This window comes from Suricata suricatta, chromosome 13, assembly GCF_006229205.1.
Source record: "Suricata suricatta isolate VVHF042 chromosome 13, meerkat_22Aug2017_6uvM2_HiC, whole genome shotgun sequence".
NCBI lineage: Eukaryota > Metazoa > Chordata > Mammalia > Carnivora > Herpestidae > Suricata > Suricata suricatta.
Genome location: NC_043712.1, coordinates 82,585,841 through 82,656,569, shown reverse-complemented (window position 1 = coordinate 82,656,569; position 70,729 = coordinate 82,585,841). Strand labels below are relative to the sequence as shown.

General features: G+C 46.8%; 1 protein-coding gene and 2 long non-coding RNA genes across 7 annotated transcripts; 2 read left to right on the top strand and 1 right to left on the bottom strand.

Annotated features, from left to right (window-relative positions):
* The first annotated feature begins 1,675 nt into the window (after positions 1-1,675).
* On the top strand, positions 1,676-3,251 carry LOC115276480. The gene is made up of 3 exons (XR_003901958.1): positions 1,676-1,707; positions 1,861-1,911; positions 3,201-3,251. It is a non-coding gene; the product is annotated as an uncharacterized LOC115276480 (long non-coding RNA).
* A 7,335-nt stretch (positions 3,252-10,586) lies between these two features.
* VLDLR (very low density lipoprotein receptor) lies at positions 10,587-45,961 on the bottom strand. 5 transcript variants are annotated; one of them, XM_029920087.1, is made up of 20 exons: positions 45,591-45,961; positions 45,300-45,433; positions 33,253-33,372; positions 29,384-29,506; positions 27,909-28,031; positions 25,874-26,245; positions 25,632-25,754; positions 25,421-25,543; positions 24,619-24,738; positions 24,380-24,505; positions 23,203-23,374; positions 22,391-22,609; positions 21,385-21,503; positions 20,724-20,863; positions 20,292-20,433; positions 19,330-19,476; positions 18,393-18,476; positions 17,934-18,014; positions 16,913-17,082; positions 10,587-16,031 (listed from the first exon to the last, which is right to left on the bottom strand). In XM_029920087.1, the coding sequence occupies exons 2-20, from the start codon at positions 45,379-45,381 to the stop codon at positions 15,996-15,998; spliced, it is 2,622 nt and encodes an 873-aa protein (XP_029775947.1). In that variant the 5' UTR covers positions 45,382-45,433; positions 45,591-45,961; the 3' UTR covers positions 10,587-15,995. The 5 variants fall into 5 exon arrangements, with proteins under 5 accessions (XP_029775947.1, XP_029775949.1, XP_029775950.1 ...); XM_029920089.1 differs by lacking the exon at positions 18,393-18,476; XM_029920090.1 differs by lacking the exon at positions 27,909-28,031.
* Positions 45,962-46,010: 49 nt separating this feature from the next.
* LOC115276197 lies at positions 46,011-51,036 on the top strand. Its single transcript, XR_003901851.1, has 2 exons — positions 46,011-46,359; positions 50,256-51,036. It is a non-coding gene; the product is annotated as an uncharacterized LOC115276197 (long non-coding RNA).
* Positions 51,037-70,729: the final 19,693 nt, after the last annotated feature.

Genomic DNA, 70,729 nt, shown 5'->3' with positions numbered 1-70,729 from the left:
GACCTGAGCCAAAGCCGGAGGCTTAACCGACTGAGCCACCCAGGCGCCCCTCACTCTGTCATTATTAAGTGTGCTATTAGCTCTAAGCATTGGGAAAATGCTCCTTGTGAGGTTGAGGGAGTTCTTGTTCTAGTCTGCTGAGTTTTATCAGAATAGATATATTTTGTTAAGTTCTACTTCTGCATCTATTAGGACAACCATACTGTTTTTTAATCTCTTAATATTATAAATTACATTGATTTATTTTTAGATGTTAAACCAGCCCTGCATCTTTACAGCGAACCCCATGTAATCATGATGTATTATCTTTTTTATATATTGTTGGGTTTGATTGACCAACCTCTTGTTAACATTTTTTCAGTAATGTTCACAAGGGATATTAATCTGTTTTCTTGTAATGTCCTTGTCTTGTTTTGGTATCAGAGTCTCTTGGAATGAGTTAGGAAGGATTTTCTCTTTTTCAACTTTCTGGAAGAGGTTGGGTAGAAATGGTATTCTTTCTTTCATAAATGTTGGGTAGAATTCATTAGAAAAGCCATTCGGAAGGCCTTGAATGCCAGACTCCAGAGCTTGGCCTTTGCTCTGAAACCTTCACAGACTCCATGGTAAAAAGACGCTGTGCACAAAGTGTGTTTGGGGAAGACAGATGTCAGCTGTGCGCAGGAGATAGGTTGGGAGTGAGGGCCTGGCTGTAAGTACTAGGAACAGCATTATATTATTACTTCCCAAATTCTGCACAATCAAGCTTGGCTCCATCTTTCACAGGCTGGAGGAAATTCTCCACACAGAAAGGAAAGGGGACTCCATTAGAAGAAAAGTGAAAATAGGCTGGAAGATGCTTTTTCCTCACGGAGAGGCGATGCAGGGGCTGCGGCCATCGTCACTTAAAAATGACCCTTGGTAGCCAGGGTTTCTAGTTCAGGGACATAAGTCCAGCCCAGCTGGGTACTTGCTTTCTGGGCTGACAAGACCACGGTCAGATGGCAGCATTGTTAAGTGACCACATTTTTTTTTTTTAAAGGAAAGCGATTATTTTAGATTTCCCTTACAGGTTGAACGAGTCACCAGTCTTAAGGACTTGGCCACTTTCCGCCAACACTGGACGTTGGTCATTTCAAACACGCCCAGCCTCCTGTCCTGGGCATGGTAGCCTCCATATCCCCCTGCTGCCCTGTTGGTGAGTCGTAAAGAACAAAACTGCCATTGGATCTTCGAGGGCAGCAGCCCCACTCAGGGAGTTCTCTCACATTGCATCAGCTCTGGGGGTGGGCGAGGCTAGGCAAAGAGCTTAGTAACTGTAACTGCAAAACTAACAACATGGATGGATTGAAGACTGAAACGATCATATTTTAAGCTCTTTTCAGCTCGGGAGCCAACATCTTTTCCCAAATAGAAGTCATTTGTGAATAGCTTTAAGCATTTTTCTGCCCTGCAACTCAAACAATGCCTACTTAGTAGAAAAGCCGGCAAGCCTTTCTCATATAATGTGCCTTGGGGAGGGAGGCGCACTTGACATCGGTGGAAAATTCAGGGGGTTAAGGAATGGATTTCAGCTGGCATCTGTGAATGGCTTAGCATTGTTGATACGGGCGGTGTTACTTTACACAGAACATCCTGCATGGTGATTTTCGTGTAATCCAAACGTCCGTGATGTCAAACTTCCGTAAAATCTCTTTCTGGGAAGCGAACCTGCAAAATATGCACAAGGTAAATGTCTTTTCTTCCAAACAGCCCTGAGAAAGAGAGAAAAAAAAAAAACCCTCACGTTTGGGTAGTACACATCTGTTACCCCATCTGGTCCTTAGAACGTATCGATGTGGAAGTGACTAAGTCATATTTTTTCCTTGACTTATTTTACAGCGGGGCAGTGGAGGCTTGGAGAGGAAGAGGATTTCCCAGGATTATAAAGAAGTAAGTGGCAAGGCAAAGATTAGAACTGAAATCTCTGAAGTCTGGTTTCTACGCTTTTACCTTTATGGCAAGCTGCCTCTCCTGAATGAAAATACGGATATGGTGATTAAGGGCTTACCAGTTGGCAGAACTCAAAATACACACACCTGGTATGTACTAACACAGGCCAGGCCGGTATTACTCCCCTGGATTGGAATGTTTTCTAAAGAAAGTTCTGAATGTTACCTTTCCGTAGAGAGAGAACCGTTGTGTTTGCTGGTCAGTAACTTTTTATTTCTGTCCATTTAAGACACTGTATTGATGATACTTTAGAGAACTTACGGATAGAATCTTAGCGAAAAAGGAGATAATCATAGAAAATGTAAGTTTACTTAAATGTACAAGTTAGGAATCCCTGACTAGGGGTGAGGGCATTTTTAAAATCCATACATAGGCACTAGGAGGTACATGTCTCCCTGAAATGAAAAATAAATATTTGTGAGTATGTACGTTTCTGGGTGTATTTTTTGGTTCTGGTAGACATTTTTTTAAGTTGATTGATTTATTTTGAGAGTGAGGACAAGTCAGGGAGGGGCAGAGAGAGAAGGAGACAGAATCTCGAGCAGGCCCAGCATGGTCAGCACGGAGCCTGATGTGGGGCTCGAACTCACAAACCGTGAGGTCATGACCTGAGCCGAAATCAAGAGTCAGATGCCCAACTGACTGAGCCTCCCCTGTGCCCCTGTTCTGTCAGACTTCTAAAGAAGAGTCTGTTTCTTGAAGAACCATGACTGTGATGGACACAGACACAGTTCCTTTTTCCTCCCGCCAATGCAGTCCCCAAGGATTTTTCCGTCTCTTGAGCTTCGTGAGAGCTTGTGGTCCTGAGAGCACATTGATCTGGTGCCCATTAAACATGGCTTTCTTTGCCTTGTTACTTAACTGTACGTGTAAGGAAGAGGGACGGCTTTTCCGTTCTGGTGTGTGTTTCACAGGACCCAGACCCTGCTGTGTATGAAGCAGATGTTCACAGATGCAGGGGATGCCTGGGTGGCTCAGTTGGTTAAGCATCCGACTCTTGATTTCAGTTCAGGGCATGATCTCATTGTCCATGAGTTCGAGCCCTGGTTGGGGCTCTGCACTGATAGCGTGGAGCCTGCTTGAGATTCTTTTCCTCCGTCTTTCTCTGCCCCTCCTCTGCTCACACTTGCCCCCCCCCAAAAAAACAGACTTACAAACCACAGATATAGGAATGCCACCTTTCAGCAGTCTGATCTCTAAGTCACATTTATCATCGACTCATTTTGCAGATGAAGAAATGAAGGCACAGAGATGGAAGAGAACTTACGAGGACTCTAAGGCAGGTAAGTGGCAAAATGAAGATCGGAGCTCGGATATTTTAAATTCCTGTCCTGGAGCACGTGGAGGCTTGTGGGATCAAGAATTTTTGTAGCCATGACGTATAAGGTACTTAGTTGGCAGATCAATTCTGAGGACAAAAGTGAAGTAACGGGCATGATTTTCAAGTATCAGGATAAGTTTTGAATAGTGTCAGCAATATGTAATAACCTGGGTGAGTGTCACCTCCTTTAATGTAATTCGCTTGGCTGCTTGTCTGTTTGGTTCAAAGACGGTGCCTTTGGCTCTACGTGTGTCCTGTAAGGTTTTCTTGTTGGGCCTGGCATGGAGGGTCTCCACGTTAAGTTACTGTGTTCCCCGATGGAACACTCAGTGATTTTTTCTGTTGCAAAATACTAAGTCTAGCCTCAAGGATGGGAGGTTCGCTGTAATGGTCTGTGTGCCAGAGAGCTTTGTGCCCTGTGAACGTAAATTCACAAAAGGACCTCCAACGTGTGTGGGGTATGGGATGTCATTCAGATAGATACAATGATTTCTTAGGAGAACTTCTTTCAAGAGACCATGCGTGGTTGAAGGGGTAAACTCTGGTGTGCTTGCTAACGAAATACTGCTTGCATTCGTGAGATCCATGTAGCTTAACAAATAGTAGGGGGACACTTAAAAAGTGCCTAACTTTGTGCTAAACATGGTATGGGAGGGGCCACAGAGCTTACCAATGCTCCATTCTTGTATTTCATTCATTCAGGCTACACACGTAAAAAGAGGCGATCTCAATATAATGGTGTGCATGTTACTATAGAGTGCTGGATAGGCAAGAGACCTATGGCTCAAATTGGGGCATCAGGGAAGCCTTCCTGGAGGAGGTGACACCTGAGCAAAATCTTGGAAGAAGACTAAGAGCCAAGCAAGAAAGATGAGAAGACACTGAGAGCAGAGAGAACAGCCTTGTGTATGACCCTGTGTGTGAGTTGGGGGGAGGGGCGCTGTTTGAGCGGGGAGGGCAGGCAGTTGAGCATTAGAGCATGGAGTCGGGGCGGAAGGATGCAGGACACGGGAGAACCGAGTAATAGGGATCAGGTCACGGTGGTCTTGAGTCTGAGGACCTTGACTTTTCCATAGGCAAACAAAGTCATGTAAGCTAGAGTGACACCATCGTATTTGCACTTGGGAAAGATGATCGTATAGTTGGAAATCCTGCAAGTCCTACAGGCCGTTGCTATAATAAATTCTGTACACTGACTAGCAAAATGCTGGGTGCATAGCATCCAAAAAGCCGCCTGGTCTCACCTTATAAAGTTAATAATTTATGACATTATGGGATCACTCTGCCCCTAAGCGCCACGTAGTAGGGGCTGTGACTTCCATTCTCCGTCCTGTGGAAAGTCTTAGAGAGTTCTGGGAGCTTTGGGTCTGAGCTCCGACAGCTACTAAGTTTGTTTGAGTTACTGAACTGTTCTGGAATTCTCTTCCTTGTTCTGCCAGGTCAGCCCAGACAGAGGCCTGGGCTCCTTTCTAGGGCTTTCATCACAAGCTAGTCACACCAGCAGTTACGGTTCCATAAACTTGACCAAAGGGCTGGAGACGTGAGAGTGTTGGGTTGGGGGCACAGACAATATGACAGGTCCTCAGTTTTATGTGACGTGTTCCTGTCGCCCGCCAGCTTGAGTCCCAACGCCCACTTGTACCACCTCACCCCTTCCCCATCCCTGGTCCAAGCCCTGTCTCCGTGGGGTGCAGCCATTCAGCCATCTCTAGCCCACCCCCCACACTCAGCCCGGGACTCGCTTGGTGAATCCAAGGTTTTCCTCCTCTCTTCGCGATATAGACATTTCCCTTCCCAGGGAGGTGAATGCTGCCAGCCCTCTGCCAGGACAAAGGGAGTCACAGTCAGTCTGGGTTGGAAGTAACCTTTTCCCAGCCCAGTGTCCCTGGATTTCTGAGAGAATGCACTGGTGTGCCACTTTGGGCAAATTGGCACTATTAGGCCCATTGAAATCTTATCTGCCTCCCCGTGGAGACAGTTCTCGAAGGCCTGGAACACAGTGCCTGCTGCCAGGGAGGGAGAAGCGAGCAGAGCAGCACGTAGCCTTGGTGCTCAGCCCCTTCCTCGCAGGAGGTTCCCACACCTTGAGATGCAGAAGCTTGGTTTTCTTTGGGGGGAAGCAGGGTCTGAGGGGGCTGGTTTTCCAGTACCAGAACTGTGGGTTCATATTCGGCTTCTCTTCTGTGACATGCATGGGCGCCTTCAGAGCCTGACCTCACTTCTTAATACATGAAGCAAAAATGGGGTTCGAGGATACTTTTGATTTTCCAAAACCATGGTCTTTGTTTTTTACACTCAAGGCTCACGGGCTGTTGCTGAATTTCTAGCCTTCTTATGAGAGCAAACCTCACTCTGTGGGTGACTTAGGGTGCCAGCTGGTGGGCGGGGGTCTCCGTGCTGGGTCATGTCAGGCAGGCGTTTTCTGCTTCCCCAACCGGGGCCCATTACCAACTGTATCAGACACGTATGTACCAGCCTCTGCGACCTTGGGGTCTCTTAACCCAGGGCCCCGAGGTTTCCTAGGAAAAGTGGTTTGGAGAATTCTCCAGCGCCTCTAAGGACAAGGCAGGTGATATGGCGAATGTACAGTGGTTGAAAAGACGGAAAGTGCTCCATCCTGTCTAAAGCCAGTACATGGTGCCAACTATGGAAAACATCCCTCTAGAAGATGTCACTTCAGAGCTTGCACAGAACCCGGTGCCCAGATGACTCTGCCAAGATGTGACCCTAGGAGGACCCTACCTTGAAAGTAGGGAAGACCTCCCTCCGAACGGGTGAAACCCTTGTGCTTGTGTGAACCGGGAATTATGCTCTGGGTTCTTCTTTTCTTCTCCATTCAGGCTTCTTTTGTTAACGAGAAACACCACTTGCTTCCTAGTGTCCATACAGCCTTGTTGAGTTTTCCCACCGATGCGGGATGGTGCCTGACGTCCCCGCCCGCTCTGGGGGCAGCCGGACGGGTACCCTGCAGACAGCACAGCGGAGCTAGGCATAAGCTCGGTTCTCTTGAATGAGGGGAGCACCTCTCCTGACACATGGGCCACTGCGGGAGAAAGCTTGTGCATGGCCTGCCCTGACACGACAGGCCAGATGTGGAGCAGAGCTTGCCCGTATCCCCACCAGCCCAGCCCAAGCCATGGCCGTCTGCCTACCTTCTGTAGTCCGCTCATTTGTCTCCCTGTTTTTGCCATTATGGCCCTGCAGTCTACTGTCAGCAAAGCAGTCAGCACGACCCCTTGAAGATGGGAAGTCACTCTGATGCCCCCGAACCCTCTAAAGACGTCCCATCATGTAAAATCCTAACTCCCGGGGTGCCTGAGCCTGGCGCTCAGTTGGTTAAGTGTCACTCTTGGTTTTGGCTCCTGTCATGATCCCAGGGTTGTGAGATGGAGCCGTGTAAGAACTCCACACTCAGTGGGCATGCTTGGGATTCTCTTTCCCTCCCTTCGCCCTCATCTCTCTCTCTCTCTCTCTCTCTCTCTCTCTCTCTCTCTCTCTCTCTCTGTCTCTCCCCCTCTCCCTCTCTCCCTCTCTCCCTCCCCCTGCCCCCTCCCCTGTTGCTTGCTTTCTCTGTCTCTTTTGACTGCTCTAAAAAAAAGTCTTCTAAAATTTTTTAAAGATTTATTTATTTTTGAGAGAGCACCAGCAGGAGGGGGGCAGAGAGAGGGAGGGAGGGAGACGGAAGAGGGAGACACAACCTAAAACAGGCTCCAGGCTTTGAGCTGTCAGCACAGAGCCCAACATGGGACTCAACCTCATGAACCATGAGATCGTGACCTGAGCTGAAGTCGGATGCTTAACCGACTGAGCCCCGCCCCCCACCCCGCCCCACAAAGGGTTAAACCCCAGTCACCGCCCTTGAAATCTACATGAGGAGGTCTTGGCTCTTCTCTCCTCCCTCTCTGCAGTGGCCCCTTCCAGCTACAGGGCTGCCTTGCTTTGTCATAGGATGATCTCACAGGCTCCTGCCTCCGGCCCTTCCACCTCTGCTGTGCCCTCAGCGGCTCATTGCCACACATCCTGGTCCAGCAGCTCTGCTCAGATCATTTCCTTGGAGGCCTCCTTGACCACTGTATCTAAAACGGCATATTCTGTCATTCTCTGTCCCCTACTGTTTTGTTTTTCTTTGTAGCTCTTATCACTATCTGACATATTAAATGTCTGTTCTGTGCCTGACTCCCAGCTAGAATGAGCACCAGAAGGATGGGGCTTGGGGCATTCACTAGCTCCCCAGAATCTAGAACAAAGCCTGGCACGTGGGAGATGTTGACCGAATGAGTGAAGTGAGGACACAGAACATGTGGAAGAGTGTGTGTGTGTGTGTGTGTGTGTGTGCGCACGCATGCGTGTGCACATGTTCACCTTCTGAATGGTTGGTCCACAAACATCCTTCCTCAGTTTCATGAAAAATCTAAAGATGTTTTGCGTTAACCCCTAACACACCTTCCTACCAGGACATATGAACTCTAAACAGTCTTAGATGGTTTAGTAACCATCCCTGTCGGTCCCGGAAGCCAACTGTTAACTAGTTACCTAAAATCACCCTCCAGCATTTATAAGTCCTCAGGAAGCCACAGTGTGAATCATTTGGGGTCTGCCCCACAGGCAAGTGTGCTTTTGGCTTTTTTTTTTTAAAACTTATTATAATTTTTTTAAATTTATTTTTGAGAGAGAGAGACAGCACGAGCAGGGGAGGGTCAGAGAGAGAGGGAGACACAGAATCCGAAACAGGCTCCAGGCTCTGAGCTAGCCGTCAGCACAGAGCCTGACGCGGGGCCCGAACCCACGAATCGTGAGATCTGACCTGAGCCGAAGCCAGATGCTTAACCGACTGAGCCACCCAGGCGCCCCACTTTTGGCTTTAAAAGCACTCATCTTTAGCAAAGTTCAGGTGTACATGGGTGAATTTAAGAAGACATACACAACTTTGGGTTTAAAAATACGGTCTGTCTTCAGTCAACAGGTTTTTATCTAAAAATGCCTCCAAAGGAGAGACTACAGGATCAGTTAAAAGTTCAGAACCAAAATGTAGCACTCTCCGACATGTCCTAGATGATGGGCCCATCATAATTCCTGAGCAGGATGGATCCCCCAAAGGGCACGCTGACTTGACCTTCTGGAGTGGTACAAAGGTGACCATCACCCTTTCCCACTAATTAAACAGACCTCTCTGTATAATTGAACTTGACCCAGTAACCCGTGCCCTTTAATCAGCAGAGGGTCCCACACACAAGGCTTTCTGCAAACCTTCCTGGTTCAGAGGGATTCTTCTTTATTTCTTGGGGGTAAAAACAGATCACCAAATCTCTCTCCAGGGAGCGCCCTTGCAAGGAGGATTGAATGTGAACGTGCAGACCAAAATCGCATCTCCAAGAGGGCCCAAGTAAAGCATTTTAACTTTGTTCTTTTTCTTTTCTTTTCTTTTTTTTTTTTGAGAGAGAGCACGAGTGAGTGTGTACCTGAGTTGGGGAGGGGCAGAAAGAGGGAGATGAGGGATCTGAAGCAGGCTCTGAGCTGTGAGCACAGAGCCGTATGTGAGGCTTGAACTCATGACCGTAAGATTATGACCTGAGCCAAAATCAAGAGTCGGCTGTTTAACTGACTGAGCCACCCAGGTGCCCTTGACTTATTTTCTTGTTCAAATGAATCCTGGCTTTCTGGCATTCGAGAGGGAAACCTCAGTTATTTGAGGTAAACGTTCTATACCTGTTGCTTCTCTTTCCTATGAGAACCCCACGCTGGCGGGTGTTACCATTTCCATAGGAGGCCAGGGCTTGGATGGTGAGCAGTTTCCCTGCGGGCTCAGCTAATTACGTAGTGGAAGAAACGTCCAAACTCGCTGCATCCTCCTCACTGCACAGCTGGTATTCACTCAACCTTTCACGGATTCAGTGAATCACTGTGTTCATTAAGGTCTTACTCTTGAGCTTTTAAAGATGCTTGGGGGTGTGGGGGGCAATTTCTTTTTCCTTCACTTACTTATTTCTCCCCCCATCACTACTGGTTTTTGATTCCCTGAGTCAATCTCCAGGCTCAGCACACAATAGGATTTCAAAAAGTGGGGGCTACTGCTTGGGAAAATTTCAGATGGAATATCTCTAAGACTCAAAAACATTTAGGTTTATCATACGTGAATTTTGTTTACTTTTTTAAAAAAATGTTTGCTTTTTTTTTTGAGACAGAGAGAGACAGAGCATGAGCGAGGGGGAGGGGCAGGGAGAGAGAGGGAGACACAGAATCGGAAGCAGGCTCCAGGCTCTGAGCTGTCAGCACAGAGCCCAATGCGGGGCTCGAACCCACTAATCGTGAGATCATGACCTGAGCCAAAGTTGGACGCTTAACCGCCTGAGCCACCCAGGCTCCCCTCTTTTACTTTTTTGATTTAAATTTTAGTTAAAACACAGTGCAGTATTGGTTGCAGGAGAATTCAGTGATTTATTGTTTACATACACACCCAGTGCTCATCCCAAGAGTGCCCTCCTTAGTACCCGTCCCCCATCCAGTGCATCCCACACCCGCTTCTCTCCATCAATCCTCAGTTGGTCCTCTCTCTCTTTTTAATGTTAATTTATTTTTGAGAAGCAGGGGGAGAGAGAGGGAGGGAGGGAGACAGAGAACCCCCAGTGGTCTCTGTGCTGACAGCAAAGAGCCTGATGTGGGGCTCAAATTTATGAACCACAAGATCATGGCCTGAACCAAAGTCAGATGCTCAATAAACTGAGCCACCCAGGTGTCCCTGTTCTCTGTCTTTAAGAGTCTCTTGTGGAATTTAAGATACAAAACAGATGAACATACAGGAAGGGGGAAGAAAAGAGGGAAACAAGAGAATCATAGGTGAATTTCAACCAAAGCATTTCTGAGCTGATGGGGGGCGGGGCAAGGTAGCTAAATGATTTTACTTGTCTCCCAAGACCAAGCTTGTCCTGCCACCCCCGGGGGCTTCCTCCCTTGGGCTGGGACACATCTGTTCTGTCACCCACAGGGAGGAGGGGACTGGCCTAACATTCCCTGGCAATAGTAGCTTCAATATTCATTTCTTTGATGGGAGGAGTGGGAAGGGGTGTTGGAGAGGGTGAAGCTTTGGCCACCTCTCCTGAGACGTTGATGGTCTCTGGTGAGGCATTAATGGTACTTCTAAGCATGACAAGGAAGGAGACATTTCCCATCCTTTGAGGACCTTTTCCAGAAAGGGGTGACTGAGCCAGCTTTGGTGATTCAGTTGTAAAAATAGGAGAATGATGTGAGGAAAAGCTAATTTAAAACTTCTGTAGAAAAAAGGAAAGGCTTACGACAATTATCTCAAAAATAAACTTTTATTTCAGTTACATGTACAGTTTATTAATAAAGGGAAAATGCTTATCTACAGGTCAGCAGGACTGGATGTGTTTCCAACATGTGACTCTAGTAGTTAAAGATCCTGAGCGTTAGAATCTTGTTTCATGCTCTGGACTCCCGAGGCATTACATGCTCTTAAATCATATTTTGGTATCAAGTGACATTTTAGAAGGGGCAAGATAGTTTTTTTTCAAAGCCAGTCATTTTTTTTTCAAAGAATTCTTTTCCCCAGGGCCTGTGTATAAATTGGGAAAAACCTAGGTCTCAGGGGTAGATTCCAGAAGACCTAAGATCCGTCAGTCAGTTGACCCAAGTCACCGTTCTTCCTACCTTCCTGGGCATGTCTTTCCTTGCGAGAACCTTACAATGTCTGATAGGTTGTGGTAGAGCTTGTTTGCTCCAGTGTCTTTATACACAGGAGGGATGTTGCACGTCCATCAATTCCTTCAGGGAATCTTTGCCTTTCACATGGCAATCCGCTAATCTACTTCTATTTCGTAGAGATGGCCAAGGAAAATAATTCTGGACCTTCTGGCATCTTGGCGCATAGCACATAACAGTATTCCTCTGTGCTGGCCTGATGTAGTGCTAGTGTTCTACTTTTGGTGTGCTGCCATATTGGATGGCGGCCATTAGGGGCATCTGAGACACCTGACAAACTGCTGGAGGACCCGAACATCAACAGTCAAGGGGACTCAGCAAACATGTAGTGTGACATCCATCTTAAACTCTACGCAGCCCTGTCTCCTTTTCTGGGAAGGCAATGGCAGTAGGCACGTAGAGTTTGGAATCTGCTGTTACCTGTGGCCCCAGTTTTCACATCTATAAGAGACATTGACTTTTCCAGGTTGTGATGAAGATCAAATAAAATACAGGCCAGCATCAATCTAGCCTATTATTAAGCACATGGTAAGAAGTTAAAGGAGATTCCAAGTGTGTTAGCTGCCATCCAAACACTGTGCGGGACATCAAAAACTCATTTCCACATACCAGGCAGTAAAGTAAAAAAGTTGAGGCAGAAACACACCAGCTCCATTTCTAGGATTTAAGTCATATAAGCCTCGAAACCTTTTTAATTACATGAGGGTGATACCGCCACCTGAATGTCACACCTGGATCTCATCAGACAGGTGTAGTGGGAACCAGTTGGGACAATCTAATGCACGTTAGGCTCATTAATGAGTCAAGTTCCTGTAACTCTCACTGGTAAAGTCACTTGGCAGTTTCTAGATGGTTCCACAATGAATAAATAGAGGCATAGCATCCAGAGTGTTCTCCAGCAGGAGCGCTCGCCTTGCACCCACTACATGCCGGACACCATGTTGACCCTTCCATGTGTTCTCTCGTAACTGTCACCATGGCATAGCAATGCAGTCTGCATCAGGGCCATTTCCAGAGGGGATCAGCAGCTGGCCCAAACTACCACATCAAGACCGACACCGCAGTCAGTGCTGGTGAACCTCCTGGCTGCCAATCTAGGACTTTCTCCTTAAGCAAAGCAAAGAAGAAAACTATTGATGATGTGCCGAGGGTCCCCTACAGAGCCTACAACCCACCTTCAGCCTATCTTGTCTTCCTTTTGAGACCATGGCTAGAAGTTTTACAGGGAGACTGTCAGTCGGTGGTCCCACTTGGTTCCTGTTTCTCGAACGAGCTGGGGTCAGAAATGCTCAATGGATATGGGAGACACAGTAGAGAGATGAGACACTCCTGTCATCTGTTCCTTAATAGCTTATCTACAGACCTCCAAATCATGACCAGGACCTCGCTGCTAACTCGCGTTCAGCTTTTGATCTGTGAAAGCAGACAAGGATGACGTATATACAGAGAAGGCTTACTTTCCCTCATGTGAAGCTGTTTTGACTTGGAAAAGCTCCATGCTTAACGTGAGAGAAATAAGTCCCCAAAATACCATTGTTGTAGCTTCAGATTCGTTTCTCCTATATTTGTACAAGGCATCTTTGGAGACTTTTTCTACTTCTACATATTCCTGAACCTCCACAGTTGAGGTTGGTGATGTGGCTGAAATGTTCATCAAATCATTCTCAATTTTTCCAAAGAGGCTGGTTGCTTATGAAACCAAGAAGCTCAGACTCCGTGGTTGAGATGATCAGGTTGTAGTCTAGGTTCTCGGACCTAAGTTCTCACAGCAAAAGTGCGTATGCTCTTTGCACGTCTCCCTCCCACTCAAATCAAGGGTTCTGGCTTCCGTTTGGGTTCATAAGAATAAACCTCTTCACTAGGTAAGAATTCTAGGATATTCCTCTACTTAGACTAATGACACAGAACACTCCAGAATCTTGTGCTTTGGAGGTGAGGAGAGTTCAAAGCTATACTTCATTTCGCAGCATTAAACTGAAGAGTTAGTTCTTTAAATGCCCTATAGTTTTGCTGTTAAAAGCCTGTCTTTTCATTTTTTGAGAAGGGCTATCTGACTTCCAAAGATATAAGGAACAGAAGTAAGTGCCAAAGTTGAAGTCCTTTTTTTCTTTTCCCTCTCCTCATGTTCATCAAGAATAGAACACTGGAGGCTTGAAGATGATGCTGCGGCTTTAAAATAGCCATAAGAATGTCTTAAGGGAGCTGGCTGAACAACTGGAGTACCTTCTTGCCAAATAGAGAGCTTGCAAAGGCCACTTAAAAATTTGGACCCAGGGACTCCGATGGATTTCTTCACCAGGGGCCACATATCTTTACTCATCTCTTGCCAATCTTCGCAGCAATTCCTAAAGTCTCTGGAGGACTCACTTTGAGTGACTTTGTACGACTCACTTAACTCCAAACATCCTCCTTCACTGTTAAGTTTCCTATTTTACCTCTTAATTCTCACCTTCTATAGTAAACTCTCCAGATATAGCAATCTTATGCCAATATGTTTCATGTAGGATTGTTACAGCTCTTAATTGGGTACTGAAGCCCAAGGCTCATTATCCATGAACTATTATTACATGCTGAATTGACAAGCCATATTAACTATTCTTAGTTCAACAGAAATACATAGTTACTTCATTTCTTCAGTCCTTAAGTTAGAGTTTCTGTCCTTGGCTACTTCTGGGGGGTAGGCCAAGGTAAAAGAAGGAGGTACTTTAGACTCTTAGAAGGTTGGAGACTGGGACTTAGAACCTAAAAGAACACAGGAGGGACTGGAATCTAAGAGAAGATGATGGAGAATAATGCTTGATTTTATTTTTAAAAACTATGTCTTTGGGCCTTAGTGTTGATTCACAATATATAGTCCTTGGAATGGGGAAAAACACTGGTATTTTTAGGGTTCCTAGGAGGGAACTTTGGATTGCTCTAATTAAAAAAATAAATCAGTGGGTTTTGTAGCATACGGTCAAAGTACCAGTCAACCCCATGGCCTTCAGAGGTCAGATACGATGAATGCCAACCTACTAATCACATGGGCACTTTACATACCCTACATCAGTAGACTACATCCTGTTTAGTGTAATTACTATTTGAAGAGGAAGGAACAGGTGGATAACAGAGGAGTCCTACCTTCACAGCTATAGCCTCTTCCTTCTATATTGTGACTTGCATACCCCCCCAACCCCCCCCAACAAAAGCCCATGCCTTTCACTTTGATCTGTTTGACCAAAATTACAACAGGTATCTATTAAACAACATGGCAGAAGCAACTTCATCTAGGATTGTTGATCTCTGCCTAAGCTGCAAGCAAGGTGTCAACTGCCTTACTTATATTCCACATACACGTGGAATAGGAGTCATCTCCTGATCCGTTTAACTACTCACAACATCTCTTCATCCTCTTGGCTCTTGCATTGGTCATTTAATCCCAAAAGGAATCCTACCTTCTCTGCAGAGACTCCCCACCTCATTTTGGAATTTGAGCATCTTCCCAGGGCTTCAGGCCTCCTGTCTTCCCTTGCTTGCCCATATTCTGAGACATGAGAGAAAGGGGGCAATGGCCAATATGATGGAAAACTTACTAGAGCCACATGCAACTTTTTCTTCCAACCAAATGCCTTATTTGCCCTTCATACTAAACATTTCAGACATCGTTCATAGAAGGAATCTCTGCCAGCAAGCCTGAAAAATTAGCAGGTACTGCAGATTCTCCAAGAAGTCACATTGGAACAGTGGTTTTCAAGTGTTAGCTTATATCAGAATCACCTGAGGGACTTGCGGAAACACATTCCTGGAGCTCATAGCTTTTCATTCAGCAGGTCTGGGAAGGGGGCTGAGAACTTGGATTTTTAACAAGTTCTCAGAGGATAGAGATGCTAACCCCACTGAGAACCATTACGTTAGGTTGTTCACGAATGGCACTAAATGTTACCTCTCCAGCCTTCTTCATGGTAGACCGTGTACACTTCTAAAAGCAGAACACACTTAGCTGGAGGGCAAGAAGGCCCTTGCCCTGGAGCTACATATAATGACAGAACACAGAAAACAGAGACTTAAGCATCAAGAAGCAGAATTGCTAGAAATCTTAGCATAGGTTTCTAGGTCAGGAAACAAAGTAATGAGAAAAGAAACTTTCCCCTAAACAAGAGGCATTCTAGGTACCAGCTAAGTCAACTTCTTTTACAAAATCAATAACTGGGGAACAAATATGAAGTGGTACCTTGTTCTCTTAGTACTTGTTTGTAAGAGAAACTAGCCAAATTCTAGGCTTAGTTATACAACATCAAGATATATATCATCTAGCTCCTATAGTTCCGTTAGAATGCTTGATACTACTCAGGTCATTTACAGAAGTTTATCCTAGAGGAATAGGCACAAACCGTGGGTAAGCTGCTTGGTTTAATTGTTTTAGCACTTGAAAAAAAATGTACAGTAGTTAGAACACTCAGTCTTTGCAAACCTCCACTGAGGTCAAAGATTTCATTCATACGTACAAAATTAGTTTACAAATTTTTTTGGCAATTTCATCTTAGTAACCCGTTTTATCCTATTGCCATTGTCCCAACCATTGAAAAAAGTTTACAATAATTTACATAGAAATATTTTCAAAGTGCTTAAGAATAGTGATTGTTTGCCGGGATATTTACAGATGGCCTATACAATGTATGTACAAGTGGCATACACTATAGCACAAGTGTCATTGCTGGAATATGGCTTTCTAGGGAAAGTGCATATTTGGCCAGATGCGGCAATACTGTCTAGAAACTCAAGGGTTAGGTACTTGGTAACCACATCCAAAGCTGAAGTAGAATGTGGGTGGGAATATTTACAAAAGTCATATAAAAACGGTCAAGTATACAAGCTTGATCCATGTAAAGGGTATCTTGATGTCCTTCCAGACTGGAGGAAGAAAGCCTTCAGGCGTTGGCTCGGTTACCATTCCGAAGTGGGGGGGAGTATTGGTTTAGACCTCAAAGGTCAAGACTCATCTCAGAAGTCAAGCTAGATCATCATCTGTGCTTACAACTGATATCTGTGGAAGAGAAAGAGTACAGGATGAGCTTGGTGATCATTCACTGGTAGGAACTCCAGTCTCTAAAATGGATCTTGCTTTTGGGTTGGTCATTCAGAAGCCAAAGGGACACAGAAGAGAAGTCAGATCTCAAAAAAGTATTGAGTTGTGTTCCCCTGATGCATTTTAACTCGAATCCATTGCTATCTACTTGATAGACAGAGAAAACAGTGGAGCTGATGCCACCATCTCCTTAATGATCTTAAGTCCTGGAGAAAAATGGGGAAAAGACACACATGTGCCATGAACTGACCACCATTCTTTGTTTCACCCAAGAGCTTCAGAGATGGAGTGCTGAGTACTGGTTTTGTTTACACTCTTCCCTCAGTGAAGGCCAAATACTCCAGTTGGGTTTCAACTGAAGGAAAAGTAGCTGACTCTTCCCCTGAAAGGAAGCTAGCTATTGTAGATGGGTGAGGCCACTTTCAAGCATTTGGTAATTATGGCTAAATGAATCTTGCTTAATACACTGACTTTAAGCCAACTCCCCTATATAGGATGTGCTAATTTTTAAGCATCCGGTGGACAGCTGACAGTTCAAATAGGAGCCACTTGGTTCATGCTAAGATTTACATACAGTTTCTATAACCAAAAATGTCTCCAATAGTACAGTGATGACCTTAGGTTGACTTACTTGTTTTGTATGGGGCGGATGCTTATCAACTGACTGGCATGTGTTCTAACAGGCTAGACTGTCTAATCTCCGGGTAGTAGATGTATTTGGTGGCTCTTTGATCCCAATGGCTCTTTCCAGCCCAAGCAGCCACAGCTTGAGTTAGCGGTCTCCTTTCCAGCAAGTCCTACAGCAAGCCATGGTGTATCAAGACACAAAGCTGACTTACTGCTGGGTACGTGTGTCCAACAGAAGCACTGTGTCTACCAATGTCTATTGACAGGTCCTCTTCCGTAGTCTTCAAGTACACAGGATTGTCAAAGTTCATGCTTTTCATGTTCTTATGCTGCCAATTCCGCCACATCAAATAGCCACCTACTGCTGCCATTGCCAAGAGCACTGAAACAAGTGAGAAGGTGACTAAGCAGAGTTAGCCTCAGAACATCAAAAAAAAAAAAAAAAGGGTCACGCTCAGGGGTCAGTGATATGGGACATGCATAAAAATTTCATGTTTTAGGAAGTTGGCATAGCTAGGTATTAGACTATAAATGGGCCAGGAGTTTGAAACAAGTTCAGATCAGCGGTTAAGTATTACTCTTTGGACTGGAGCTAAGCTCTGCACAGCCATTTGGGCAAGTGTGGAGTCCTGGCCCCCTTCCTGGGCCAAATGAATTAAAATTCCACAAGTTTCTGGAGGGCTTTTCAAGTGTTCCCCTAGGTATATTAGGAAGGCTTGGAATCCAGTATTCCAGGATAAAGTGACCATTTTAGCACAGTGCCTTCCTTAGAATCCGCATGCCCAAAAATTGCTCTAGAGGTTGTTTCCCCTGAGTTTAATCATTCTTAACTATTTTAATTCACTCTGTATGAGTCCTCCAACTTCTTAAGAAGGCATTAAAGTATCTGTATGTCTCCTCTGTATGAAGCATTGTATACCTTTCAGAGTGGGGAACAGAACAGCGTTCTTTACCAAAAGGGGCGTATTGTGAAAGGGAATAAGCCAGACTAACAACTCTGAAGTAGAGAGCAGTCAGTGCCATTCATGGAATAGTTGAGAAGTTATCACTGTGCTGAAGATACCATGGAAGAGAAAGGTGTGGACTCCGTGTGCCATGCTAGAGACAGAGCGAAGGTAGTCAGTGTCATGAGTACTGTTAGCATGGGCGAGGGGTCTCTAGATGGATCAGAAATGCCCATCTGGTTGGTGTCACACAAGTTTATCGACCCAGATATGTAGGCAATGTACTTACAGAGAGGAAGGATGGCCCAGGCAGCGGAAGTGCCTTTGGGAGGAACAGTGACCTCCGTTACGGCTGTGGTCACATTGATCCCTACAGGAGAATAAAAAGAAATCAGTGTAGATGGACCTGAATTCAGACTTAAGAATTTACCCATCTGGCGGAGCACCTCATGCCCGGTGCCCATTACTGATGTTTAGTATCTACTGCTTTGTGTACCGGGAACAACTGATCTACAAGTATTTGAGAGTCACACACCAGAACAGCTATTTCACTAACAATTTGCTAGTAGAAATCTTAAGAAGTCAGGACAGGCTAAGAATTGCAGGCTTTAAGTCTTTGGAGTTCTAACGCATGTTACCATTCAGGGGCAGAATGAGTAGTTACAGGCTGCATTAATTATGTAAGCAATAAATACAGGGGGTGTGGCTGTTAGTTGAGATTCACAGTTGGCAGTACTGGGCCCAGTACCTCCAGGAGCTAGTCCACTAGTTGGCGAAATTTCTATTGTGCTGATGCCCTTTGTCTCTCTGTAAGTCACAGTAGTTGCAGTACCTGAATTACAAAGACCAAGAACCTGGTTAATGCCAAGGTTCCAGAGTGACTAGCTGTTTTGTCCAGATAAATCATGAGAACGGGTATGTTAATGCCACGGGAAACAGAAAAATCTCGGCTGAACTAAGTTGTATGGACAAAACTGAAAGTCTTCGTGCAAACCCAGAGACACAAGAGACTTGGGACAGAACAGTCAACATCTGGAATCTGACAATTCAAAAAGCTGAGCAGCCACACTTACCCTCTCAGCTTCGTCCCAGAAGTTACAAGAAATGCTCTCAAAACCAGATTAAGCAGACGTATTAGTCTTACTGTCAGATTGTCTTGCAATGACTTTCTTAGTAAACTGACCTAATCCCTGCAGGACCTCCGCAGTAAGCTAATAAAAGCCTCACACTATGAATTCCTTGCTCACAACAAGTGACTTTAATCTACCACTCAATGAGAAGCTAAGGACAAAAGATGAAAATCAAGTTTGGGTTGAGCGTGAATAGAAGATGGAGTCACCCACTGAGGCCATAAGGTTTCCTGTAACCAGGGCCTCTTGGGAAGAATAATCCGTGTTTATAAGCTGGCTAGCTCGGTGATGTTAGGGGTCTCACTGGTACAAATCAGCATAGTCGCATTCACTCTTGAGTCAGCTACAGACGCACATAATGTTGACATGAGTTAGAAGTCCGTTCCGAAGTAACGGCAAGAAAACCTGGCGTGCAACAGTAGGAGATACGTTCCCAAATCTATTCCAAGAATCAGAACAAAACTGTTTAAAAATCAAGGCTAGTTTTATAGCTAGTGACTTATTCTGTTGCCTGTTGTTCTGTCCCGTTTGTGGTTGTAATGTAAAAAGCCTTACTGTGGCATTCTCGGCCATTTTCCTCTAGCTTGTACCCGTTGGGACAGGAACAGGTGTATTTTGGGGAGTGATCATTAATCTGTGGCGCTGGCAGGCACAGGTATTCACATCCTCCATTCTCCGTGTCTTCTTCACACCAATTTTTACCTATTCAGAAATAAAAGTCCTTTAAAATCAGCATTCTGCTGCCTGCTATACATAAAGCTCTGTTCTAGATGCTGAAGACATAAGCCCTTGTCCCCAAGGAGATTACACTTGTCTACTCTGTCAAACCTTCTAGCACGACCAATACAGTAAAGAAGAAATATAAGGGATCATGCTCTAAGGATACCACAGATCCAAAGAAACCTGTTGAAAGTGGCATAAGGATTATGCTTTGAACAGATGGGTGGTGAGAAAGCAGGTGGCAGGAAGGAGGTACCCCCTACTGGTCCAAAGCTTATAGTGAAGACTCAAGGGAGAGAGACTAGCATGTTCTACTTTGCTTTGCTCCCACGAAGTAGAAGGAACCCAGTGAGAGGGAAGTTTAAGGCTTCCATTTAGATAGAACTAGTCAAGATTTTGAGCAGGAGATGATATGAACACTTGTGTTTGAGGATCTACAGAGAAGATGTGTCATGATGGGGAGGCAGGAGAAGTTTCTGGCATAAAGCTACTTTGGAGGGTAGTACAATCATCACAGTACAAGAGAATGAAGGCCAAGAGGTATGGGAAAGCCTGAAATAAAAGGCTGAACACTGACAGTTGGAAGGGAATATAAGAGTTAAAGTTCTGCAGCAATTCAGGAAGTCAGAAATAAAAAAATAAAAACAACTTTGACGTGTTTGAGGTGTAGGGTACTAGAGGGAAAAGTTCCCTTTTAGAGCAAGTTGAGTTGCTGGGAGCTAACAATATCCAAGTCGGTACTAGGTCATGCCTCTGTCCTTACAGTGGCCCTTTAGGGCTGTGCTCATCCACATTACCTGATGGCTGTACAAGTTCATGATAGACAATGATGTCTTGGGCATCATTAAGGTTGTTAATGAGAGTGGCCAGCTCTGATCCAGTGAATTTGTTGGCCCCATAGACGGCTTCATTTTCCCCATCTATCCAGTAGACACGATCCTAAAACAGAACCCCCAAATGAGCATGTGCATCTGAGATGAACACAAGTCAATATCTAAGGTCATCATCATTTACTGGCAATTTAGTGGACCAAATTTATTGCATGCTGGTCTGGGATATTGGATGTCCCAGACTGTACGAGATACAAGTCAAAGTTTCTCAAAGTGCTATAAGAAATCAGGATAGAATTTGTCCCACGTTGTAAGTGCCCCTCCTCCCCTTCCTGCGGGCCTCTTCTTTCTCCCCAAGGGTGAAGAGGTACACATTTAGACGTGAGGCACACATCTCACCTCAAATATGGTTAGTGCGAGAGGATGAGCTAGGAACTCCAGAGACTTTAGGACAATCCTACGATCTTGGCCATTCAAATCCACGCTGGACAACATGTGCAGCTTGGAGTCAAGCCAATAGAGACGGCTCTTTATAAGGTCTAGGGAGGAAAAGAATTATTGATGCATCATGGCTTTGGCTTCCTGGCTTCCACTGAAAGGATCCAAAAAATCCAATATTCTATGTTCATGATTCCTTCTTCGGCATGGTTTTTAAGGGGGTCCCACAAACCTTGTGAAGTAGCAGGCAGAATCTGTACGCACATTCATTCTGGGAGACTAAAGGAGTGCCTGAGGTTCTCCAAGTAGCCGACTTGAGAAATGTTACATTTTATAGATAGTAAGCTAGCATATCATTCTGCCCTTATGGGATGAGAGCTTCCAAGGCCCAAGCTTCCCTGAATTCATGTCACATATTGGGTCCAAAGAGACAGAAAAGCTAGTCATGGTGGAGCATGTAATTTGTTAAGTCCACTGTTCCACTTGAGTTACTCAGTTACTCTCTTTCAAAAGTTCTGCCCTAAAGAGAACCATGGAGAACTGTCCACCACAGTCCAGAATAAACCATGGAGAGAAGTGAAAACCATAGAATTGGTGGTCAGGGAAGGAAGAACATACATACCAAGGGTAATTCCATTAGGCCATTGGATATCCACGGTCACCAGAGGCCGTCTATCGAATCCATTCATGCCCGCTTTTTCTATTTTAGCGGGTTCTCCCCAGTCTGACCAGTAAACAAAGCTGGGAAGAATTAAATGATAAATAAGCCTCAGTGGTTTAGAAGGCATAAACTTCTAGTTTGAGACACACATTTAAAGAATGAATAGAAAACTCAAGAGACAAACAGTAACAGTCAAGGGTCTAAATTATGTTCTGGGCAAACAAAAGTTAACACTCTGAATCTTGCCAGCTCATTATGAACTATATTAATCTATATAAGTGTGGCATTTATATTTTGACCCCAAGGCAAAGGTTAGGTATTTCCTTTATAAAAGGCCAGTTCTTTCAGAGGACTCAAACATATGTTAAGGTTTACAGTAGGGGCTGGCTGATGGTGTTCGAGTGAGGATTCATGGTGGTCAATGTGGTTACTCCAGGCTCATTCAACTTCCCAAGCTGCTTCTCTATATTATTTAGTGGCATTTTAGGGAGACCAGTCCACGAAATGTTGCTAGACAGGTCCATTAATTTCCCCTGGTCTTCCAGACGACTTGGACATTTAGATGAAAGCATTGAGTTAATGGGGTTACCAAAATCCCCCAACTCGTGCTGATACTTGGGGTTGCTCATCCAGAACTAATGTGACAAAGCATTCAGACAAAAATTAAAATTTACTTGGGAAGAAGGTGTGTGGCCATAAGGGTTCAGGTACAGCTTTTAGTGAACATCACATCAGATCTGTTGTTTCATGAATGTCAACCAGCGGTCATGCTGCCAGGGAGGGCCTGGACTATGGAGGTTTCCTGATCATGGCACCTCTGACTTGGCACCGCTTGAACTGGATAATTCTTTGCTGTGGGGAGCTGATAACTCATTCGATTTCAGTATGATTTCAGCCCTGGGGATAGCTCCTGGCATACGCAGATAGCGTCTAAAAAGCTATATTAGATGAAAGACAGACTACAAACCCAGACAGTGGGTCCACAGCTATGGAGGCTGGCTCCCGCAAGTCAGAGTTAAACAGGAACTTCCTCTTGGCTCCATCTAGGGTAGCTACTGAAATAGTCTTAGAAGCCGCATCTGTCCAGTAGATGGTCTTGTACACCCAATCAACAGCAATGGCTGCAGGATTATAGACATTGTCGATCATTTTAACATGTCTACCAACCTTGTCATCAATTGAGGCACTGAAACAGAATAGGTCACAAGAAATTTAAGAGTTTGACACCATCAGAGCCTAGAGAATGGACTTTCTGTTTACAAAAGGGTCAACAGTTTGCTCAGAAGAAACTCTAGTAACACCACCGCTCACCACTCAGATGACTTAACTATGCCTCGTACTGGTCCTAGACAATACTGTCCATTATTCAGTTGCTGCTACATATTCGATATGCAAGTATGACTCATTTCTAAGTGAAGCTATTTGTTTCAGGAGCCATCATCTGAGTTTCTATAGTTTGCATTGAAAGAAAGCTGCCCCTACCATTTGGTAGCAACTATGAACAGTTGTCAATGAGCTGTAGAGAGAAAGTGGTGAAAATGGGAGAAATAAAGATGTGCTTTGTGATAATCCTATTGCTATAGCCACTTTGTACTTGACAAGTTTTAGTTTCTAAGGAGGAACCATAGTCATTTAATAGTTGGAGAATCAATCAGTGTTCAGATTGAGGAGTCCCAACTCATTAGATGCTAGATTGGAGCTAGAAATTCCTCCAAGCCTTCCCAAAGACCAAGTGACAGGGACTTTATGTTGAGATACCATGCATAGAACTGAAGTTACCTGAAGATGGCCTTTTGGCTTAGATCAGCCCAGAACAACTTCTGAGCAGCAATATCCGCATCAAGAGCCACTGTGTTTCTTAGCTGTTCAACTAGTTGGATGTATTCTTTCCTCTCCAAGCCAATCTTTCGGATGTCTCTTCGATTAGTGAAGATCAAACTTGGTTCTTTACCTGCAAGAGAGGAGTCAGGTTTATTTGGCTTTGCTGTAAGAAGGCCAGGTCCTCCTAGGTCTGCTCCTCCTGGAGGAGGAGCCCTTGAAAAGTAAAGGCATTGCTAAACACCTGAGGAGTATTCTTGCTGCACTCTGTGTTCTCTGGGATCTGCAAGCACTTCCCACCATTAAAGAAGGCAGTTCTAGGGTCACAGCACTCACTGGGAGGGTAGCAGATGGGTATGTTACTTACTGAGATTGTACTCACGTCTGGGGAGCAGAGAGTAAGCAAACCTGGGAGGTGTTCATGGTATCGTGTGCAGAAGAAACTGACTAATGCAGGTGTCTGGGGGAATGATCTTCTGTTTAACCTATGATACTGCACCGGGCGTTCAGTAACATGGCTCCCAAGTACAGATAGCCTCTGACTTAGGATGGTTTGGCTTAGGATTTTTCAACCTTACGATGGTACAAAAGGGGTTTGCATTCTGTGGAAACCACACTTTGAATTCAGAGTGTGGATCTTTTCCTGGGGCCAGGGATAGGTGTCACAATCGTTGCTTGTGATGTTTTCTCCTGATGCTGGGCAGAAGCTCGGGGTCAGCCCCATGATCACGTGGTGACAGACCTATCCACTGACGACTATCTGCACCCACACAACCATTCTGTTTTCACTGAGTACAGTACTCAGTACATGAAAGGAGCTATTGAATTCTTGATGATAATATAAGCTTTGTGTTAGATGATGTTGCGCAACTATAAGCCAGTGTAAGAGGTCTGAGCACATTTAAGGTGGGCTTGGTGAAGCCATGCTACTTGATAGGTTAGGTACATAAAATATATCTTTGACTTAGGATATTTTCAGCCTACAATGGGTTTGTTGCATTGTGACATCATCATAAGTTAAGGAAGAGCTGCACCGTTTCAATTCCATATTGAGTTGACTCTTGGAGTCACTGGCTATAACTTTTGTAAGCACCCGCTCATGAAGGTGCCAGAACAACACAAGTGCAAGTCCATTTACCTACTGCCTTGCACACGCCAGTGGCAAGATCCATCTGATATCCCCGACTACATTCACACTTGTAACCGCCTTTTAGGTTGATACAAATTTGGCTACAGATTCCCGGATTTTGGCATTCATCGATATCTAGGAGGGAAATGAGAATTAGTCTTGCTGTGCCCAGATGATACAGAGACACACAGTCTTTTCCCAGCCCCTTCCCTTCCCCCACCAGGGCTTAGGCTCTCTCCCTGACTCACCTCCACAGGTTTTCTTATCTATCAGTTCAAACCCAGCTGCACAGTCACACTCGTACCCTATAACTAGGTCCTTGCAGATGTGAGAACAGCCACCGTTATTAACCAGGCATTCGTTTACATCTGAAATAAAAAGGGACTAGAGTTATTTGGCATCTTATTCCAAATCAGTGTTTGCCCTGATGAGCATTTAAACTTGGGGCTTTTTCAGTCAGGTATCTAATTAGTCTGGTCCAACCCATGATTTTCCTAAGACCTAATAATCTGTCTTTTAAAAAAAATTTTTTTTTTAATGTTTTATTTATTTTTGAGACAGATTCAGAGCATGAGCAGGGAGGGGCGGAGAGGGAGAGGGAGATGCAGAATTGGAAGCAGAGAGCTTCAGCACAGAGCCCAACGCGGGGCTCGAACCCACGAACGTGAGATCATGACCTGAGCCAAAGTCGGAGGCTTAACCGACTGAGCCACCCAGGTGCCACTAATAATCTATCTTAAAGGGACACATCTCAGAGGGTTTCGAGGGATAGAAAACCCTTGGTCTCCTTGGCAAGTTACCAGTTGGCTAAGTAGCACTGAGTCAAATGTCACTACTGCTGAACGGTTATTTATAAGGAGGCAAGACTGAACTAGTTGGGTCACTGCTTCGACTTTGAAGGCATAAAAATGCCACTCTGGAGCCCAACAGCGGAACTTGGTTCATTACAAGTGGTTTAAGCAGGCACTGTACAGGGCCTACACGGCATTAGCTGCGGGCAGTGGCATTGACCTTCCGCACCCTGTACTCAGGCAGCCCGGGTCCACTTACGACATTCTTTGAGGGGCTCGTCACTCCAGTCCCTGCAGTCCTGCTCCTGGTTACATACTTTACTGATATCTATGCATTCCCCACTTCTGCACTTGAACTTGCCTGGGCCCAGGCACTGATTGACTACAGAGAGAAACACAAAAGTGAGATTCCATTAGTGGGGCTGCTCAGAGCAATCCTGTGACTCATCCCCAGGAGGCGAGACTCTTACCATTTTTGCAGTTGACTTCATCAGAACCGTCCACACAGTCTCGGATCCCGTTGCATTGCCTGCTGCCGTGGATGCAGCTTCCGTCCTCACACTCGAATTGGTCAGGTCGGCAGGTGCGTGAAGCTGCAGGGGAGGGAGGACCACGGGGTGGGCAGCCGTGCCATCGCAGCTGAGGCAGGAGGGGGGAGGAGAGGCAGGAGGAGGAAGAGGGAACAGGCCATACTCATAAGAAGGCTACGTACGACAGTTGACCTCGTCGCTGCCGTCTTTGCAGTCTGGGTCCCCGTCGCACCGCCACTTCTTGTGGATGCACTCGCCCGAGCCGCACTGGGTCTCGCTGGCCGGACACTTGGTGTGCATCACCGGCTGGCGGCCACACTGCTCCAGGGACTCATCGGACTGGTCGGAGCAATCGGCATCATCGTCACACACCCAGCTGAGCGGGATGCAGGAGGAGGTGCTGCACTGGAACTCGTGGGCGCCGCACGTCGGGGGTGCGCAGTCCAGCTCATCGCTGCCATCGCTGCAGTCGTCCTGGCCGTTGCAGATGAAGTTCCTGGAGATGCAGCGGCCACTGGTGCAAGTGAACTCATCGGGGCTGCACGTGATGTTGCCTGCAGAGAGACAGCGGGCTGGGCTGAGCATGTGTCCCCCTCGTGCTTTCTAGACTCTGGTCCCGCCGTGTACAGGCGGGATCTCGGGTCACAAACCCTAGCTTTCCAGCTTCACTCAAAAGCGAACATGGATCTCTATCAATATTCAGATTCTGACAAGCAGTTTGATATGGACAAGATGTAGGGACGCTTGAATAAGAACAGAAATAAAGGACTCAGAAAAGAGTTGAAGACTCTAAGTTAATTTGAGAGAAGACCCACAATCGACCAACAACTTAAAGCAATCGATAACTTGAATGAGAGAGTTCATTCTGAAAGGCAAAGACTGCATTATCTCTAACAGGACAGACAGTGGATCGATCGTTAGCTGAAAAAATTGTGTATCAGGTGTACAGGCAAACGGACCCTCGTAATAGGCATTATGACAGTGTCACCAAAAAGAAGCCATTATGTTACACTACCACACACAGTTCCTTCTCTGTTGGTCCTTCAAATGAGGATTAGGAATCATAGATCTTAAATATCTTCAAGTATTAGAAAGTCACTGCTAGGGCTAGAGTGTCAGTCTAGTAGCCCGTGAGGCTGATGCCGATTGGCCAGGCAGACTCGCCACTTTGTGTTTTGACTCCGATTCCTACCAAATGGATCAAGGTCACAGTCTGGAGATAACGAGGGTAGAGACCACGACTCTCTTGGGAAGCAAAGTCTAGATTGAAGAGGGAAACTTTTGGCAGCTCCAGAGATCACCAAGCCATAAAACTCAGTTCTAAGATTGAACACCAAAACTCACTGGACTAGGTGCAGTGGTATTGACCTTGGAAGTCGATTTGTAAATGCAAGACTGGCGTTTTGACTGCCAACACCCGCAGCTCACTTACTGTGCTGCATCAGGAGGCCTGTGCCAGTCAGACCTGGGAGCTGTAGCGCTCGGGGCCCTATAAAAGGGCGGTAGCTTGAAAGAGTGCTCCAAGCAATGTTTGTTCAACCTAGATATTTTCCCAGGGCCTCGCCTGGGACTTGCAGCACTTTATTACACATTTTCCAGGAACAGACACATGAAAGCATAGGAAACTGAGCTCGTTTTTACAGGCAGGGACTGTGAGAAGAGACAAAAGTACCGTCGGTTGAAGAGAGTTTTTGTTGGGTATCTGCTGCCAAGATGTCAATGAGCACATGCGCTAGGTCAACCTTGGGAAAGGTTGAACTAGAATCTAGATTTGGGGGGGGGTATGAAATGCTTGTATAATGGCCACATAATTTATCCAATCAGCAGACCCTCTTGAGACCTAGGAATAAGCTTGCTGGCCCTAGTCCGCTCCTCGTCTCATGGAGCCCAAGTGAGGGAGGCCCACGAATTCCTGTCCCGATGGAGACAAGGTTCTGTGGCTTCACTGAGCTGCTTCTAAATGTGAGCGCCTTGAACCACTTACCTGCTCCTTGCCATCTGCCTAGAAGAAACCCCAAAGCAAGCCACAGCCAGTTACCATGGGAACGTGTGGCCGAGTTTCAGGGCGGTGAGAAAAGCCAAGTAGTGGAGCAGAGGGTGAGATCGCCGCAGCGCGTGCCAACGGCGCCGAGTCTTCACGCTCCAGGGAGCGCCCTGCCTGCCCTTGAGGAAAGGGGTCTCTGGGGTACAAAAGCCACTCCACACTGGTCTTCTTACCACAGTTCTCTTCATCGTCTCCACTGTCACAATCGTGTTCACCGTCACATCTCCAGGACACGGGGATACACTGAGTGGAGTGGGCGCCACAGCTGATTTCATTAATGCGGCATGTTCTCATATCTGTTGATGATATACAGTCTCAAAAGAGCCTCCAAACTCATCAGGGCAAAGTTGCTGCTCCTGTGCTGCCTGTGAGTGGTCACACCTGTGAGCGGCCTGGCTCGTAGGGCGATGGGACCCACCGTGGCCCACACCTGGGCCAGCTGCACTGCTGGGGGCCGGGCCAACCCGTGCCACCTGGCATTGCACCTGAGAGCCTGGACCGTGTCACTCCTTCAAGGTTCCGCGGCGTGCTCAGTCCTGGCTTTTGTTTTACTTGGCACGGTTAGGCTTATTGGCTGGCCTGCTCCTTGACCTTTCTTTCTTTTTTTTTTTAATCTGTAGGATATCAGATAAGGTCACCTGATTCCAACTTCATTAAAAGCTGGAAGGTCTAACACCTGCGAAGTCTTCCTTTGACTAGATTCCTTTACAGGCTTCTTCACACCTACTTTAGATTCGCATAACAGGGACAGCTCCTGATTCTTGACCTCACCAGGCCATCCTCAGGGCTGTGTTTTTGTGGCACCTGTCTTTACGCGTGGGGACTTACTGCCTTGACCAATGTTCTGATCAGTCCCCTTATGTCTTGCCTAGAAAACTGAGATTGATGCATTTATCTTCCCTTCTCCTTCACTGTGTTTTGTAAATCCTGTTCCAGACCTAAACTCTGCCCTATTAGACCTGTGTGTTCAGTGCTTTAACAGGTCTCTCCTGCTTTGAAATGAACTCCAAGACTTTCTTCACCACGACAGTCAAACGATCCTAATTTATCTGTCCCAAATCCTCCTTCTCTGATATCACACACCATTTCCTAAATGTCTGCCTAAGGAAACAGACCTTTGAATACCTATGAGGTTTCTCTTATTTAAGAACAAGCTATAAGCTTTACCCTGTTTCAATAACCTTAGGTAACAGGCTTGTCAAAAATCACTATGTTTCCATCTAGCCACTTTACCCCATCAGTAATAGATTTTTTTTTCATAAGCTGTGCATCTAGAAGCTTATCCTTGGCCCAAGGGGACCCTCCTGTATATCTCAGCTTCCAGGACCAGAGGACCATCTGCTTAGAGTCATGATTACCATTTGCAATCTATGCACCTAGTCAAGGAGTTCTTAATCAAATCTGCTGGATTCAGTCGTAAATATTCAATAATGAAGCTACCCAAGAGGACGTAAGTCTTATTAGACTAGAGAGCATATTCTTTAAAGGACACTGATCAACTGTTCATGACTTGACTGACCTTGGAGTCAACTGGTCTACATTTCACGGGAAGCCAAGGGAAACTACAACCAAATTTTAGATGACACGACACTTGGAGCTCTGAGACACAAACCAGCCTGGAAAAGAAAGTCCAAAGCAAGTCACTCACGGCACTGTTCTGGGCTTTCGTCAGAGCCGTCTTCACAATCGGGATCTCCGTCACACTGCCACCGGCTGGGGACACATTGGCCATTGTTGCAAACAAAGTCTGACTCGGCACACGTCTTCTTCACTACAAAAGGTGATTTGCAGGGTTAAAGTCGAAGTCACCCAAGAGCTTAATTCCCACTGTGGGTAAAAATGCATGCTGGTACATTTGCCTCTAACAACACTGCTGACTCAATGAGCACTCAACTGCCGGTGTCCAGGAGAACACTAGAAAAACCAATTTTCATTTTTTCAGAGGAGAAAGGTGCTCATTTGAGAGAATTGGAGGGTATGGAAGTCACGGTAAGATTGCTCATTACCTTACAGCTCAGGGATACCTTTCAATGAACTTCTTGCAAGTTTCATGTTGTCGAGTTTAAGAAATAGTTTCATGCTTTTATGCATTTCTTCCAAGTCATTCAAGTACTTCATAAGTTTTAAAAGCCAAACATTCCATCCTATGACTGGATCACAATACAGCTGTGCTAGGGGCTTCTCTAAACAGCACATGGGTTTAGTGTAGAGTTTGGAGGACATACTTCAGGACTGAATACTGTCACTCCTACAGGTCTGTTGGGGAGGAACCCCCCCCAGTTAAGAAACAGGGAAAGCTTAAACCCGAGGACAAAAGAGGTCACATTTAGAATCCTAGAGACAAACTAACATCAACTGAGTGAAGGTCACTGAGGCTACTGTGGAAGATGCCAGTCTCAACTGAGGCCTGGAGTGAAAATCGCCTATGACAACGTATCATGTGTGCCATGAATTCCTACTAGGGCATGACTTTTCTCCTAGAATTCTGGTGACTCAGGTTGTTGTCTGAATAGGGACAGTCTCAGGAGAAAGAGGACAGTGTTAAATACCAGGAAGATGAGCATAAACCTAGATTCTGTTAAACCAGCCAGATGGCTTTGTCACCTTCCCCGTGAGGAAGTCAGAGAGAAAGAAGAGTCTCAATAGTCAGCCACACGAGTGTTCTAGGCTCATCTTTCCCAGGCTATATTCTTCCTTGCTCATGTGCCTATACTTTCTCCCTAAATTTCCAGTTTAAGATCATCTTCTTTAATGAATATTCTGTATTGGTAAATCCACGAAAAGCCGAGTAATATGCCAAAAACTTGACAGGGACTGCTTCAGGTCTGGGGTTTGAGCTCCGTCCAACTCACAGAGTATGGAGGACACGAGAGTACAGGCCACTCTGGTTTTGTCTCAGACATCGTGAAACGGGGGAAATAGTGATCATGGTCAATTCCGAGAACTCATGATGTGGCGATGAATCATAACGATCCGAAAAGGATTATTCATCTCCTTGAATTGTGTAGCCAAGGAAACAAGAAAAGGCCACATTGGCTTTTAGATTCACACCTGTTTCTAAAATCACTGAAATACTCAAACCCCAGTATTAATGGTGAAGGCCATATCCAAGGCCCACGTGCTCCCAAACACATAGGGGAGGTGCCAGAATGTCTGTAGAGTTAGTTGCTGTAATTCAATGTGTGATGGTCCTCAGGAAGAGGAAGCAGGGGATGGCTGTCAAGAGACTACAGTGGTTTGAAGACAGATAAAATGTTACAGGGATGGACAAGATTGGTGACACCGTAAAGTGTGATGGCAAAAGGTAAACAGGGACAAATTGCTTGAGTTTGTCTCTCTCCATTCTGAACACAGTCTGGGAGTGTCCAGAAAGGCTGTTGGAATGAGACCTTCAGAGATGGATAGAGATTGAGGTGTGCCACAGGGAAGGAGGGCTACCTGTTTGCTCCTCAGAGAGTTACTGATTAATCAGGTCAGCCCAACACTTGTAAAACAATGAGTTACTGGGACTGAGGGAAGCACGGGGCTTCTGGAATCTCAGCGGTAGCTGACTGAAAATGCTGGTCACCATGCTTGAAAGAAACAGCCCTGCTGCAATTGGAACCAAGTTCAATATCAAGAGGCTGGACAGGAAAAATGCTACGAGGCTTTCTAAGTTTTAAGCAACTGGGCAGCTTTTTCCTTCCAGGGAGGAAGGTCTCAAAACAAGCATTCAGAGCTTCCCCAAGCAATGCTCCCACGTTCCTTCTCTACCTTCAGACCTACAAGGCAGAGACCAATTCTGGCCAAGAATATATTTAATCTTTCCCACCTCGTGTGATTTTGAGTGATAAACACATCTACCTTCTTAACTCTTCCCAGCCTTCCTGCTGTGTGTCCAGAAGTTACTGATGTGGAGACTATTTTTAGGAAAAGCCAGTGGGGACACCCAAGAGGACCTCGGTTAGGTGCTACTAAGTTAGATGGTAACAGGAGGCTTCTGGAAAACGCATAGAATACTTAATTTCTAAGAAAGAACAATGGGTCTTGCCAAATACATACTTGCGAATCCAGGAAGAATTGTTACTTTCACCACAAGAAGAATTGCCAAGAGTGAGTCCTTGCAGTGAGATACTTCGAGAAGGAATTATATTACCTAGATAACCTGGCAGTGGCAAGAACTCAATGTCTTGTAGAATAGACTGAAATCCCAAGTGTAAATATTGGCACAGTGGTGCCAGGAAAAGTCTTCTTGGTCTTGAGACTGGAGGTGAGTTTGTTCCCTGAGACTGTAGAAAGGACTTCCTGTCCCCATAGTGATGTACGGACATGTTTGCCATTGCTCGGTGAGCTCAAGCACAAGACAGGCTGCCATGACGCTTCCGCTCTGCCATTTTTGCAATGATGCATGAAAAAGCAGGGAAAGGCGTAACGACATGGCAGTTGACGCAGTCTACATTTGGCATCTGTTTTTCTTGTGTATGTCTAATTTGTGCAGCGATGTCTTTATGTAACACTTTTCAAAGGCAAATGACAACGTCGTCCCCAACATTCATACACAACGTGCTTCAGGATTTTTACAACATAGAACAAAGGGATCAAAAAGCAAACTTGGGCATGTATTCTGGGTACCTACATGCCACCTTGACATCGTATTTCTCAGCTGTTTTGGCTCAACATGAGGGTACACAGATTGCATAAACCGGCATTTCTCCCTGTGATCTTTTGATAGATGGTGATCGATGAGTATGATGGTGTAGCCCCAGTCTTGTGGGGAAAGAATGTCTTCCCGTCTGCTTAATGCTTTAGAATTACCATCTGTGGTAGGCAGAGAATGAAAAAAAATCCTTATCTGTGATCTGCACTGGCCTGTCATTTCTATGCCAGGAGTTGATTAAGGCTCTAAAACCTTAGGGAATTTCTTACTGTTCAGGGCTTTCTTTTTGGGGGTGGGGATCAGAGCCAGTTCAGAATTAAATACAAAGAAGTCTGTTCTAAGGAAGCTTCCGTCTGTCTTGCTTCTGGTTTTCCAGTCCCCTCTCCTTGCATCCTCTGCCACATGTTTGGCTGATCTATGACGAGGTCCTGTCATTCAAAGGCACCTCTACTTTATCATCCACTTCCCACACTCGGGTTGATAGCCTCATGTCAAACATTCAACCTGGTCTACATTCCTCTAGACCAGGAGGTACAGACTCTTTGGACTCTAGTTCATAGAAGGTTTGTTTTTTTTTTTTAAATGTTTGTTTATTTTGAGAGGGCAAGAGTGTGTGAGCGGGAGAGAGGGGGAGAGCGAACCCAAAGCAAGCTCCGTGCTGTCAGCTCAGAGCCTGATGAAGGTCTCAAACTCATGAACCTCGAGATCATGATCTGAGCTGAGATCAAGAGTCGGATGCCTAACTGACCGAGCCACCCGGGTGCCGCAGTTATTTATTTATTTACTCAGTCAGGCAGTGGACATTTAGGAAGAGCAGCACGTTCCGTGGACACACGTGTCCTCGCGGGGAGGCCGGCGATGCCGTCAGGCTCTTTACTCACCACAGTTCTTTTCGTCGCTGCCGTCAGCACAGTCTTCGTCCCCGTCACACTTCCACAACAACGTGATGCAGCGGCCGTTCGCGCACTGGAATTGGGATGGTTCACATTTGGTTTTTCTTCCTAAAATCAGGAGGGAGCGCTTAGCTAAGCTACGGTACAGGCACGGCAAGCCAGACCTGCAAGTGACGCAAAGACCTGCGGATAGGGTCCCTCTCGGAGGGACCGTTGCAGGCTCGGCTGGTAGAATATTCTAGGGGTCAAGGTGCGGTCGACACTGGGGCGATGGAGTTCCTGGCTGGGCACACGTCATCCGGGGAAGACTACATTTCCCAGCCTCTCCTGCAGTGAGGGATAGCCATGGAGGGGCTACGGTCTGCCTACTGGAATATCAACAGTAAGAGTAAATAGGACCTCAGGGAACTGTCCTCAAAGGGATGGGGATTCCATTTTCATTCCCTTTTTTCCTTTCTGGCTCCTAAAAATTGGGCATGGGGTCTGCGGTAGTGATCTTGGGCCAAGGGAGCCAGACCAAGATAGAAGGAACTGGATTGCCCGGAGAACACGGGGAGCGGGTCAGCCTTCACGTGCCTCTGTTTTGTTTCCCTCCCTTGTTTAGCTCATTTGTGCATTTGTAATCACACAGCCAAATCCTAATCCACGAACAGCATTTCTTGGCCATATTCTATACTGTGATTCACACAGGATGCTCCTACTACCAGCAAACTACGGGAGACTGAGAACTGATAGCAAGGAGGGGACAGAATAGTGTAATACAGGCTCTTCATCTGAGGATCTGAATTCTAATTAGAAAAAGACCAGCTTACAAAATGGCTCAAAGATAAGGATCAGGAAGGTACAGTGGAGAGGTAAAGGGAGATCATTTTCAGTGATGGGGGTGGAGAAGGGGGGGCGGGAAAGCAAAAGGAGGTAGAACCACAGACCTGGGGTCTATTTCTCTGATTCTCTGTTTTCCTGTGCTCGGCGTATGGGTATGTAATTCACACAGGGATATGCACTAATACTTATAAGTAGAGCTCTTATTATTATTTATTTATTTATTTTTGCCTGGCCTGGGACAGCTAGCGTTCAGATGTTTCCTACCATTAGCATGTCTGTCCTTCTGAGGGATGCGATTTCTTTGCTCTGAAAGGCAAGGATCAGGTGGCTTAATGTCAGTATACGACAAGTATGCAAGAAGACCGAGGGCACCCCATGGCTTGGGCAGACGACTTAGGGACGCCTTCCAGGCAGAACGCCCGCCCATCTCCTGCCACCTGTCAGCATCCGCAGCTGTGGCCTTGCTGGGCTAAGAGCACTACAGTACCAAGCACAGACTAGAACTCTTGTGCTGAGTACACAGTACTCTCGTTGGCCTCCCTGCTTTCCGCTCTTCCCTACTGTCTCCAGGCCTTCTAGGCTTTCGTGGCTACTTCCCTGGCAGATAAAACTTTTGATCCAAGTCAGGCTTGCCGTATGGCTGTGGCTCCGCTCTTAGGTACTAAATGTATTCGTAAACTGTATGCGCCACTCTGCCCCCAAGAGTCCAGCGAAGCAGGGCCCCGGCTACAAAGCAGCATGGTGTGATGCCATTTCCTACCTAGATTTCATACTATTCATTCATTCCACAAGTACGCTATCAGGTCTAAGATATCAGGGATTTACAAGGGTAGGTGTTGGGGCGCTGGGGTGGCTTGGTCTGTTAAGGGGCCGTCTTCGACTCAGGTCATGGTCTCAGGGTTCGTGAGTTCGAGCCCCGCGTCGGGCTCTGTGCTGACAGCTCAAAGCCTGGAGCCTGTTTCACATTCTGTGTCTCCCTCTCTCTCTGCCCCTCCCTGACTCATGCTCCTTGTCTCTCAAATAAATACCTTTTTTTAAAAAGTTAAAAAAGAAGGGTAGATGATGTTGCCAGGAAGGGTCACCTGCTGGTGTTTATAGTAACCCGAACTGGAGTGGCTGCTCCCCCCACCAGTCACATAGTCTCAATAGATTGTGAATGTTCTCAGCGCTGGTCTGCGGGCTACTGGCTGTAGGTCTCTGTCCCCAAGACTTGTGAGGGCTGTGGGAGAGGTCAGGAGCTAGAGTACATCAATGTGAAAAATAGAAGAAGAGCAAAGGGTCATCAGAGAACCTCGATACAAACATGGTGGGCAAGACCAGTCAGGTTGCCCCAAGGATACTGTGGAGAGGGAAAGGCTCTGAATGTTTTTTTCTTTAAGGTTTTGGGCACCAAAGATTGTTCAGTCAGAATGAGACCAAAAAAAAAAAAAATCAGATGCACATATCTATGGTGTCCCAAAGGTAACCACACAATCAGGTTTGGACAGGGAAATGAGAGTAGGGGTCAAATGACAGTTTTCGACATCAGGGTGAGGCACTGAAAGATCCTAACAATGAATGTGGAAGTGACAGCGTGCATAGACACTCGGGCTGGCATCGGGTTCACTGGCACCTTTAAAGAGGGTCTTTGAACATGGTGGTAGCCAATAAACTATCAGCAGCAGTAAATGATATTAAAATCATTTAGTATCAGCAACACTGCTTCAAGAGCATATCCTGAGCAGACTCCGGACGGACCTAAGTATTTTCTTTTCTTTTACTTTTTTTTTTTTTTTTATTATTAAGTCTATTTGTTTGAGAGACAGAGAGAGTGAGCAAGGGAGGGGCAGGGAGAGAGAAGGAGACAGAGAATCCCAAGCAGGCTCCACACTGTCAGTGCAGAGGCCCATGCAGGGCTCAAACTCATGAACCGTGATACCATGACCTGAGCTGAAAGCAAGAGTCATAACTATTTTCTTTGTGTTTATGCCAATACCTTAAGCCAAAAAGGAGTTTACTTTCCACCTGTTTGTTATCTCAGATATTTCTACTTCACCCAAGCTTCTGCGTGACTGTCATTAAGCTGTTTTGCCGGGACACACCCACAACTCTCCATTACCACGGGGTTGGATGTGGACTACAAGCTACTAAATGTTGCTGCTGTGTCAAGGGAGCAGGGTCAGGGTTGGGGTGGGGGTGGGTAAGGCTGGCTGGCTGCCTTAGAATGGACCCCTTCTTTAAAGGGAGGTGAGTAAAGACCATAAGCCTTTTTGGCCATGCCTCAGTTTCTTGTTATCTAAGCACTCTGTTGTGAGAGTTGCCTACTGGGCAGAAAGCCCTCCTGGTTCTGTTTAACCTTGTGTTTGACCTTGGCCTTGGGCAGACCAAATAGGGCTTCAACGCCAGACTCGAATGCTGTGACCGCAGCCAGGCTGCAAGGCTGTGGTCCAAGTTTCAGAAAGACTCTACCTCCCACGTCCGGGGCTCGGCTGGAATTGCGGCCGTACACAGCTCCGGGAGAACCCAAAGCACCAAACAAGTTAAGAAGCTTTTGGTTTCCAAAGCTTTGGAGGATTATAGGATTGTGGACCCGTAGTCTATTTTCATCCATGACCGTTAAGTCTCAAGTTCAGCATTCTACTTTCATAAAGGGAACGGGTTGAGCTTGCAATGGTCTATACTCAAGGTGCTGTTAATTCCTAGGCTAAGCTAAGGCCACTGATGCCTCAGAAAATAACCCTATATGTAGAGGCTCTAGTTAGCCTGTATCCTGGGGAGAAAGGCCATGACCTTGGAGAACCTTCTACCAGGAAGGCTTTCTTTGCAATGCAGCAGTTTTGTGTAAAAATTTTTAAAGGCTTCTTTCTGTTGCTTGAAGACATTAACCTGTTGGCCTAGATCGGGGTTTTCTTCTAGCTCTGAAACTTAAGAATGAGTATCCCTGCCCTTTTGGGTCAGTGGGTTGGAAGTCACTTATACTTAGTCACATATGTACCAAGTCACAGCTATTTACATTTGTCATGAACAAAAGCCCAGAAGTGTCAAAGACTAACCAGCTAATTCTGTCACTTGCACACGTGGAATCAGACCCTGCAAACTTAGTTCAAGACACTCGTGTCCCAGGAGCCTTGTTGACCTAAAGAGGTAAGGCCGCTTCCCAGACACGTTGGCAGTTTGCTGGCTCTGAGAAACGCAGGGTTTTAAATGCATACAGAAGTTGATCTGCTGTTGTCTAACTTTGCCCGCAAAGGTTAACCAGGGAGAACAGTATGGAAGCTTCAGGGAAAAACTGCATAGATCTTGCAGTAAATACAAACTCCTCACCGTGGGCTACACCTTTCCCAAGAGGGCTCTGAGCGGCCCTGAGGATGGAGGGGTTTCTGAGAATCAGACTCAGACATGAATTTGAACCTGCACCATGAGGCTCAGGCTGTCGCTGTGCGGGGACCGGCAGAGCCAAGCATGCAGATCTCTCTCTCCTTCTCCCTCCCTCTACGCCCCCTCCCTCTCTCCCCTCATCGCTGGGGCACACAGGTGTCATCTACAGGAATTTCTTCAGCCCATTTGTTTTGCCACTTCCGGGGCCACTGAGGGCATTTATTTTTAGTCCTGCTCACTTCTGCTGCTCCTTTAGTGCCAATCTTTCTATTTACAGGCTAAAACTCATCTTAGGGCAAGCCGACTTCTGAGTCAGCAATGTAGTTTTCTCTCTCGGGAGAGGAGGTTAGTTAGTGAAAGGAAGTCCGGATGACAGCCTGAGTGTCAGGCACAAAGGTTGTGTCCCAGCCCTTGAGTCACCCCCCTCGAGGCTTCACTTGTGGCGGTCAACGAAACCCTGTTAAATACGCAGGTTAATCCTTCTCATTCCCTGAAACACGTGAAGCTTACAATCCCACTGACCATCCATTAGATTCAGATAATCTCAGGAACTGTGACAGCTCTAAGACATGTCTTTTAATTCATGTAAATTCTGAATCCTATACTTTGAGAGCTATAATGCCTCATCTATGTCCCAGGAACCCTGTCCACAGAAGGGAGTTACGGCACTTGGCCAGGATGAGCCTGGGCAGAATGAGAATTTGAACCTGGCCAGTCTAGCTCCAGACACTGTGCTACTGACATGCCTACCGTCTGAAACACGTCGCTCAGGACTGCCTGCTAGAACATTTCTGGTGATTTTTGGTAACTTGGGTAGTAGAGTCAGTTTAAGTCAATCCAAAATTAGGACGTTTCACCTGTCGGGATAATACTTTCCCAACCCAGTCTTATTGTTGAGGGATGGACTTCCCTCCCTTCCCCACTTTGATTTAAAAAGAAAAAGCTGGGGCACCTGGGTGGCTCAGTCGGTTAAGCATCCAACTTTGGCTCAGGTCATGATCTCATGGTTTGCAGGTTCGAACCCCGCATTGGGGTCTGTCCTGACTGCTTCAGATTCTGTGTCTCCCTCACTCTCTGTCCCTCCCCCGCTCATGTTCTTCTCTCTCTGACTTTCAAAAATGAATAAACATTTTAAAAAATTTAAAAAAAAAACAAGAAAAAGCTGCTAGAGTATCTTCAGTGAGGTGGTGGGGGGATTTCCTGGAAGGAGTACTAGAGCTTGGTTCTTGTCCAGGGCACATTGGTTAAGTCGGAGCATATTGGGGAGCTACTAGTCTCTGTGGGAGGCAGACCCCTAAGTCAGGGCCAGAGTTTCAGATTCAGTGGGAGCAAAGCAGAGCCCACGCTGGGATTTCTGTGTTTCTAGATGGGATTGGTCCCTGAGCACACTCGGAAACCACTCCCTGAAGGTTAGGAAGCTAAGATTCCACCCACAGCGGAAGTGACTCCCTCGTTTCCGGGATTGGACTACACAGCACTCGCCCCGTAAGCCGGCCTGCCCACCACTGGATGGATGTAGGTGGTAGATGACTGGTCTTAGGGCTGGCATTATGGCGACAACCTGAGGCAGGTAAAACTTCTCTAGATGCCTTAACACGCATGCACCGTAAAGAGGTCCTAAAATCTGCCTTCTCTTCCTCAGGAACCCTATTCTTGAGGGGCTTCTTCACTTCCTCTAAACCAGTCGTCCGAAGGGACCTCTACTTCTTCTCCCCTGACATTTTGCCATCAGGCCCTGGCCCTGTCCAGGCTCTCATCCCTTGCTTGATCTAAATTCATTTCCTGTTCCTCTTCCTCCAGGCTGCCACAGTCTCTGTCCAAATCAAGATGGCGATTCAAGCAACCTAGAATGGCCTGAAGAGCCATTCAGGCTTCTCATTGGCTCAAGGGTGAGCCTAGCTCTCTCCCTACTTTTCCCAACTTGTCCCTCTTGGTTCCCACCAGCCATCTGCTCAAAATGCATCCAGGGAGCCACCCCTTCCCCAGACCTGTGCCCTGACCATTTGCTCATGTTACTCCTGTCCACTTACCTGCTGGAGTGGGCACAGATGTCTGCCCTTGAATGAGGCCCTCAGGTCCTTTCCTGACCAACCAGATGTGGTCTGGCCACTTCCTCATGGTGCCCATGCCTTTCACACGGCTGTTGTATACTGAGATACTTGTCTAACCTGCCTGTTTCCATCTCTGCAAATGGTGATCCCCTTAGGCAGGGCCTAGAATTTATAACTAGGGACCAAATTCCTGACGTCTAAAGATTCTTGGGGCGCTGGTGATTATTCCTGGGTGGATCAAATGATGTATTAGTTCCCCAATAAAGCTGATCTGAACCACAGACCTTATCCTAAAGCATTCTTTCCAGCTTTCCTGAACCTGAGTCCTGTGGCCCCTTGTTCTGCCAGTTAGAATACTTTGAAAGAGCCAACGCTGTAGAATCTGTCCTTCCCTCTGCCCGTGGGGGCACGTTCATGTCATCTTTGCGGCACTTTATCACCTAAAAACCATGTGCTTTCCACACTCATCTGCCAGGATGAGTGTGTCAGTGAGAGTCTGTGGGCCTCATTTCCATGTGAGGAGCTAGCTTCCAAGACCCGGGCACAGTAGCCGTAGCTAACTGGTAAAGTAAGAAATCTGACGTATGGGACCCGATTTCACTTTGGACATGTTGTAGCGCTCCTGGGACAGGTTGGTTGGTAGCAGCCCACTCCTGCTCGAATCTCCTCACTTTGGGAAGATCATCCACAGAGACTGAATAGTGTCTGGCTTTGTCACATTGGAGTCTTAAGTTCTTGGTGACAATTGGGAACATCATAGGCTATGACACACATAACAGGGAAGTCCCATGACCTTCAGCTGCTCTCTGCTGGTTTTATGATTAAGGCTTAAATATTGGATCTGCTCACTCCCATCCAGAGCTTGCAGTCCAGGCTGTCTTGGGAGCACTGATTTTCTTATCTGACGTCCCCACTAGACCAAATGCAATGAAAGAAAGGACCAAGTCCCTAGTTACTGTCTCCCCGCGCCCACCCCCCCACGCCTGGTGGTGCCAAGTGGCGTATCATAGGTGCTGGGTAGATGCATCTGAAGTGGTTTTAAGCAGAAGTACAAGGAACGCCAGCATCCGCCTCCCACCTACTCAGTGAACCTGCAGATGAGTTAATAACTCAGATCTTGGGAAGACTTCTTAGGAAAATGAAAGATTAGAGACAGTCTCTAAAATAGGGACCCTATTAACTCCCATTATTTGGTGGGAAGAATTAGTTTGTAACACGTGAAGTAATTTGCACATGCCGTCTTAGGGGAAGGGTGAAGTTATCACATAGGAACCCGGGAAGTAATTTGCACATGCTGTCTGTCACCAAGGTTTTATCAGCTCCCTTGCTGAGTAAGTCCCAAGCCCCACCCCACCCTGTACTGCCAAAACCATACACATAAACATCTATACACATCAAGGCTCCTAGCCAGGAGGGCTGACCCAGAAGACCTGAGTCGGTGGCCAAATCATTCACTCCAGCCAGTGGTCCCATCTTCTAGTTCCTGCCCCCAAAGTTACCTTTAAAAACAACAGCGTGCATACCCTTCCCCAACTCTATCCACCCTGGTAGCATTTTAAAAATACAATGAAGTCAAAGGTTCTCCAAGCCCCCTCCCCCCCTTTTTTTTTTTTTTGCATAATCTCTGTACTTAATCTCCTAGCACCCAGCAGGCATCCATGTGCTTAATTTAGTCTCCCAAATAACCAGCAGGCCTAAGCTTTCCCAGGATGCATCCCATGAAGGAAAAAATATGCTAACTTTAAGGAATCGCCTGCCCTCTCATGGCATTAGCCATGCTTAGAGTTTTCATTGCTAAGTCAACAAAACAGGTTAGCGAAGAGACCCCAGTTCCTATGGAAAAATGTAGAGTGACGTTATCCAGCAAGAGTTCTGCTACCGTGAAGTCTGCAAACTAAAAAAGCTATCAGTCCTTGAATGTCTTAGCTAAAAATTGTCCCTGGGCCACTTCTGCTCAACAGGTGCATCTCATCCATCACCTCCACAGAAGGTATTTTTGGACCCGTTGTCTTGGAAGTGTCCCCATGCTGTGCCCTGAGTGCTCTGTTGACATTGACTTAAAGTAGAAGGGAACATACTCAACAACTGTGCGTCTATCACGTAACCATTTAGAGAGAGGCAGGCCCTGAACAGTTCTCTTACGACAGCTCTCCTACGTACCATAAACGTCATTACAGACCTTATCATAGCCCTCTGAGGCATTTAATGTGTTGTAGGTTAGTAGGTGAAGGTGGCTTTCCAAAGAACAGTGAGTATCCAAAGTAAACGTAATTATGACTTGGAGTCAAGTAGGTAACCGCCTACACTTGATTGTCCTTCTTTCTACCAAAAAGGACAGCTTCATTTACCTTCTGTAAGAAATAGAAAACGCTCTAGATATTTAATCTGAGTTATCTATTTATGCTGTGCTCTGAGTCTTCCAAGCTTTGGCTCAAAACGCAATGCCATATTGCTGAGGGCCACCTGTGCCCTTGACCTTCTGGCCATGTTTTAGGAGTTCTTTTGAAGTCATACCAGTTTTATACTTGAGGAATACAAGGAGCTTGGGACTACTTATCATCACGTCTAAAATGGTAGTAAAATTGGGGCACCTGGGTGGCTCAGTCAGTTAACCTTCCGACTTTGGCTCAGGTCAGATCTCACATTCTGGGTTGGAGCCCCGTGTCAGCCTTTGTGCTGACAGCTAGCTCAGAGCCTGGAGCCTGCTTCAGATTCTGTGTCTCCTTCTCTCTCTGTCCCTTCCCCTCTCATGTTCTATCTCTCTCTGTATCAAAAATAAATAAAACATTAAAAAAAAGTTTAAAATGGTAGTAAAACTGCTCCAGTGGAATCAAATTTATGATTATTCAACTTTATGAAAGGCCGAAGCACTTCCGTCAGGACTTCACTTCTTTTAAACAAGGAGACTGCCATGCTGTGATTACCTTTGCTTATTGTGGTGAAGTCTTAACAGTTGGCTGAACTTGGCCTTTATAGGTGTATTAGGCATCTGGGGACACAAGCAGGAAAAGGAAAGAATCATAACAACACAGGACAGGCATTATAGCTAAATGTCACATGAAGTGAGCAGCAGGCCCATGGACGGAAGGGAGGTGCTCGGATTCCAGGAAGCTGTCACTCGCCTGGCGATCCTCCTTAAAGAGAGTCCAGGCTCACATGCTCATTCCTTGGCCTAAAGGAGCCTCATGATTGCTGTCACACTTTCTCATGCTGCTACAGGATGGATCAAGTTTATTTTCTCCTTGCCTGCCAGGCTCCTCTTCCTCCAGGTCTCTTCATCCTGAAGCCAGCAGGCTTCACCAACCTACTCCCAAAGTTAGAGAAGTTTCTACCTCCTCATTTTGCTGGTGGCTAGCCACATCTGAATACCCCTCATAAAACCTTGGTTCTTCCAGGCTTTGGCTTTAATGAATATGTGTTACCCACACCCTTGTCTTGAGTGCCTGGGCTGCGGGAACGTCCGCTAGAACTCCTAGGGATCTGCAGTCAGGTATGCTACGCTACTGAATTTCAACCCGTCTTGTTAGCCTGATGTAAGTTCCTGGCCAGGATCTTAGGGCATAGCTGTCCCCCACCCCCACCCCGGGTCCTAGAGTATTCTAGACAGTTACCATGAGCATGTATGCGGGGGGGGGGGGGGTTGGGAAGAAGGGATGTATAAAAACCAGAGCCACAAAGTCAGCCCACGTACCCTGGGACTTTAAACTTCAGACAGGAGCCAGTCTCGGTTGGCTTAGGATCAGTACTTCCCTATGCCAACCCCAGATTGTACCCATTTGAAAACTGGTGTTTCTCCTCTCCTTTGAAGAATTTAAGTCTTGCATGGGCTTCTGTTTTTTGCTATTCATGGCACGACATGTTTCACATGTGACACAAGGTGGCAAGGGGGACCCTCACCTGCCTCTTACAAGGTGAACATAGACCTTCAACCAACTCATCTCAACAGTTCAAGTACATTCCCAGCTTCCTATAGGATGAGGTTAACCTCCAATAGAAAGCTTATTACATGTGAAATTCAAAGAATAGGAAGAGAACATGCAGCAAAAAATGAATCTTTCTCCCACCTCCTGGCCAGTTAGCAGTCATTTCCGGTATGTCTTCATCTTTTGAAATGTTAGGAAAAGTATAACGCATGGCACTATTCTGAGAAATTGTTTAATAAGTTAGGATTGTTCATCTATTAATGATTCATGTTCCAGTCTGCAAATTCTTGGAGGCAGGACCTTTCCAGGCTCTTAAGGTGTGTGGCATATCAGAGTCCATCTCCGGGACTCGCCTTTCTCAAGGGGTCTAGGTTGGGGACAGCACTGAAGTGACTAGTCCAGAGGGGCCTGTCGCAGAGGGGCCTGTCGGGTGTTTGACATTCCCTTAGAGATAATAATACTTCTCTGGCTGCTGTATGAGTTCACGGAGACATGTGACCAACCCAAACATGATCGGCGGCCGGCCAATCTTGGAGGGCAGAAAAGCCGGTCCCTGCTTCACATGCTCTCACTTAGGCAGCTGAAGCAAAGGGCAGGGGCGCTTGGAGACTTACAACTCCCCAGGTACTGCCCAAAGAGGCTGCTTGACCGCACATTTTAAAGTTGGCTGCTTTAGGAGACACGTGACTGCAGGCAGGCCGGCCTGGGGACTCTGGAATGAGTACATGGGAAGGGGGCCGCTTCCTGTCCCACTTCCCTAGAGCAGGCCGGCAAGCCCCGTGCGGGTCCTGTCAAGATCACTCCAGGGACCCGCAGGGCTTCCCACGCAATCCTTGGAAGGGCTTGCTGTTGCCTGCCCAGGAAAGTTGTGCGGCTCCAAGCGGAGCGTGGCTGAGGACAGGGCTCCCAGGCCCAGTGCGGCAGACCCCGGGGACTCCACAGCAGTCACCGCCGCCACACACCAGCACTCGCGCGACTCCCTTTGATCTATTGTTTGGAGTGAAGGCTAATTACACAGTCACCAGATTAGGACTCAATTCCTCTCGAGGAAATCTCACCGGGAACCCAGATCAGCAAACTAACCTGATTAAGTCTTCGTTCCGCTCCCCTCCCCCAGTTCAGATGTACGCGAGACCCGAGAGGTTTACAAACACGGCGCGAAGGGGAGGGAGAAACACCCAGCGGGGAGTCCTATTAGAAGCCGCACTTGTCCTCCACCCGCGCTCGGGAGAGGCCACCGGGCGCCTGGGGAGTCGCAGTTCGGGTGTGCGGGCTGCGCACTTCTCGTGGCTCCCCGGGAGCCTCCCGGCTGCCGCCCATGGAACGTGTCCCGCTCCCCGCCGCCGCCAGGGTCTCGCTGGCGGGACCCGCGCCCAGCGTCCCCGCAGGCGCCCACCCGAGTCCACCGCCCACTCACACCCCCCTTCGAGCCCCGGGCGCGCGCCCCAGGCTCCCGCGCACGTCTCGGCCCGACCCGGCCCTCTGCCTCCTTCCTAACACCCCGCCTGGCAGAGCAGACAGAACCATTGTTCAGTGGCTCGGAAGCCCACGTTCCCAGCCCCGGCCGAGCAGGGTGGGAAAGAGGCAAAGCGGTCGCTTTGGGGAGGGGGGCTGGAGAGAGTAAGGAAACGAAGACTAGTTCGGGCCAGGCTTCAGGACACCCCAAATCCCGCTGTCCCCCGAGCCCGGCTCCCGTAGCCGCGGCGCTGACAGTCGGCTCATAAGCGCCACCAGGGTTGGGAGGAAAAGGAGGCGAGCTGAGCCGAGAGGCGCCTCCTAGGAGGGGGGTGGGCAAAAGGAGACCCGGGCCTCGCCCCCACCCCCTCCTGGCACCCCGGCTGGGTCCGGGCCACCGGCGGAGGGGCGCGTCCTCACTCACCCGCTCCGGTGGCGCGGCTCTCCCGAGGCGCCCAGCACAGCGCGAGCAGCAGCCAGAGCGCCCAGCGCGCGGACGTGCCCATGGTGCCCGCCTGGATGGTGCCGCCGCTCGCTCCGCACAACAAGTTACCAGCTCTTCTCGGAGGAGGAAGGAGGTGGGGGCGGGGAGGGGGGAGGAGGAGGGGAAGGAGTTAGAAAGGGGGAAAGGGAGCAGAGAAGAAGAGGGCACCCCCCTCCCCTACAACTTGCACAATCTCCTCCCCACCAGCCAGCCACCCACCCACCCACCCACCTCCTCGGGCTGCAGCACCGGTGCAAGCCGAGCTGGCGGGCAGAAGATAATGCGGGCGCTGCAGAGGAGGGGAGGGGAGGGAGAGGGGGTGGGGAGCCGAGAGCAGAGGAGCAGGCAGAGGCGAGCGGAGCCGGCCTCGGAGCACCCACACTGGCGGCTGCCTCCGGAGCGCGAGGGGTGAGCTGCTAGGAGGGGGCAGGAGGGGGAGTGGTCAGCGAGAGCGGGTGTATGGGGGGGGAGCGGCCGCTTCAACCCTCCTTTCCCCTAGACGCGCTGCTTTTCTAAGCTCCGGGCAGCCAGGTGCCTGCGCAGGGGGTGTGCGAGTCTGTGAGCGAGCGAGCGAGCAAGCGAGTGTGCGTGCGTGAGCGGCCGTGGCCGTGGCCGCCACCGGGACTGCTCCTGGGCCCGGCGGCTCCGCGCGTCCGCCCGGGGCTCACGGGGGCCCGGGACGGCCGCTGGTTGGCTCGCGCGCCGCCCTCGCCTCCAATCCCCGGTGCCTGCCCTAATTTCCTGATCTGGGGAACCTGCCGCCCGCCGCAGCAGCTGCGCGCTCCCTACGGTCGTGACTGTACCCGCCCGGCAGCCGTGACCGTGAATGCAGCGGCGGCGGCAGTGGTTAGCGCTGATGCAACTATTGCTGCTATTGCCACCGCCTTCCCGCTAACAGGCTGGCAGCCGGGGGGACACGCAGCTTCCGAGGGCAACGCGCATCCCCGTCTGTCTCTCCCACCCTCCGCTGCGCCCCAGAGAGGCCGGTGCCGAGAGGCTGGTAGGTTGCGTCTTGCCTCCTCTCTCGGCCCGAAAGTGATGGAGCGGAGGGGCTCGCGGTGCTTGGGACGGCTCTGAGGTGGGGTTCGGCGTGCCTGTCTCGAGAGGCGCCGTGTTCGCCGAAAATTAAATGCATCTTTAAGTGAGCGTGGGTGCGCGAGGGTGCGCGCGTTTGGGGTTTGTTCTCTGTAATGGAACGGGACTGAAATAACCCAGCCTGGGAGGAGGGAAGTGTTGCTAGTGAGGCCGTGCATTCTCTCGTCAACGATTATAGTTAATTGATAATTGCGAAAAAGGGTAGTTCGAGGGCCTGTAATTAAAAGCTGAACCTTTTGTTGGGGGAGAGTCTAGGTTGGCGGTTCTTGATACACTTTGTAACATTCAAGTCTAAGGCTGAGGAAGAGAACAAGGAAGTCAAGGCAGGATTCGTTTTAAGGACAGATTCTTGTTTTGTGCCCGGCAGTACCTGAGCCTAGAATTTGGGGGGTTTTGGTGTACTTCATTTTTCTTGCATGCTTTCCCCCTGTTGAGGTGCATGGTCTGCTGTGGTCTATTAGGAACTTAGTAAGAGTTGGAGGGTACCTCAAACTGTTTTTTTAAAGTTTTTATATTGAATGATCCAAAATTTGCAGGTTTCAAGAGGATCTCATTCTAGCTCGCTTTCTCTTGGTGATCTGAGAATTGGTGGGCACTGCTTAGCTATATCCTGTTGGTCCTGGTGCTTCTGGCCATGTGTCAAGGCTCGCCATCAGATGGGATATTTATTAGGCACTTACTGTCTCCTGGAGATGGCCAGAGGGAGAAAACTGCAGGTCAGGATACACTTTGGTGGGGGCCAGAGGCTGTCACAAAGGTGACTGATCACCTTAAAGGGTTTAACCCTGTGTACTGGTGGAGTGTTACACTGACGGTCATTGTGCATGCTGTTCTGCCCGGCCTGTGGGTATTATGCATTCCATACGACCTGCAGCAGCCTTACACAGGCGGTGTGTGAAGTGGAATTCAGATTTGTGGTACGCTGCTCAGCAGTGGAAATGCACGCAGGTGCGGTTCCCCTAGCAGGCAGGGAGGTGTGATGATGGGACAGCCTTCGGGGCACATCGTCTTTAGTATCCTCAGGGTTCCGAGAGACCGTCTGAGAATGAGAGGTGTCACTTTGCAGAGGAGGCGATGAGTGGAATCAGTATGTAAAAAGCGCAACGTTAACGAACAGTCACGTGTCTTGTTTCTACTGTGTTCCTCAGAGATCGGTGGGTAGGTATCACAGCCTAAATACCTGTCTGATAGAGCAGGCTCAGGGCTGACAAACATGTCCTGTGCTTTCTATCTCTCCGAGGGTTAGACGTAAACGGCTGGTGAACTTAGCCAAGGCTTTGTGCTCAGCTTTATTGCTAAATCGAAAGGAGCATCACTCATGGCTCTACCTCTGATTGGCTGCGCAGGGTAGGAAAGTTCACCATGCCTCTCTGTGCCTGCCTTCTGAATCCATATGAAGTCAGAGGGCTCTGTGGCCTCAGGGACCAGCTTGCTGCAGGGCGTTGATGAGTAGAAGAAAATAGCCATATGAAGCAAGGAGTATAATGAATACAGAAAAGAGCTGAATAACCAAATTGATGACGTTCATCACGAGTGGAGACTGGAGTGGGTGAGCTGACTGGGCTCAGAAGGGTTAATGCCACTAACTTCGGGGGCCTTCAGGGAAATGCAGAGGCAGCCATCCACTCCCCCAGTCCATCGCATTCATTGTTTTTGAGACAACACACATTGAGCATCCTTGGCTCGTGGACACTGTGTTATGTGCAGGACGTAGGGCGATGGCCTCCCTAAGGAATCTCAGGATCTGCTGGGGAAGGCCGAGAAACAGCAGCTCGTGTCCCCAGCACAGCCAAGGACTGCTCTGGGTGCTCTCAGGTGACAGGGGAAGAGTAATCTGGATGGGGCATGAGCATGGCTAAGGAGGCTTTCTAGAGCAGGTGGCCCGGAGCTGAGTGGAGCCATCAAGTCTACCAGGTAGTTCCGGTATTTTTGTGAGCCCCTGCCGGGGTCGCCCCTTCCGGCTCCCTTCGCTGTGGTCCGGTGGGACTGAAAGACGAATTTTGGCCATTGAGTTGTGAGAAGTCACAGGGCGCCACTGGGGCATTTCATTACTTGCAGTGAGACCCTGTCTTTCGTTGGCTGTCTGCTGGCCAGAAGGGCCCAGGATAGGACTGCCTTGCGCACCCAATCTGTGGATGATGCGGGAGTCCTTCTCTGCTGTCTGTATGCATCTGCTCGTGGTCAGCAAATGGCCTGTGGCCTAGGGAGGTAAGAACGGTTTTCACATTAAAAAAAAAAATTGTACCGAAAAGACCACTCCAGAAACGACAAGGGAACAAAACAAAGAAGAAAAATAGGCAACGGAAACCATATGTTGCTCACAGAGCTTCCGTGATTTGCCGCCTGGGTCTTGGGAGAAGCATTAACCAGCGTTAACTGGGCTGATGCCCTGGCGGAACTGGAAGGAAGGCCAAAGACTATCTGGTGTTCAAGGCCCTGTGAGGGATGCAGGATGTGTCAAGGGTGGGGTTCAAGTGGGCCAATGGTGCCAAAGAAGGCCTAGAAGGAAAGGTCAGGACGGGACTCCGTGGAGACCCGTATATTGTGGTAACACAGTCTTCATCGTGAAGGCCGTGGCGAGGACTTGTGATGACCTTTTTTTAATTTTAAAAAAGGTATAAAGTTACGTAATTCACCAAGGAGTAGTTAGAAAATACAGAGGGGAAAAAACTTTTTTTTTAATAGTTTATTTTCAAATTGGTCTCCATGTACCACCCAGTGCTTCTCCCCACAAGTGGCTGCTTTGAGTATTGAGAGACAGTAACATATTCCATTTCTTTACTTTTAAAAATGTATTTAATTTTATCCTCAGGGTGCAGAATTATATTGACGTTCCTATAATTGGTACAGTTATGGCTCTCTTTATTTGCTAATTCACTTCTGTAAATAAAAAAAAGTATCCATGGGCCTCCTGCTACTTTCCAAGTAATAGAGTATTGACTCTAACACTTATCTGTGGAGGTCCCTCCCTGGGAACACATCTAGCCTCTTCCTTGGAGGAAGCCACTGTTATTGTGAGTTTTGATTCGAGCCCTGATATCCAGTGCAGTCTAGAACGTTCACTCTGGCAGTGGTATGAAGAATGACACATTTGGGAAGCAGGTAGGACGAGAAGAAGATTTAGGGGCCGTGGTAGTGAGGGGAATGTGTAAACAAGAGGAAGAAACTATTTTTGTACTCAGACGTGTTCATATCATCTCTTTGTGAGATCATTTAAAAAAAATTTTTTTTTAATGTTTATTCATTTTGGAGACAGAGCACGAGCAGGGGAGGGGCAGAGAGAGAGAGGGAAACAGACTCCGAAGCAGGCTCCGGGCTGTCAGCACAGAGCCTGATGCGGGGCTCAAACCCATGAACCATGAGATCATGACCTGAGCCGAAGTCGGGTGCCTCACCGACTGAGCCACCCAGGCGCCCGGGTGAGATTTTTCTCCTCAGCCCTTCGGCTGTATCTCTTAGAACTGTGTTTTCCAAACATGCAGAACCCACGAGCCCCCTCCTGCAGTGGCTGCTGAAAGCACAGGTCCCCAGATCCTCCGTTGGAGATCCTGACTCAGTGGGTGGCATGTAGGTCCCAAGGGGACAGTGTACATAATCTCAATTCAGTTTTGCTTCTTAGGATGAGCTCTGGTTAAGAACCTTTGTTACAGAAGGTCGTCTTCGTTGGGATTTGAACAGCCAGGCAGCTCACGGTTCTCTGATACACAGACGTGTGTTGGTCCCGATTTCTCCAGGGCCGGGGGGGGGGGCGGGGGGTGCAGAGAATGCACGTGCAAACATGGGGCGTTTCCTTTTCTTCAGGCCCTGTACACGAGTAAATGGGGCAGCAGAGGTAATCCTCAAGCCGGGAGTTTGAAGCACCATTACTGCGTTTTCTACCCTCTGGCTGTGCCACAGCGAGAAGTGAAGTGAACGTTCCCCTTTCAAGGGATTCTGTAACTTCTGGGGCCTCTGCTGTATCCTTTTCTGATTGAGTGACAGGCCAGTGACGTGCGTGGGATTCACCCCCTTCCCAGGGCCTGATGGTCATGAACTCTAGCTTCTGTCAGATAGCACCTAGGCCCCGCCCCGGACTTCCTGTTTCAGCAGGTCTGGGACGGGGCCTGAAGACTGGTATTTGCGTCACTGTCCCAGCTTGTGCTGAGGCACTAGTCAGGGAACACACTTCGAGAACCAGTATTGTAAACCCCTCAACGTAACTTACTCCCCGCCCTGCCCTCAGCCACTGTGATCGATTCAAGGCCCTCAACCAGTCAGCCCATGGCCTTCTGGCCACACTGCTGGGATGCTTGAGCCCTAAGCGTATGACTCTGGTCTGTCCACTTACAGTGAAGTTCGGGACTTGGGCTTGGTTAGAAAGGCACCGTTTTGAAGCAACGTGGTGTATGGACATTTGGCCGGAACTTGTAGAGTCCTTGGGCCACAGAGAAGGAAGCCAATTTGAAGGCCGACTGACTCGTGGAGAGGAGGAGGCTCAGAGAAGCAGAGAGATGGCGCCCAACCTTGACCTCCAGCCTGAGCCGACTAGGACTCCGTAGGACTTCTCACTTACCTGAGCCAATAAATTCCCTTTGTTGCATAAGACTGTTTGGATTGAGTTTTCAGTTACTAACAAGTAACCAACTGATAGAGGTGCACTCTGTTGTTTGTTTAAAAAATTTTTTTAATGTTATTTTTGTGAGAGAGAGAGACAGAGCGTGAGTGGGGGAGGGGCAGAGAGAGAGGGAGACACACAATCCCAAGCAGGCTCTAGGCTCTGAGCGGTCAGCACAGAGCCTGACTCGGGGCTCGAACCAAAGAAACCCATGAGTTCTTTGAGACCGTGATCTGAGAGGAAGCCGGACGCTCAACCCACTGAGCCACCCAGGTGCCCCTAGAGATGCCCTCTTAAGGGAGGTAGTAGGTGTCCTATAAAGCATGGGGCAAAACTCTGTGTGTGACTGTCCAGTGGAAGGGTAGCAGTGCTGGGAAGGTCCGCTAAAAACTACTTTCTTATGCATCATGGCCAGGTCAGCTCCCCAGCCCCCCACCTCTACCCAAATCAAGTGCTCAGGGACCCTACCAAGGGTTACATTCTAACAGAACCATGTTAGAAATCCCAAGGCTGGGGCCCCTGGGGGGCTCGGTCAGTTAAACATCCGACTTCAGCTCAGGTCATGCTCTCCTGGTTCGTGGGTTTGAGCCCTGCATCGAGCTCTGTGCTGACAGCTCGGAGCCTGGATGGCAGAGCCTCTTCCAATTCTGTGTCTCCCTCTCTCTCTGCCCCTCCCCCACTTGTGCTCTGTCTCTGTCGCAATAAACAAACAAACAAACAAACAAACAAATCCCAAGGCTGAAGACTGTTCGGCCTGAAGCTTTTGTAGAATTTCAGAAGGTCAAAATGCAGCCAAACTTGGGAGAGAGTTTACAGCTGGGATAAAACTCCAAATAGGCTGAGGATGAGGCTGGTCTGGGGGTTCTCAGACGCGAGTGGTCTTGTCCCCACCTCCTCTGTTCCCCCTCCCCCAACGCCCCCCGGAACATTTTGGCAGTGTCTCGCGTCAGTTTTAGTTCTCATGCCTCCTCTGGGACAGGTGCTACTGACCTACAGGGGATAGCGGCCAGGCTGCTGCTAAGCAAACAGCTACAGGACACAGAATGGGCCCCCATAACAAAAAATGACCCGTCAGGTCCAAAATGGCAGTGGCACCACAGCTGAGACATCCTGAGCTAGACGGAGAAGTCAGATGATTCTGTGCTGAGCAATGTATCATGAGTGAGGTCAGGGGACATTATTTGGAAACTGGGCGGCTCAGTAGAAAGATGTTCTGTCTCTGAACAAAGGAAGCACAGACGGGGTTTTGTTCAGAAGAAAAACACGTGAATGCGGAGTCAGAGGGTCATGGGGAGGTTTGCGGACCTGCGAAAAGTAAAGTGAACCACAAGTAGTTTACATTTCAAACTGAAGTAGGTGGATACGGGACATCGACGGCCTGGTTGCCTTGTGATCCAAGGGCGTCCTTTATTTTCAGAACGTTGGGTTTTGTTTTGCCTCTTTCTCAACGAAGGAATGAAGCGTTGGACCAGTTTTAACTTTATTTTCTAGAAACTCTTGATAATTAATTCCTAAGATTCTAGACTCAAATTTGATTGTTCTCGGCTGTCACGACAATTTGCAGGAGGCTTCGGGATGTAGTGCTGTAGCATTTAAAACACTTACACAGGAATTTCTAAGGAAATGGAGACTTGGCCCCCACTGATGGGCCAGCTAAGCCTAAATGCATATTAGGACATAAGAATTTTAATCTGCAAGTTATGAGTAATGCAGCAGGGTCTTTAAGTGTATGCCATTTCATCACAATAATTCCATTTTTATACTTTTAGGAGTTTTGCAAAAGGGGATAGTTGAAATAGCTAATCTTTTTATTTTTTTTATGTTTATTTATCTTTGAGAGAGAGCGAGCATGAGCAGAGGAAGGGTAGAAGGAGACAGAGACACAGAATTGGAAGCAGGAGAGATCAGGACCTGAGCCGAAGTCAGATGCTTAAGCAACTGAGGCCCCCAGGCGCCCCCCTGATGTTTTCTTGTTAACGTTTATGGTTTACGTTGCTGTCAGACTGCTGGTCTCACTCTTGGAGGGCTGAGTCTCTGAGTGATGATGCCTCCTTCCAACCTGGCGCTTGGGGAAGCCTTCATCTTAGCATCTCTAAATCGTTTCAGAAACATAGTCATGAGGAGTGCTAGTGGTGGCAGCAGCCCCTTCTGGAGTGTGGACGGGGCAATCCGATTCTCAAGCCTGCTTTTCCACTCCAGGGTGGGTTGTTGGAGTGTAGAGTGGCCGAAGGTGGAGGTAGTGGATGCCAGAGGACATAGCCCAGTCCAGTCGAGGAGAGGTGTTTGTATATTGTTTGGGTTTTTATCCCATGAGCAATCAGGAAGCCATTGAATGTTTTCTATCAGGGGACAATGGAAGCAGATATGTATATTTAGAAATCCGACTATTTGAGATGACTGTATCATATGGGATCCGGAGGGCACCGTGCCGAACCTGAAAGCCTTTGTGCATTGACTACAAAGAGGGAGGGTAGGTTAATGGTTAAGAGAGAAGGTGCTGGAGCCAGTCTTCGTGGGTGTGAAGTTTGGCTCTGTCCCTTATCAGCTGTGCGGTTTTACTCAAATTGTTTCACCTCTCTCTCTGCCTCAGTGTTTTCACCTAAAAAAAAAAAAAAAACCTGTCAAAGGCCCCCACTTCTTTTTTTTTTAATAGTTTATTGTCAAATTGGGTTCCATACGACACCCAGTGCTCTTCCCCATAAGTGCCCTCCTCCATCACCACCACCTCTTTTCTGCCCTCCGCCTTCCCCTTCAACCCTCAGTTCATTTTCAGCATTCAATAGTCTCTCAAGTTTTGCGTCCCTCTCTCTCCCCAACTCTCTTTCCCTCTTCCCCTCCCTCTGGTCCTCCATTAAGTTTCTCCTGTTCTCCTGTTAGACCTATGAGTGCAAACATATGGTTTCTGTCCTTCTCTGCCTGACTTATTTCGCTTAGCACAACACCCTCGAGGTCCATCCATTTTCCTACAAATGGAAAGGCCCCCACTTCTTATGTGCATTCTGTGAATTCATACAAATAAAGCGCTTAGAACAGTACCTGGCATATAATAAATGCTTTGGAATTGTTAGCTATTATTTTTAATTTTTAATTTTTTAATGTTTATTTTTGAGAGAGAGAGAGACAGATTGTGAGTGGGGAAGTACAGAGAGGGAGACCCAGAATCAGAAGCAGACTCCAGGCTCTAAGCTGTCAGCACAGAGCCTAATATGGGGCTTGAACTCATGAGCTGTGAGATCATGACCTGAGTTGAAGTCTGACGCTTAACTGACTGAGCCACCCAGGTGTTCTTAGCTACTATTATTTTTTTTAAGTTTTATTTATTTACTTTGAGAGACAAAGCATGAGCAAGGGAGGAGCAAAGAGAGAGAGGGAGACAGAATCCCAAGCAGGCTCCACCCTGCCAGCACAGAGGCCACTGTGGGGCTTGAACCCATGAACCATGAGATGGTGACCTAAGCTGAAACCAAGAGTTTGATGCTTAACCCTGAGCGGCTATTACTGATAATGACATTTAGTGTTGTCATCAGCAGCCCCCCTGCCCCCATAAAAGACACAAAAGGGATTGCAGGTCTGTGCCCCGGGTGGGAACAAGGGGGTGCAGTGGTCCTGCCCCCCTGCTGCACATGCGCATTGCGTGGAGAGCTGGTCAGAAGAGCAGTAGTGAAGTTCTGCCCTAGGCCAGTTCGGAAATAAAGTTTGGAAATGAGCTTGGGCGTGAGCTTCCTAGGCAACGCGAATTCTAATCGTGGGTCCCGTGGTGTTAAGCCTGAAGCTCGAGCCTGGCCCGGGGTGGTGTAGAAGGAAGGCGGGGTAGTCGTTGGAACAGGCTCCATCCTCAGCGAGACAGAGGAGTTGCGGTGGCCGGCTGCAGAAGAAACAAAGGCAAGTCTCCGGCCAGTGTTCCAGAATGGTCTCCGGGCCCTCCCTGTGCATCCTGCTCCCGGCCCTGACATCTCTCATGCAGCTAGATGTGTCATCTGTAAGAGAGCCAAGGACCACGGGAGGTCAGAAGCTCCGCAGAGCCAGACGGCCAGGCACTCAGCCGGCGCCTACCTATCAGTGATGGATTACGTATCACCAGTTTCATGCCTTTATGAGTCAGTCTACCAACACGGATGGTTGTGGGGCCAGCCACTTGCCAGGTGACGGGAGGGCAGTGGCCAGATAACGCTGGGGCTGCTGTGGGGGTGAGTTGTCACTGTTTTGTTTGCTTTTTCTACAGGAGCCAAAATTCAGGCTTGTTAAGGGGTAATTGACAGTCCTTTCTTCTCAGGAAGTTTCTCTCGGATTTGCTGCCAATAGGAAGTGTGTTATTCTTCAGAGCACTGTAGCATTCATTTGTCGAGTGCCCACTCAATTATGAGGCATGACAGAGTTTGCCATCTAAGAGAGGAAAGACCACTTAATGATTCCTGGAGTCAGAAGTCGGGAATAAATGGATAGACAGATCAAAGAGTCAAGGGGATTCCAATTGTAATTGGAGAAGCTCTTTTAGCAGGAGCTGAGCCTTCCACTGAAATCTTTAAAAGAGCCCTGGAATAAATTGTGTGGGAGAGAAAGTATGGTTTTGAACATAAATGAATAATGGTTTCAGCAGATCATCTGCTAGGACCCCAAAGTGCAGGTTGTGGCTTTGCCAACTATGGTGGGAATCCAATGAACACCTGCTGGAAACTGGAATTCTATTCTGAGATCTGAAGAATGATTTCCCCCGATCCAGGAGAAATGGAGCTCTCTCGGAAGGTGAGTTTATTACAGCACTTTTCTGGGCTGGGTCTGATTGCTTTTCTGGATGACCGTTCTTGTGTGTGAGGGAAGTCAAAGGTTTCACCCTTTGGGAGAGGCTCCTCCTAGAGGTGAAGGATCCTTCTTGGTCACTGACCCATAGAGAAGACTGATGGATGGTTAATGACCCCAATCAGAGCTTGTACCTAAGTTGGCTTAGATTTGCCTTGGGAAGAAGATAATGGAAGGCCGTTTGGAAGCACCGATCAGAGGTCTGTTACAGAGATGGAGAGGGGGATAGTACGGGAACTGGGATAAGGATTTGGGAGAAGACACATACCTGAGACCTGCACTAAATCTCATGCTCACCTTTCACCTCCTTAACACCACGCCAATATCACCAACATCCTTTACAATCAAAACTTACTCCTTTCCTGCCCCTGGAAATAAGCACCTGGAGGGTAAAAGCTATGGTTTAAAAATTCGGAGGGCTTGCCATGTTTGTGAAATTGAATTAGAATGAATATATCAGCAGATCTTTTCATCAGGTTCTTTGGTTCTCTCTTTTTTTAATGTTTTATCTCGTTTATTTTGAGAGAGAGAGAGAATGAGCAGGGGAGGGGCAGAGAGAGAGAATCCCAAGCAGGCTCTGCGCCATCAGCACAGAATTCAATGCGGGGCTCGATCTCATGGACAGAGAGGTAATGACCTGAGATGGAATCAAGAGTTGGATGCTTAACCGACTGAGCCACCAGGCACCTCTTGGTTCTTCGGGTCTCTTGACATACTCCTGAGAGACCCCTTTCTGGGGACAAGTGACTGCAGGGAGGTTGGTCTCTTGACATTTCTTCGTTTCTCCATTTGCTTTGGCAAAGACTTTAACGAAGAACAAAGAAGTGAGGGAGAGAGGGCTGGTTGGCATAAAGGCTATTCAGAACACTCTGATGGATGATCTGTGAAGGTCACAGATCACCTCTTTATTTTCTGGTTTAGCCCGGCTAGAGGGGCAGTTTTCTAAAGGCAAAACCAAAAAATGCAGGCTGTGTGGTGTGGTGTAGACGGATGTCTTGACCTGGCACTCTGCCTTCCTTCTGAGAAGGTTCAAAGCGCTCTGCAAACATGGCCTCCTTACCCCGGGAGGAGACAGTGGACCTGCCCTCAGGAATCATCTCCCTTTGGCAGTTTAGAGGAGCTGGAGCACGTATCAGTGCCCTTTCTGAGTTGAAGCGCGTGTTCTTAGATCGTTTGGGTTGTAAGTCTCACGGAAGGATGGGCATCCACACTTATGGCAGCTGGCCAAGGTTTAGGTGAGGTCTCTTGATGTACTCTGAGTCACAGGCTTTTCAAAGGCACACTGAACATTTTTATAGTTTCTTTTCCACACCCCACCCCACCCCCATGCTTTCAGCTGGCTTCCATCTAGCATTTGTTTCTGGAACAAGACAAAAGTACGATGACAGAACAAAACAAGAGATACCAAGTAGTATCTGTGTTACCGTTGGCTCACGTCACCTAGAATCTGGAGTCTCAGGGATGAGTCATTGAAGAGAGAAATGAAAACATCGTATCTCCCTCTGCTGTTTTGATCAGGATCTCAGAAGAGTGCAGTAGTGAGAGATTTTGTTAATAACGTGAAGCGGAGGGGAACCAGTAGTTATCATTTGTGGCAGTTAAATTCCTGTTTCTGTCTTTGCAAGGAAATTTTAATCACATCCAATAAAATTGCATATTTGCCTTTTCTACCCCCTCAGTCTGACTGGCCCTCTCAGGAAATCTCAGGAGGTTATGCCCGTAGAAGGAAATTCAGAGAATATGAAAAGGAATGAAACTAGTCTTGTAGCTCTAATATCATTTCCCGAAATCAAGTCCACTTTAGGGGAGGATTCCCTGGAGAAATTATCAGAAATATCACAACAGGGATATTTTTTGGAAATTGAAGGTGAAGGCAGGAACTATTTCCCAATCAGGTCAATTCTCCTTCCATTTCCCTGGACTCTGATGTGAAATGGTGGTAGTTTGCTTATTTCTGCTACAGCGTCTGGTACCCTGTCAGATAGAGGAGAATCTTTATTTTCTCAATCACCAAAGCACCTCTGGAAGGAAATGTTACTGGTCATTTAAATCTTGCTCAGCTCTAAATACTTGTTCTGTATCTAGACTTGGCAGTGTGCACATTGGGTTAACAGCCATGGCAGCAAGGCGACTGTGCTTTTCCATGGGGCTATCTGGAGTTTCGGGGGGTTCTTTGTGTTTTTCTCCCCAGATACTCCCTTAAGTAAAAAAAAAATCTTCTTGGGGGTATGGTAAGAATCTTTGATTTGTTTATATTGAATAAGAGACTGTGGGGGTCCTTGGGTGGCTCAGTTGGTTGAGGGTCCCACGTTGGCTCAGGTCATGATCTCGCGGTTCATGAGTTCAAGCCACATGTCAGGGTCACAGCCTGGAGTCTGCTTCAGATCCTATCTCTCTCTCTGCCTCTTACCCACTTGTACTCTCTCTCTGTCCCTCAAAAAAATGAATAAACATTAAAAAATATTAAAAAGATTTAAGAGACTGTTACCGTTGGCAATATTTATTTATCTAATTGGGCTACTGAATTCATCCTGACAGATTTCCCTTTTTGTGCATATTACACTCACTGAGAAATTTCCAGTGTCTTTCCTTCCAAAAGCTAACCCTGTTAGTCTAGACACTTGGAGCCTTCCTGCGTCTACCTATCTCTGTGAGCTCATCATCCCCCTCTTCCAACTCAGGGACCCCTGTTACAGTCGTGTTTTCTCACAGCCTACCTTTGACCTTGGTTGCTAGTATCCTGTGGGAAGGGGTTACATGAAAACTTTGCCATTATATACATGTCGTCATACCCAAGAAGTTGGGGATCACAAAGTATCCCTCTTTGTTTGCCACTTAACTTTGCCTCTGTTTGTGACTCTTAAACTTTTAGGACCCTGTTCAATCTCTTCAACTGCATTGACCTCCTGATAATTTTGGGGATCACAACCATGGAGCCCCCACATAAGGAGGCTCCATCCCCCCCACACATGTAAAGGGCCCTTAAGTGGTTCATGAGGATCATCTGTACCATGTGACTGTACCTCCTATACCTGCTGAAATTCCTGCTGGAATCAAGACTCAGACCCAATGTGTTTGAAGTTTTCATAAAGTTCTGTCTTTTGGAACATGTAGCCTGGGCCTCTCCTATATGTGATGCTTTATATTATCATGTAAGTTGGCAGCACGGGGTCTGGGGCCGGCCACGAGAGACACCTGTCTTGCACTAACATTGCTTCATGGAAAGAAGTTCTGGTGTGTGTAATCTGAACCATTGGATGTGATCTCTGGTGCCTGTTCAGACACGTAGGTTATGTGGAACACACACTTTTTTTTTTTTTTTAATGTTTATCCATTTATTTTGAGAGAAAGACGGAGAGGGAGAAGGGGATGGCAGAGAGAAAAAGAATCCCAAGCAGGCTCTGCGCTGCCTGCACAGAGCCCAACACGGGGCTTGAACTCATGAAACCATGAGATCATGACCTGAACTGAAATCAAGAGTCTGATGCTTAACCAACAGAGCCACCCAGACACCTGGGGACATATACCATTCTTGAGGAATGAGCACTGATGGGTGGGCATGGTGGGTGGGTGGGGAGCAGAGCCTCCAGATGGTCCAGTTCATGGTACAGAGCACTGGGTAATGGGTCTTAGGAACCCATAGCCTTTCCGCTCACAGAGTGGCAGGTGCTCACAGATCTGGCTCAGCTCCGAGAGGTGGGCAGGCGAGCTCTCCGGGAGTTCCCAGGTGCCCTGTGTGGAGAAACAGCGAATCGCCCCTGTTTGACAAGGAAAAGAGAGAATGGTCCTCGTCAGAGCAGCATGGGATCTCCGAGCACAGAGCTCTTGTGCTGTGACGGGGAACGTACTACAGAGCGGCACTCTTGAAGCTTCTTGCTTTTCCCCAGGTTCTCCGGGTCCTCTGAGTTCAGGAGCGCGGCGGGCAATAATCGGTGGTGTTGGATGATTCTAGTATGAAGTTTGCAGCCCCTGGATAAAATGCTAAGTTGCCTGGGGGGCACCTGGGGAGCTCAGTCGGTTAAGCGTCCGACTCTCGATTTCAGCTCAGGGTCATGACTTTACAGTTTGTGATTTCCAGCCTTGCACTGGGCTCTGCACTGACAGTGTGGAGCCTCTTTGGATTCTCTTTCTCCCTCTCTTTCTGCCCATCTCCTGCTCTCACTCTTACTCTCTCTCTAAATAAATTAATTAATTAAAAAACTTAAATGTTAGGTTGCCTGGATATGTTCCATGGATAAGCAGCTGAGTGAGTCCCAGGTAGGAGATGGAGATGGAGAGTGAGTGAGAGTGTGTGTGTGTGTGTGTGTGTGTGTATGTGTGTTGAGAAAGATTTCTGGACCGTACTGGTGAGAAGATCATGCCCAGAATGTAAGTAATGCCCTCTCTGCTTGTCTAGAGGGTGACTCTGTTGCCTTGTTTAAGAAACAAAGGATACATGTTCAAAGGAATGCTCTGGAAGGGACTCTTTTTGTTGTTTGCCTTTTTTTTTTTTTTTTTTTTTTTACTCTGGGGTGGTGTTGCAACATTTTCCATTTTATCACTTTAATGTGATGTGACCCGTGACCCGTGCTGGCATTTGGATTCAAAACCTGAGGTTTGCATCTAGGCTCTGTTCTTCCTGAGCTCTGCCTCCCTGAGGAGCCTCCTTAGCTCCTGCTGAGCCTCACTTTGTTGAGTTGGAGTAAGGAGGCCATTTTTGCCTCCCTTCCTCCTACAGTATTTAATCTGGTTCCAAAGAGAGGATGTACATAGAAGTCATTGTCAGAAGTGTTCACCGTGACAGTGTATTGATAGAATTTAAAGTTATAAGGGAATTGGGTGCCTGGGGGGCTCAGTGGGGCATCCGACTTTGGCTCAGGTCATGATCTCTCAGTTCGTGTGTTGGAGCTCCACATCAGGTTCCGTGTTGCCAGGTCAGAGCTTGGTGCCGGCTTTATATTCTGTGGGTCTCTACCCCTTCCCTCTCCTGAACTGAAAGTCATAGATAATATATACATACATTTAATCCACAAGATATCAGACTAATGTCCTAAGCATAGCATATAAAAAGGAATGATAAACAGCTTGTCATAAGGCAATACAACCCAACCTCACGAGGAGCAGCCAGACCCTGGGCGTGCAGAATGTGAGCACGGTGCTCACGGAGGCCTGCTGTAGAGTGAGTTAGAGACCATTTTTTGAAATAGTGAGCAATAATTAGACATGCTCAAAACAAAGTAAACACCAATCTGCCCTGTACTGGATGTGGGAGCTGCATTCCAGGAAATTTGGGTGTGTGTTAAAACCACCCAGATATGCTGTTCTTATGTATAAAACAGCTGGATCTAGGCTCAGATCATTATCCACAGAGGAGAAGCCACTAATACCTGGTGGAATATCTTTGTATGTTTGAATCATGTGGGCCATTTTTCTTGGTGCGTTCTATAGATCACCTGCTTGTCTTTGTCTAGAATCCTTGGTCCTTTCCCCTAAGGGCCAACAGCACACCTCTAGTCGTCGTGACAACCAAAATGCGCTCTGGTCCCCAAACACCCTCTGGAGGTAGTACCATTCTCACCAAGGGGCAGCAGGGTAGAGGCCTGGCTCCCCACACTGCTCTGGACGTAACTGGAAGTGACCAGGTTTTCCAGTGAAGGCAGAGATAGCCAATGGAAGACTTTTTATGTAATTAAAATATTTTTATTGAAGTATGGTCGACACACAATGGCACGTGAGCTTCAGGTGTTCAACATAGTGTTTCAACAATTCTATATATTCCTTAGCAATCACCACAGTCAAGTGTAGTTGCCATCTCACCACACAGTGCTATTATAATACGACTATATTCCGTATGCTTTACATTTCACCCTTGTGACTGTTCTGTGACTGGAAATCTGCATCTCCCAGTCCCCTTCATTGGTTTTGCCCATCCCTCCATACTCCTTCCCTCTGGCAAATATTAGTTTGTATTCTGTATTTATGAGTGTGTTTCTGCTGCTGCTTTTTTTTTTTTTTAGATGCCACATATAAGTGAAATCATAGGATCTTTGTCTCTCTCCACCTGACTTTTTTTCCCTCAACAAAATACTGTATAGGTCCACCCATGTTGTAGCAAAGGGCAAGGTCTCATTCTTCTTTATGGCTGAGTAATATTCCATTGTGTATATACACCACCTCTTCTTTACCCATTCATCTATCAGTGGACACATGGGTTGCTTCCATAATTTTCTGTTGTACATATTGCTGCAATAAATATAGGCTGTCTCTATTTTTTTCAAATTAGTTTTTTGTTTTCTTTGGGTAAACAGCCAGTAGAGGAGTTACTAGGCCATATGGTCTTTCTATTTTTAATTTTTTGAGAAACCTCCATCCTGGTTTCCACAGTGGCTACACCAATTTATATGCCTACCAACGGTGTACAAATGTTCCTTTTTCTACCTGTCCTCACCAACACTTGTCTTTTCTTGCCTTTTTGATTCTAGCCATTCTGACAGATAATAGGTGATACTTTTTGTGGTTTAGATTTGCATTTCCCTGATGACGCACTCAACAAAAGATGTTGGCCATCTTTTCATGTGTCTATTGGCCGTCTGTATGTCTTTTATGGAAGACATGTCTCTTAACATCTTCTGCCTATTTTTTAATAAGATTATTTATTTATTTATTTAATTTTTTGGTGTTGAGTTACCTGAGTTTGTTTTGTATTTTGGATATTAACTCTTATCAGATACATCATTTGCAAATATCTTCTCCCACTCAGTAGTTTGCCTTTCTGTTGTGCTGATGGTTTCTCTTAATGTGCAAAAGCTTTTTGTTTTGATGTAGTCCAATAGTTTATTTTTGTTTTTGTTTCCCTCGCCAGAGGAGACAGATCTAGAAAAATATTCCCAAGGCCAGTGTCAAAGAGATTACTACCTATGTTTTCTTCTAGGAGTTTGATGGTCTCAAGTCTCACGTTTAGGTCTTTATTTTGAGGTTTTTTGTTTTTTTTTAATGATGTAAAAAAGCGGTCCAGTTTTGCTCTTGGGCATATAGTTGTTCAGTGTCACCAGCACCACTGATGGAAGAAACTGTCTTTCCCACATTGTATTTTCTTGCCTCTCTTGTTGTAGATCAATTGACCACATAACTGGGTTTATTTCTGGATTCTCTCTTCTGTTCCATTCATCTGTTGTCCATATGTGTACCAGTGCCATACTGTTTTGGTTACTAGCGCTTTATAGTGTAGCTTGAAATCTGGAGTTGTGGTACCTCAAGACTGCTTTGGCTGTCTGGGGTCTTTTGTTTATCCAGACAAGTCTTAGTATTACTTGTTCTAGTTCTGTGAAAAATGCTGTTGGTATTTTGATAGGGATTACACTGAATCTGCGTACTGCTTATAAAAAGGTTCTATTTTCTTCACATGCTTTCCAGTATTTGTTACTTCTTGTCTTGATTCTAACCATTCTGACAGCTGTAAGGTGATGCCTTATTATGGTTTTGACTTGAATTTTCCTGATGATGAGTGATGTTGAGCATCTTTTCATGTTTCTGTTGGCCACCTATAGGTCTTCTTTGGAGAAATGTCCATGCAGATCCTTGGCCTGTTTCTGGTCAGATTATTTGTTGTTTTTGTGTTGAGTTGTGTAAGTTATTTATATGTCAATGGAAGACTTTTTGAATTTCATGGGACACCTGGTGTATTAGTCAACTTGGGCTGCCATAATAAAAATACCATAAACCTGGTGGCTTGGGCTAAACACTAAGACTTTATTTCTCAAGTTCTGGAAGCTGGGAATTTTGAGCCAGAGTGACTGATTTGGTTCCTTGTGAAAACTCCTCCTGGCTTCTAGATGACTACCTTCTTTCTGTGTCCTCACATGGCAGAGAGAGAGAGAGAGAGAGAGAGAGAGAGAGCAAGTGACAGAGCAAGCGACCGTACTCTGGTCTCTTCCTTATCTTATAAGGACATTAATACCATCCTGGAGGCCCAACCCCATCACGACTTCATCTAAACCTAATTACTCTGCCAAAGAACTCCCCTCCAGGGCTTCAACTTATGAATTTGGGGGAGGAGGAGGGACACAAACATTCATTGGTTATGGAACCAAACTGAGTTCTAGCCTAACTTTATTTTCTAAAGCAACCCATCTTCTGTTGGCAGCTGTTACGGTCTTCTGATATCAAAGGAGGATGTCTGAGTCCTGGTTTGAGGGGCTAACTGGGAGCAGGAAGGATTACTAGGCCCTTTGTTCCTGGGGAAGTGCCTGGGAAGCCCTTAGATCTTTGGGGTGGACAGGCCCTGGAAAGAGAATTTAGACTTGTGGCTCTTCTGGACAAACAGAATCCAACCAGCTTATGTTTAAGGGGTACACTGGGAGTTAGATCTGGGTTTGAAACCTGCTTCTGTCTTCTGGTAGCTGTGTGACTCTGGACACGTTACTCGTGGTGTCCACCTCAACAGGAGAATAGGAAAGACCTCCTCTTTCCTTGGTGATGAGGAATCATGGAGATCTTTAGTAAAGAGCTTTGTAGGATTGCAGGCATATGGTAAGAAGGTAATCCATTGAACTATTTCTTTTTTTTCTTCTTTTTTTTAATGTCAGTTTATTTTTGAGAGACAGAGATAGCACAAACAGAGGAGGGTCAGAGAGAGAGGGAGATACAGAGTCTGAATCAGGCTCCAGGCTCTGAGCTAGCTGCCATCACAGAGCCCAACGCAGGGCTTGAACCCAAAAACTGTAAGATCATGACCTGAGCTGAAGCCGGATGCTTAACCGACTGAGCCACCCAGGAGCCCCCATTGAACTATTTCTTACATGATTCAGGCATCCTTTGAGGGCTTATTTGCAGGGAAGGGCATCAGCCACAATGGAGGCAACATAGAACAGTCTTGTGACAGGTACAGTTGTATTTCAGCAAAAAGGGATGGGGGTTTTTCTAGAAAGTAATTTGGGAGGAAAACATACAGCCTCTGGCTCGTGTTGCATGGAGTGTTTGAAACATGAAAGCAGATACCTTTTTCTAACCCCAAATACTTAAGGGTGTTCTTTCTTCTTACTTCATACTGAATCCTCTAAGTAAGACGTTATGGCAACCGCACAATAATCTCGATACAACTGCAGGTGAATGCAGTGGCTGCCATGGATTCATGGGTTGGTCACCTTATATTTATCCTTAACTAAGCCGAGTTAGAATCTATCTCTGCTCTGCGTGGACAGGCCCTGGGACAGAAATTCATGCGATTCTCCATTATCCACACTCTTTTTCTAAAAAGTGAATGTTAATGTACACTTATCCGGACGGAAAAGAAGCCACCAGACACTCTCATGCACCCACATCTTCCAGGGAAAAAACAGAGAAAGGCTGTTGGAATGTATTCGGTGAAAACATTTCGCTAGCTTGGAAACTTCTTAAGGAGATCCAGCTTTTAGACAGAAAGCAGCCCAGGATTTTTTGAGACAATCCTGAAGGTTGAAGAAGTGTTCTGTTTTCTTCTATCAGCATTGTTTTGCCAAAGAGGATGCTGGTGTTTTTACTGAAAAGTAAAAGGAAATTCAGGTCATCTGCTTCCTCACTTCCTGGGTACTTTTTCAAGTTTGTTTTCCTTTATAACGTGAAGGCAAGTGCTTTCTCTTACAATTTTCTTATTTCATAAAGACTTTAAGACAATGTAAATAATAAGACTACAAAATAGAAGGACTGAGGGGGAAGAAAAAGAATGCAAAGTTAGGTATAGAAAATGTGTGTCCAGGGGCGCCTGGGTGGCTCAGTCGGTTAAGTCTCCGACTTCGGCTCAGGTCAGATCTCACATTCGTGGGTTCGAGCCCCGCGTCGGGCTCTGTGCTGACAGCTAGCTCAGAGCCTGGAGCCTGGAGCCTGCTTCCCATTCTATGTCTCCCTCTCTCTCTGCCCCTCCCCCTCTCATGCTCTGTCTCTGTCTGTATCAGAAATAAATAAAACACTTAAAAATTAAAAAAAAAAAAAAAGAAAATATGTGTCCACAGAAAGGAAATTGAGCTCTGGGCTTCCCAGCGACCAGGGCAAAGAGGAAAAATCTCTTTGGGTTATACGATCTTTATTTTTATTTATTTAATGTTTATTAAAAATTTTTTACATTATTTTTTTTGAGAGACACAGAAGAGCACACGTGGGAGAGGGGCAGAGAGAGAAGGAGACACAGAATCTGAAGCAGGCTCCAGGCTCTGAGCTGTCAGCACAGAGCCCGATGCAGGGCTCGAACCCACGAACCACGAGAACATGACCTGAACTGAAGCCTGAGCCACTCAGGCGCTTTCTCTTTAAAAATAAGGTTTTTCTTTAGGAGGAGCTCGCTTGTCCCTGGCACTGGAAACAGAAGTATGCGTCCTTGAAGATACGTCATCATAAAGAGGTAATTCTGAGTGCTGATGGTGAATTTCCTCAAATGCCCCACAGTGACCGCCGCTGGGTTATATAGGACTGCTTTATTGAACAGCCCTCATCGGTGCCATCTTGCCAAAGTTTAATTCTACATCGGGAAAGAAAGAACCTTCAAGCAAGTCTCCATTTATACTATTCATTGTCAACTGAACTTTTGCAAAATATTGAGCCACAAAGAGTTGGAGGTCATCTCTCTAAGTTCTTGGAATGCACTTTTCTGCAGACCATAGGGGCAGAGCCACAGTTTTGAACCTGGCTGATAAGCTGGGACAGAGATGATGTTCCTTTACAGGTATAAGAAGGAAAAGCAAAGGTATGGGGGCGGGAAGATAAGGCTGAAGGTAGAGGAGCAAGTGCATCAAAGAAGATGTAGAAAATGTGGAGGAAGGGGAAGAAAAGAAAAGAATAATGGTGTTAGATTAACGTGATTACTAATAACACTTTGGTATCATTCCTTCCTTTTTTGTGGGTTCATCATGGGTAATGGCAACAGCATCAGAATTTGCATACAGTTTTATATCACTTTTCATCGGACTAAGCACCATAGAATAAGGTTTCTGGTTTATATTAGTGGGGTGCATTGGTGCTGTGATACATTCCTAGCCCTGGTTCAGACCTTCCATGAAATGTGATGTGTCCCACGCCATGAGGAAGCAGCGCTTTGGGGAAGTTAGAAGAAGCTGTTCAAATGGATTGGTGATGAGTAAAGTGATTTGTGGGGGGCAGGGGTGGTGAGAGAGGAGTCGGAGGAGGAATTCAGCAGAAACTGAGAATCAGAGGGAGGTATGACTGTGAAATCAGATGCCTCCTAAAGAGTTATGACCTTCTGAGACCCCCCTCCCCCGCTGAGAGTGGGACTGGAGGTTCAAGTTCATGTGTCTCTCACGATGGAACAAGCATATCTCATATAGCACTTTTAATTTATTTTTTTCTATTCTTTTTTTAGGTTTTATTTATTTACTATTTTTTTTATTAATAGTTGATTGCCAAGTTGGCTTCCATATAACACCCAGTGCTCTTCCCCACAAGTGCCCCCTCCATGACCATCACCTCCCATCCCCTTTCCTCCTCCCTCTTCAGCCCTCAGTTTGTTTTCAGTACTCAAGAGTCTCTTTTTTTAAATGCAAGCATGCCTTTTTGTAAAAAGAGATAGAAACAGAGCATTGCATGGGTGAAATAATGTAATAGTAGAATGGTATTCTGTGGCAAGTTTTTCTCTTTTATTTCTATCTATTTTTAGAAGGCAATCTTTTTTTTTTTAATTTACTTATTTGTTTTGAGAGAGTGTGTGAGCACTGGTGAGGCAGGGGCAGAGAGAGAGAGGGAGAGAGAAAGAATCCCAAGCAGGCTCCACACTATCAGCACAGAGCCAGATTCAGGGCTTGAACTCACGAACCATGAGATCATGATCTGAGCTGATGTTGAGAGTCGGTGTTTAACTCAGTGAACTATCCAGGCGCCCCAAGTTTTTCTCTTTTAAAGTATGTTTTCCAGGTGTTCCTTTGGTTTCACAGTCAAGAATTTTTTTTTCCTGGGGAGGAAGGGGCCAAAAGTCACCTGTTGTTTATAGAGGGAGACCCTGGTGTCCCCATGTGCAAACACATCCTGCTGGTCTACCACTCACCTTGTTCAATTTTGCATTTGTTCCTCCCAGAAATAAAACATTGCTGAGGCTTAAATACAACCACAAATTCCCTGAAGTCCTGTCCTGAGTGACCTCTAGGTTCTGACATTCCTTTATTGGAGATTCCTTATTGTATTTCTTATTGGAATTACCTTCTGTTCCAGGAAGGGAGACGTAAGTGCATTTTCTAAAATTGTGGTAGTTTTGTGCAGGCCAGATGCTGTGGTACAGTTCCGCCTTCTCCAAGGACTGAAGTGTGGCCATCAAACAAAGAGGCTAACCTTTTTTTGTTTTTTCTCTTTATCATCTTGGCTGATAGAAATCCGTCCCACTGTGAATGATGGCTTTGTTCTCTGACAGCCTTAGAAAGGCCCAGGCGGGCATCTGTCAGCAGATTGTCTCAGACAATCCCTTTTGTAGGAAAAGAATTTCTTCTGAGAAATTCAACCAAATGTGACTTTGGCCATCTAACATCTTCCTTTCCCAATACGTAATTGCAAGTATTTGAAAAGACACAATAAAATTAGAACCTTTCTGTTGATTTGATTAAGCGGCCGGGATTAATGGCAGGATGTATTTTGGCCGCAGTTATGAATTCTCCTCCATGACCAGTATTCAGCTAATGAAAGGAAACAATCAATACATGTTTGGAATGTTTTCTTCTCTCCAATGTTGAAAATATTTTAAGCTGATAGTTTTACCAGTGGATGTGAAAGTCTCATATGCTCATATATGTATATGTATGTTTTCCAGGTGTCCCTTTGGTTTCATGGTCAAGAATTTTTTTTCTGGGAAGGACAGGGCCAAAAGTCACCTGTTGTTTATAGAGGGAGACCCTGGTGTCTACATTCAAACTTGTCTAATATATGTGTGTGTGTGTGTGTGTGTGTGTGTGTGTGTGTAGAGTACAGTGACTCAACCTCCAGCTTTTTTTGCTTATTCCAAAAAGGAACAGATTTTTGTGTGTCTAGCACAACTGGTTGGATGTCACCAGGTGGAATGTTTACTGCCTGTGTTTCTGTTTTGGAAACAGAAATGCAGGACAGGTGCTCTGACATAGAAGAGGCCAGTTTCCTGACAAATGGACTCATTGGCTTCTCTTCTAAACCCAGAGAGACACTGTGATGCTACATCACATGAATGAATTCAAAACGTGTGATGGGAAATCCACATGGCTACCAGGTCCCTGCGTTTCTGTGACCATCCATGGCGTTTACTTGTGGACTGTAATTCTCTTCTCTCCTTTGGGGCCTCAGATAGCACTGTTCCTAGGAGGACTTCCCTGGGTCCATCCCTAGATTCTAAGAATGTCCCTCTGTATTCCGGACTCTGAGAACATCTCCATTCATCCTTTAGTGTGGGTACTTGCGAGAGGTTCGGTGGAATTGGGTCTCCGTGTCTACTTACCGCTGGATTCACTAGCCCCCCAGAATCCTTCACCATGAATGTTTCTTCCCTCCCTCATCTGTTCCCATGGATCCCCCATCTCCTATTTCCTCCCTCTAGTTCTACCCCCCTTTTCTAGGCCCCCTGCTCTCCTTTTTGGGGGGAGTGTGGTTTCTTCTTTTTTTAAAATCACATTCTTAGAGAGAGAGAGATGATGATGATGATGATGATAATGATGATGATGATGATGATGATGATGATGATGATGATAGGGACAAAGGGAGAGAATCTCATACAGGCTCTACCATTAGCCCAGAGCCTGACGTGGGGATCAATCACGACCCTGGTATCATGACCTGAGCCACAATCAAGAGTTGGACACTCAACCAAGTGAGCTACCCAGGCATCTCTAGTTTCTTCTTCTTATTTTGATACATTAAAAAAAATAGAAAAGCACTGGGAATAGCAATTTATTTCCCCCATGCAGAATTTATCATTAATACTTTAAGCTCCAAATGTTACCTTTTAGATGAAACATTACAGATAGAAATAAAATTCTTTTTGATGCTTGGTCCCGTATTCTTCCCTGCCTGTCCAAGAGGTAACCTTTATCAAGCGTGTGTCTCACCAGGTCAAAGGCTCATCTGATGGCCCTTCTTTCCGTGGTCATGTCAATTAAACCTTCACAGACGGCTGCCCTCTTCTGTGAAGGTTCAGTTGACATGATTGTTAGGGGCTGTGTGCTAGATGGGACTCTGAGTGTTCCAGGCACGAGTTGAATAAATGTCCACTTTCACCCAAACCGTGTGGGAAAATAAGCAGATGGAATGGCAAACTCATGAGGAAGAATCAGCGGGATGTGACTACAGGCGTGGCTGCTCCCTGAAAGCTGCAGGACCGGTTTCTGGAGCTTTGTCTGCCTAGCCTCCCATCTGTACCTGCACCTAGATCCTTAATGACCTCTCCCAATCTCCTTCCCATCCTAGGAGCCCTAGCATGGGCCTTCAACATCCCTGACTCTTTGGTGTCCTCTTAGCTTCTTTGGGATTCAGATATCCACATTTCTAACCCCAGACACATGGCTGTCTCCTGATCCCCTGGTTGTGTGATGGTTTCACTTTGATATTCTTTTTTTTCTTTACATTTATTTATTTTTTGAGAGATTGAGACAGAGCATGAGTGGGGAGGGTCAGAGAGAGAAGGAGACACAGGATCTGAAACAGGCTCCAGGCTCTGAGCAAGCATTCAGCACAGAGCCCGATGTGGGGCTTGAACAACCTACCAACTGTGAGATCATGACCTCAGCCAAAGTCGGACAACTAACCGACTGAGCCACCCAGGCACCCCTGCTTTGATATTCTTAAATGTACACCATCCTCAGGCTCTGCTCAGTTTAGTTGAAGAAACACAGCAGTGGGTTCTAATTGACTCTCCTCACCTAATACAACATGGTGGGCTTGGAGATAGGTAGGGGTTGATAATCCATCTGGCTAA

Coding starts and splice junctions, on each gene's coding strand:
- VLDLR (XM_029920087.1), bottom strand. CDS start 45,381: ATGGGCACGTCCGCGCGCTGGGCGCTCTGGCTGCTGCTCGCGCTGTGC. Junction 28,032..29,383: donor CGAAAGCCCAGAACAGTGCC/GTGAGTGACTTG, acceptor TATCATCAACAG/ATATGAGAACATGCCGCATT. Junction 19,477..20,291: donor TGAACTTGTACAGCCATCAG/GTAATGTGGATG, acceptor ATTTCTGAATAG/GTAAAAATTGGTGTGAAGAA.